This window comes from Papaver somniferum, chromosome 9 (genome assembly GCF_003573695.1).
Source record: "Papaver somniferum cultivar HN1 chromosome 9, ASM357369v1, whole genome shotgun sequence".
NCBI classification, from domain to species: Eukaryota; Viridiplantae; Streptophyta; class Magnoliopsida; order Ranunculales; family Papaveraceae; genus Papaver; species Papaver somniferum.
The window spans coordinates 138,726,006-138,798,094 of NC_039366.1; the positions used below are offsets into that span (position 1 = coordinate 138,726,006).

At 37.0% G+C, this 72,089-nt stretch overlaps 1 protein-coding gene and 1 long non-coding RNA gene across 3 annotated transcripts; both read right to left on the reverse strand.

Moving 5' to 3' along the window:
- Positions 1-22,188: 22,188 nt before the first annotated feature.
- On the reverse strand, positions 22,189-25,572 carry LOC113308891. 2 transcript variants are annotated; one of them, XR_003340162.1, is made up of 3 exons: positions 24,987-25,572; positions 23,700-24,737; positions 22,189-23,266 (listed from the first exon to the last, which is right to left on the reverse strand). It is a non-coding gene; the product is annotated as an uncharacterized LOC113308891 (long non-coding RNA). The 2 variants fall into 2 exon arrangements; XR_003340161.1 differs by having other exon boundaries at positions 23,700-23,771; positions 23,936-25,572.
- A 300-nt stretch (positions 25,573-25,872) lies between these two features.
- LOC113309407 (probable UDP-N-acetylglucosamine--peptide N-acetylglucosaminyltransferase SPINDLY) lies at positions 25,873-33,941 on the reverse strand. The gene is made up of 18 exons (XM_026557836.1): positions 33,676-33,941; positions 33,057-33,497; positions 31,989-32,150; positions 31,709-31,884; positions 31,531-31,606; positions 31,188-31,316; positions 30,865-30,984; positions 30,638-30,706; positions 30,431-30,512; positions 29,994-30,088; positions 29,776-29,840; positions 29,363-29,561; positions 29,068-29,262; positions 28,468-28,562; positions 28,199-28,334; positions 27,894-28,111; positions 27,390-27,517; positions 25,873-26,756 (listed from the first exon to the last, which is right to left on the reverse strand). Exons 2-18 carry the CDS (start codon positions 33,468-33,470, stop codon positions 26,269-26,271), a joined length of 2,847 nt encoding a protein of 948 aa, XP_026413621.1. The 5' UTR covers positions 33,471-33,497; positions 33,676-33,941; the 3' UTR covers positions 25,873-26,268.
- Between the last annotated feature and the right edge of the window lie 38,148 nt (positions 33,942-72,089).

A 72,089-nucleotide genomic window follows, 5' to 3' on the forward strand; every position in this document is an offset into this window, starting at 1 on the left:
GATGGCTAGCTAAACTTCCTAGTACAGATTGGTTTATTACAGTTCTTCCTAGTGGTGCTAGATAGGTTGGTTTCCATTGAGGAAGTCTACCCTTAGAATTGTCAATCAAATGTTTGAAAGAATCAAATTTTCTTTTTTTTAAAAAGAAGAGGTACACCTAGATATTTCTCATTTAAAGACATTTTTTTAATTCTAAGAATATTGGCAATCTCATTCTTAACATTATTAAGGACTTTTTTGCTAAAAGCTACCGCTGATTTCTCAAAGTTAACAGCTTTCCCTGAAAATTTACTAAATTGTTCAATGATACTAGCTAAGTTTCTAGCATCTCTAGTTCTTGCCTTTATGAAAATAAGGCAATCATCAGAAAAGAACAAATGGGAGATTGAGGGGCAGTGATGAGCTTATCATGTTCAGCTTGTATTAAACTTCTAGACAAAGCTTCCATGCACAGGATGAAGAGGTACGGAGACAAGGGATCTCCTTGTCTCAATCCTCTTTGGGGATAGTAAACTTTACATGGAGCACCATTGAGAAGGATGGAAGTGGAGACAGTTGAAATGCACTGGTTGATCATACTGCACCAATCTGAAGATAAACCTATCTTTTTGAGACTATCAAGGAGGAAGGACCATTCAATTCTGTCAAAGGCCTTTGACATATCAAGTTTGATAGCAACACAACCATCTTTAGCCTTAGTTTTCTTCATAGAATGAATTAATTCATGAGCAATGACTATATTATCATGTATTCTCCTACCAGATATGAAAGCAATCTTAGATGGAGATATAATTTTGTGCAAAAATTTCTTAAGTATAGAAGCTAACAACTTAGATATTATTTTATAAGACAAATTACATAGGCTAATGGGCCTAAAATCTGTTGCATTTCTAGGACAATTACTCTTAGGAATGAGAGTTGTGAAGTTATGATTCAATTGCTTCAGAATGTATTTAGAATGGAAAAAAGATTTCACCATTTTGACAACTTCAGGTCCTATTGTCTTCCACATTAACTGATAGAAACCAGGTAGAAAGCCATCTGCACCTGGGGTAGTCCAAGGCTTCATTTCAAAGACAATTCTTTTAATTTCTTCACTAGAAGGCATTTCAGTTAACATAAGGTTATCCTGATCAGTTATGATATTCTCAAGTCTAGCAAGATAAGCATCAGAGCTAGGGGGTGTGTAGTTCTACTCATGTCACTGAAATGTCTTAGAAGCTTAGTTTCAATATCATGTCTTTTATCAAGCCAAATACCTATATTGTTTTGAAGAGACTCAATTTGAGTTTTTTATTTTCTAAAGTTTTCTTTTTGATGAAAATAGGTTGTGTTACTATCATCTAAGAGCATAGCATCATCCTTACCTCTTTGCCTCCAAAAGTCTTCTTCAACATCATACCAATACTTTAGTTTCCTTGTTAGCTCCACAACCCTGCTGTCATTGTGATTTCTAACAGTTCTAGTAAGATTAGAAATCTGAAATTCCAAGTTAGAAATCTGAGAATTAATATTACCAAAGTGTTAATAATTCCAGTTTCTGAGACAGTATTTGGTGTTATAAAGATAATTAGCAAGGATAAAACTAGCAGAAACATTAGTATTACCTTTCCATTCAGCTTTGATTAACTCAGAGCAAGTAGGGTCTCTAAACCAGGATTTGTTCACCCTAAAGGGTTTCTTAGTGTTGCACTCCAGTTTGCTAGTGATTAGCATTATAGGACAATGATCACTTCCTAAGACAGTTAAGTGATATAGAGCAGCATTTGGATAGCAATTGAACCAGTCATAAGAAATAACAACTCTATCTAATCTTTAAAGAATTATATTATTATCATTCCTTCTATTGGTCCAGGTAAAGGGATTCCCTATATAAGGCATACTAAACAGGTTGTTATTATCCAACAGAAGATTATTAGCATCAATATCACTTTGACTATGGGGATTTCCACCTTCTTTTTCATTGTGATGTAAGATAAAATTGAGGTCTCCTATTACAATCCAAGGATTATTATAGTTTTTCCTTATGTTTCTAAGGTGGTTCCATTGATTGTCTTTTTCACTAGGATTCAGAGCACCATAAATACAGGTCAAAAGACTACTGTTATTTTGGCTATCAAGCTTAACACTGCAGTTTATCATATTCATTTGAGCATAAATAATCTGTAAATCAATTCCATCTTTCCATAGGACACATAACCCTCCTGAAAGGCCTATAGGATCTAAAAGGGTTATGTTTGGATACTTAAAACTCTTCAGTAAGTAGCTCATTCTTTTTGGATGATTTTTGGTTTCACTCAGAAAATTATGTCAGGGTTTTGGGTTTTAATGATCATGTTAAGATGATTTCTAGTATCCTTATTTACAAATCCACAAACATTCCATGAAATGATTTTCATACTTGCAGAAGAGTAAGAGTAATTAGTGACAATAATAGCAGAATGATTTTGAAAAAGATAGCTAATGTAAATATTATGAAAATAATGCAGAAAATTCAAAGTTATAAAGAGTTTTTTGTGGATTACCCTATGTATTCCCTTAGTGTTGTTAGATTTCTTCTCCTCTGTTGTGAGTCCTTCTATAGCTTGTGTTTCTAGTTGTCCCCCATCATGAGAATGTTTGCTTGTGCCAGCTGTGGATGGGGAAAAACGGGTCGCCGGTTTTTCGGGAAGTGGAAAGACGAGCGTGGTGTCGAGACTCCTCGACCGGGCAAAATGTTAATCCTCACACAGATGCACCACTGCAAAGGGGGTGCTTAGATTCGGGAAATCAATCTGTATGACTCCGGCCTAAACCAAGACAATGGCTGTTCCAGGGTCAATTCGGTCGTAAAAAGGAAGATGGGTTGATCTGTAGGAGGGAAGCTGAGAATTTTGTGGGATCAGTGATGATCGAGGATTGTGGGTGTGTTGATGGTTTCTGCAATAATGGTGAACTGCTGAAGTTGAGTTCTGTGAATAAGTTTGTATCGAGTTGTTGACGGAAAACGTTGATACTGATGATTTTTCTTCCTCGATTTTGACTTATTTATATTGCAAGAATGATGAACCACTAATCCCTATAAGCGTGACGGTTTCTTGAGTAAAAGAGTGGGAAAGTAGGAGATCGTGGTAAAGTCAGTTCCATGTCGTGTGGAGACTTGACTGATCGTGCACCCACTACTCTGCTAACTCCTTCGCTCTATTTTGAGTGGTGCACAGTCAGGGAGTCACGATGTTGTTTACGACCTGAAGGCATTAGTGTTCTCAATCTACGGAGAACCGCCTGAATCTATGCACTCTCTCCACATAATCAGGGAATGGTGAAGTGTCACCGACGTCCTGAAGGCGTCCGCCGCCCAACTATTCTTCTATGTGGAGGTGGGTCACTCTCCTGCATTCAGGGAACAGTGTGTATCACCGGCGTCCTGAAGGCGTTAAGTCCTCAATCTACGGAGAACCGCCCAAATATGTTATTCTGCATAGAGGGCACGATGAAATGCCAGGGATCAAACGCTCATCTGGTGGAGGCTTTTCGAAAACATATTCATCATGGCTTCGTAAAATATGAATCGTTGCATGCCTGAAAGCCACGTCAAAAACATGCCTGATGATTTTACGATTTTGCCCTTTGTTGAAAATCCACCATCTACATTAAGTCCCTTGCTTAGTGGGGAACAATCATGTTCCGCAGTATGCATTAAATGGTGATTTTCAGTCGACGAGATCAGTGATTGAACTCAGTCTACAAAGGTAGTTTCAGAATCCTCGATTTGCCCCAATGATGTCATGTACGAGCAAATGCGCAGATGAGAACTCTGATAGTAAGGTAGAGTGTCACCTCATGAGCGTGGAGGATGAGGCACTGCTGATTTGGGTGTTTGGAAGCTTAGTTATGGTCGATTTAGTATTTGCGAACCCGAGCCCAAAAAAAGGAAACCATGTTTTATTAAGTTTTTTGGAAATAAATTTGATATAAAAGGGAATAATCCTAAAATTTATTTCGTGTTTTGATCGACCGACCAACACTCCCTCTCTTCTCCATCATCACACGAGTTCAGCAGGAGGAGAATTTTTCCACCAGATTTAGTCGTCGTCGGTCGCCATCGTTGCCGTCCGGCCAAGCTCCGACCGGCGCCGACCAGGTAAGTCCGAATATTATTTTTTTGTTGTTGTAGGTTTTATGATTGATGAGTTGTTCACAAAACCAAAAACCCCATGGTTGCATGCATATGATTTATGAAGGATTTTTAGAAAACGTATGTATATGCACGTTTGTTCGTTAGTCGGAGGAACGAGCAAAAAATCCCTAATATGGAAGAGACACATAAAATTTTGAATAGATATGACCTAGTTGTAGTAGCAAAAGGTTTTGTTTATTAGGTTTCATGAAAACCCAAGTTGTTTTTGGAATCATGAACTTTGCAAACACTTTTGAGAACGTAGGTTTGTTCGTAAAAGTAGTAAATAATAATCCTTAGAGTTAAAAGAATTTTGAAAATACCTGGAGTTCATGATGAAAATCTGTTGAGAACTTTCGAAATTTTATTTGAAATATGGAGAGTTCTACAAAAATAGCGAATCCTCGTTTCATAGACGAATGCTCGATTGAGCAAAAGTTTTTTTTTTATAATTTTTTTTTTGTGTGCGTGACTTATTCACGCTTTATTGAATGAAAATTGAGTTTTTTAAAACACACAATTTATGAGTTTGGTGAATTCACAGTGTATGTGTGAATTTAACGATTCTATAGCGTATGTACGCGCAAAAATCAGCGAGTGCTCACATAGAAGGTTATGTGAATTACTCATAGTTTCTCAAAAAGTCGGTGTTGACTCTTGAATAATATGTTTCATGCTCGATTTTGCAGGTTTGAAAGAACGAGCAAGTTTTGGAGGTTTTTACGTTGTTATCACTAAGTTCGTGAAATCATAAAGAGGTGATAATTGAGGAATACCATTTTTTGCAGACGTTGATGGTTTAGTCGCTTTAATTCCATTGTATTGATGAAATTCATGTATGGATGTTGCATCAACTTTGTGAAATGGCTAAATACCGTAGTGTTTCTGAAGATGATGTTTCTTCGAGAGATGATGTTTCCACAGACGCCTCTTCCAGAGATGATGGTTCCTCCAGAAACGATGAATCTGAGATTTCTAAGGAGAAAAGGGGAAGTCCCAAGACTAAAAACATTCCCACCGCTGAAGAAAAATTCTTTGTGTATTTGTACAGACCTGAGAAACGTGCCTTAGGCTCCTCATTTCGGTTGCTGGTAAATCCCAGGATCACTAATCAGAATAAATTGGTGTCTCCCCAAGCAGTAATTCGGTTTTGTCTGCAAGGGAAACACTTCACGACTTCTCAAGTGGAGTTCAAGCTTTCTCGGAGACCTCTGATGCATTTCTATGGATGGGCAAGGCACATGTTAGGTCACCGCCGTGTGAGGGCCATATTGGATAGTGCCCAGTTGACTCGATCCATTCAAGTTGCTGGAGATTTGATCATCAACCATGATATACCAGGTATGGCATCCTTGCTCTCCCGTTGGTGCGTTCCCACTCACACGTTTATATGCAGATGGGGAGAATTCACCATTACTCTGGAAGATGTAGTTTCTTTGTTGCATCTTCCGATTACTGGTAATTTTCCTGAAGAACTTTCGATGGAGGAGAAGGAGATATCTGACGTATTAGAATCCAAGATGCACGAATTCAATGAGTCACCTGCATCCTGCTATGCTCGATGGTTATCACACTGGTGGCCAAGAGATAGAACTCCTGAAGGACCGGTTGATGGCGTTTTAACAATTGCGGCTTTCTTGTGTCTGTGGCTCTCCAGGGATATCTTTGAAGATTGTGGACACTTGCTGAAGACGTTTGTGATTAGCTTTGCCATTAAGATGGCCAAAGATGAGAAAATTTCCATTGGCAGTCTATTTTTGGGTTCTTTGTTCGCCAACTTGGACTCTTTAGTTGTAGACTCCAGTATTTCTGATGGCTTCATGAAAGTTGAGACGTATGTCAATGCCATGTTTCTCCAAGCCTTGATGTGGGAGCATCTTGAGAGTTACGCCCAAATTCCCCGTAGAATTTTGCAAGGACGTAAGGTCGACACTCGTCATTCCCTCCTTGAGGAGAATAATGCTAGGATCATGCGCTTATCTCGAAAACAACCACAACATAAGATATGCATTACTGACGTTTTGGACATTGAGTCTGAGTTCAACTTCCGCCCCTGGGTGTCGGTTCCTTCTCTATTCTCACAATTGATCACTTTTAATGTTGCTGAAGAGAATATGCATTACTGACCTATGAAGTTTATAACAATAAAATATTTCATCATAAATATTGTCTATCTTCGAAGGTTCCTCAAAACCCACGTTTCTGATTTTTCAAAAAACAACAATTAATGCAACATTGCTTACATAAATTCTCAATAATTTTATCTAATGAAAACAAATTCATGCAAATAAAATATACCATCATATTTTACACAATATATGTCACGGCTGCATATATATATAAAAAAAAAATTATTTTTCCTTCGTATCGTCGTTATTTGTCTTTAAAATGAAGGTTTATTTCAAAAATATTGTGAAAGCTCACATCTCATATATATGATAAAGTTTTGTATTTACATGAAAGCTCATAAGCAAAATTTTATCACTGGACACAAGTTCATCGTACATATTTTCCTTCGTGTAGTCGTTATTTGTCTTTAAAACGAAGGATTATTCTGATTTCATGAAAATTCACTTCTTTTATGATGAAACCTTGGTATACATGAAAGCTCATACACTAAGTTTTATCACTGTACCTAGGTTCATATTTAAAAAAAAATCTCTCTCGAAAATCAGGGGTTATAGTTAGTTTTCAAAACTAACGATCGAACGAACATACGTTTTCAAAAACGAGGGTTTTTTCATAAAACTCACACTAATATACACATATGTATATAACTTCATCATGGTAAAAGCATGAACAACTCGTGAGGATCATAAACATTAAAAAAAAAACACGTACCTGGTCGGCCGGAATTTGGCCGGCGGCTACGGACGGCGAATGGCGGCGGCGCTGGATCCCGACGGTCTTCTCCTGTTGCTGACACGTGAAGATGAAGAGGTGAGGGAAGCTGGACGTGAAAAAAAAAGGATTAATCCCTTTTATACAATTTTTATTTCCAAAACCTAATTTTCTAAGGATTTCCATATTGGGTCCGGCCCGCGAATCCTAACCGACCATGGACTCGTCGTCCAAACCAGTGGATCAACACCAATTTATGCTCATCAAACGATGCTCCAATCATGACATTGAAGCCTTCATCAAGTCGTGGTTTGCTCATGCTCTCTAAATCCGGTAACGTCTCAACTTACGACTAAGTTCAATTACTGATATTATTATTTATGGCCGGAAAATCACCATTTAATGCTGACTGAGGAACACAGCTTTCCTCAGTAAGAAAGGGACTTAATGTAGATGGTGGATTTTCGACAAGGGCTAAAATCGTAAACTCATAATTATACGAATCTCTGATCGAGCAATCAGACGTGAGTATCGAGACACGGATCTCTCATCGAATTCTCAATGGAGAGTACTATCTCTCTGAGTACATGTAGATATGTAGTCTCACGACTGGACAACGGCATATCTCATGAATACTGAATACTTTCAGTGATTATTTCTATACAGTATCACGAGATGGGCGACTCCTAGACAGCTTGCTCTGCTAGTATAGAGCGATAACGTCTTCAGGAACAAACAACGAGTTTACCCTGACTATATAAAGGATATGACTTACCGACAAGCTCATATCGGGATAATTAATGCTCCTAGACAGCTTGCTCTGCTAGTATAGAGCCACAAAATTAATTATTCCTAATTACAATTGCTCTTATTCCATGGTCGAATCCACGACTGGTCCCATGGAATGGCAATAACAATTGCTCTTATTCCATGGTCGAATCCACGACTGGTCCCATGGAATGGCAATAAAAATTGATCCTATTCCATGGTCAAATCCACGACTGGTCCCATGGAATGGCAATAACAATTTTTCTGATTCTATGATCGAATCCACGGCTTGATCTCATAGAATAGCAATAACTATATTATCTCATTACTCCGATTTCATGATCGAATCCACAACTGGTCTCAAAAATGGTAATAGATAAATCTTAATTACTCTGATTGTATGGTCGAATCTACGATCCCATGGAATGGTAATGCTCACTTTATTATTCTGAATTCATAGTCGAATCCTCAGCTGATCCTATGAATTAATAATAAACATCTTATTACTCAGTTTTGCGAATTATTCTTCACTGAATTCCACAATTAGTAATAAATAATCGACAACCGGGCGTCTGAGCTACCTCTAAGTAAGCCCCGATTCAAATGGTGAAAGTGTATTCAACGACGATGCACTAATAGTCACCGTACGAACGAGTATTTCAAAATACAACGAAACGATGAACCTATGCAAAATAGGGAAGAAAATAATAAATAATTAAAAATATTGACCAAGGTGCTGGGAACACGGACACACGACCTACCGACCGTGTCGTGGTCAGTTCCACGCCAGTTTTATATTTTTAATACATTTTTATTATTTTCTGTGATTTGATGAAAATTCTCTCATCTGATCAAATTTCCTTCGTCTCGAGGAAACTCCTCGGTTTCATGGTACTTCCATAAATCCATAAAAAATAATATAAAATTAAGGAAAGGAGTGTGGGGCGTGACCATTGGCCAACCGGCCATGCCTTGGTCCCAGCCGGCCCCACACCTCACGGTTCCTTATTATTTTATTATTATTATTATTATTATTATTTCTCTAATTTCATGAAAAACTCCTTGATTTCATGGTATTGTTTGCACAAATCATCATATAATAATAAAATAAAATAAATTATGAAAACTTGTGGGACCGGGCCACTAGTCGCCGGCCATGCCCTAGTCGGTCCCACACGCCCTTTGTTTTATTATTTTATTATTATTTATCCCATTTTTCCTTGAATTCATCAAATTCCTTGATTTTATGGTATTTCTCTCAAATTAGGAAAAAATCCCTCAAACCATCAAAAATACCTAAAAAATATTAAAAAATTATGAAAAACTTGTGGGACCGGGCCATAGCCGGCCGGCCATGCCTCCATGGTCCCACACGCCCGTGTTTTTATTATTTTAATATTTTGTTTCCATGAACTCATGAAAACTCCTTCAATTCATGGAAACTCCCTAAATTCATCATATTTCTCAAAATTCATGAATTTTTCATAAAATCATCAAAATATTATAAAATTAAGGAAAAGGCACCACGGGACCGTGGTCACGACCGGCCGACCATACCTTGACCACGGCGGTCCCACGCCTCCTCATTCCTTATTTTATAATTATTTTTCATCATCTCATGGTGTTTTCCTCAGTTTCATCGAAACCCTAATTTTGGCATATTTTCTCGAATGGATGCTCAATTGCACGCCAGAAAATATCAAAATTCTCAGGAATGAGACGGGGACGCCTTGGGGACACGAGCAACCTATCTTGACCGACCAAGATTGGCTCTTTGGCTCACGGAAGCCGGTCCCATCAATTTTCACAGTTTTGACCTAATTTGCACAATTGCTCGTATTAGGTCCAAAACTCTTCCAAACACTTTGGATTTTCATGAAGTGATCGTCAGGCGGTCACGTGACTACCCAGGCCGATTTCATGACCCCATGGTCGGTCCCTCACTCCGTCATAATTAATTAGGTTTTCTCACCTAAGGCTCAGTTAAGCATTTTCGAATAAATGATTAAACCAGCATTTAATCATTCTTTCACCAACAAATCGTCAACTCTTCAGGAGTTCTTTTTATTTGATCACGTGAGCATATGGACACTACATGGTTGATCCACGGTCCCATGTAGTCGCTCCCTCCTTCATCCCATGGTTAAAATTCTAACGAACCATGAATTGATCATCAATTGATCAAATTAGGGTTTCTGAATCCAAGGATCATCATTCCAGATTTCAACCTTAATAATTTTATGACGACCTCATGGTCATTAATCTTATTAATTATGCTTTGTTCAACAGCCAGTACTTTAATTAATATTTTGGTCACGCTGTAAATAATCCATCAGATGAGCAACACTTGCTCAGACGATCAAATATTCAACAATTCATCACATGAGCAACACTTGCTCAGATGATAAATATTTGCCCAAACCAAGGAATATTGGTTCGAAAATCAATATTCAACGATCCATCGAATGAACAATACTTGTTCACTTCATCGTAAGAACTATACCTCTGTCTCATGACATGTTCAATTCATAAGTTTCAGAACATCATGTTCAACTCAGCAACTACATGGACTCATCGTCCCATCAAACCACGAAGTCATCAATTGACCAACAAACCACGAGACGTCAATCGTGTCACTTTGGGGGATATCACTTAGGGTTTTGGTCTGGTGGTCTACGGCACGTGTGTTCAAACACACGATGGAATGTGAGCAAGTTGTGCAATCAGTTGAAGGAGTTCACGAGGTAGTGGGTGGAAAATCGACCAAGTCTCCACACGTTGAGCAACTGGTTTCAAACACGATCTCCACTTCCCCACTCCTTGATTCCATCAACTGTCACACTTCATGGGATCATGGTGTCTACAATTCCAACAATATAAATAAGTCTCTGAATCATGATTGAATCATCATCATCAGTATCATCAATCTCACGTCAAACTGACAACACGAGATCATCAACTCATCGATTGAGCAACTACTCTCAATTGAGCAATTTCAATCATTCAGAGCTTATAATATTTAGAATTCACACACCCACAATCTTTGATTACCATTGATTCCACGCATTTCTCAGCTTCCCTCCTACAGATCAACCCATCCTCTCTTGTGACCGAATTTACTCTGGAACGGTCATTGTCTTGATTTAGGCCGGAGTACTACAGATTGATCTCTCGAATCTAAAGCACCCCCTTTGTAGCGGTGCATCTGTGTGAGGTTTAACATTTCGCTCGGTTCGAGGAGTCTCCTCCGTACGGTCGTCTCCTCAATTCCTTAAAAATCGGCAAATCGTTTTTCCCCATCCACAGCGTGAATTCCATCAAACTTCGACCTTTTCCAAATGCTCGAAAGGTTGATCATCCTCTGAGTCAGAGCTTTCTTCTTAGGCGGAGAAGTGTGCAACTAAGGATGAAGATATCGTGGCAACTTTTCCATCATGAATCCATACTCGCCCAAGAACCATGTCGTATCCAGGATATTCTTTGATTATGAAGAATTTAGTTTCTGTCCAGGTAGAATCACTTCTTATGTTGAGAATGATGTAGCTGTATGCATCCCTGGAGATTCCTTTATGATCTCTAATTGAGACAGGAGCATGAGTTGCTTATTGACGAGTGATGCCAGCAGCTCTGAGGGTTTTCAAATGGATGATGTTAACAGCAGTGCCAACGTCGACTAATGCTCGTTTGAATTCATTTCCCTTGAGATGCACCATGGTGAGAAGTCCCCAGTCGTGTATTTACTTGTCTGTCACTGGAGGATCAGGGAATGTCTCCTGAATTGTCAGTCGTTTGCCTGACATAATATGGTTCAGTGCAGCAAACATATCATCTCTCTGAGATCTTGACAAGTACAACAACTCGGAGACGTGTTCAATTAAGGATTGAACTGCTTCCTTGACCGGCTGCTTGGAGAGTGCGAATGCTTAGATTGGGAGAGGATTTCTGTGCAATCCCCCAGTCCTCAGTTCCCCTGAGTCGGCCTTTTCTTTGAAAATGCGCTTCAAATTTCTGCAATCACTTGTTGGATGACTGACATACCTATGGAAATGGCAGTATCATGCGTTTTCCATTTGTTCCGCGGTTGGTTCCTTTTTGACAGGAGGTAGTTTGATTGCACCGTCTTGGATCCATACTTCCAGTAGTTCGATCACTTCTTCAATGGGAAAAGGGAAATCAGGAACTTCCTCATCATTTTGTTGAGGTTGTGCGTTCCTAGTCTGGTTGTCCTTCCTTGGAGCTTTTGGAGGGTGATACATTGGAGAAACATTCTTATGTTGATGTGCGTCGGCTTTTCTCTTGCTCCCTTCAGCAACATTCGAGTAAGCTTCAAAGTTGTACTGCTTGTTGATCATACGCCGAGAGGTGCTGCTTCGATTGTCTTTCGATTCCTCTATTTTGACAGTTTTAGTTCTTTCAAGCAAGGCAGGAGCGATAGTCGCTGATCGCTTGGCCGCTTCATGAAGTTCTGAAAAGGTTTGAAAGCGAAGATTCTCCAACAAAGACCTGTAGACTGGGATCATGCCATTGGTGCAAAAGTCCACCAGTTGTTGTTTAGTAAGTTGGGATCATCACAATCCAAAGCTTGAACTCGAAACCTCTTCACATAATCATTTGGATTTTCGGCAGTCTTCTGAGCCATCCTTCCCAAGTCAGAAAGAGTAATTTGCTCAGAGACAAAAAAGTATTTCCTGTAAAAAGCGTTGATCATTTCTCCCCAGCTATGCTCCCTGGTGCGATGTTGTTGTACCAGGTATATGCTCGACCCATCAGGGATTTTGAAAACTCCTTCAAGCGGACAACATGGTTGTGTTCATGCTCTCCTAATGCTTCTAAGAATCGAGAAACGTGTTCTCAGGCATTCCCTGTTCCGTTGTAGAGTGTGAACGTTGGAGAAGTGTAGCCCTTTGGGAGAGGGATCCTTTGTGTGGATGCAAGGTATGGAGGCTGATGACGGTGCACGGTCGTTGTATGACCCCTTCCTCGATTCTCCATAAAACGCTCCAAGTCTTCACGGGTGATGAAACCGGCAGGTTGAGGTTCTGCAGCTTTGCGGGTTTCATCGTCATCAGGGACTGGAATAACCTCAGGATCGGTATTTGGAGAAGTTTCCTTGTCTTTTCCCTTCTCTTGAATTTTGTCTGACATTTTGTCATTGAGAATTTTGAGATAGTTGAACAGTTCCTTCTGAGTAGCAGCCATGTCAGTTTGATTCTTGGCGAGAACTTCTTGGACCTTCATGAGATCGAATATGGTAGGCGGATTTTCTCTGATTTCTTCTGGATGTCGCCCGAAAAGAGGATGATTTTCGACATTGGTGTGAGGAGGAGTAATGTCACCACCATTATTAGAAGCATAAACGGTTTCCGGAGTACCACCATTGTTGTTGCTGGTACTAGCGTTGTTGGTGTTGGGATTTGTAACTGAACCTGACCTAAGATCGACCATCTTTGCGAAAATGAGAGATTGAAACCGAGAGATTAATCTCCCACTGTGGTCGCGAATCTGTGGATGGGGAAAAACAGGTCGCCGGTTTTTCGGGAAGTGGGGAGACGAGCGTGGTGTCGAGACTCCTCGACCGGGAAAAATGTTAATCCTCACACAGATGTACCGCTGAAACGGGGTGCTTAGATTCGGGAAATAAATTTGTATGACTCCAGCCTAAACCAAGACAATGGTCGTTCCAGGGTCAATTCGGTCGCAAAGAGAGAGATGGGTTGATCTGTAGGAGGGAAGCTGAGAATTGTGCGGGATCAGTGATGATCGAGGATTGTGGGTGTGTTGAAGGTTTCTGCAATAATGGTGAACTGCTGAAGTTGAGTTCTGTGAATAAGTTTGTATCGAGTTGTTGACGGAAAACGTTGATACTGATGATTTGTCGTCCTCGATTTTGACTTATTTATATTGCAAGAATGATGAACCACTAATCCATGTAAGCGTGACGGTTTCTTGAGTGAAAGAGTGGAAAGTGGGAGATCGTGGAAAAGTCAGTTCCATGTCATGTGGAGACTTGAATGATCGTGCACCCACTACTCTGCTAACTCCTTCAACCGTTTACAAAACTTACGCACATTTCTCGTTGTGGATGAATCCACGTGCCGTAAACCGCCAGACCAAAACCCTAAGTGATATCCCCCAATTTGTGGCGTGATTGATGTCTCACAAATCGTGAAGTCTGCAGGGCATACGTGTTTTGATTAGTCAATTGTTGACTGATTAGACAATGAGTCTAAGTTTGGTGAATCAAGCATGGATGGTGAATGCTCGGCGATTCATGGGTTGAACATGTAGTTCTCTGAAAAGATGTCAGTATGATGGATTACCAACTAGTTGAGCGATTGAGCAAGTATTGCTCAATTATGCGAATTACGAGAATTTAATGAGCAACTGAGCAAGTATTGCTCAATTCTGCAAATATTGAGAATTTGATGGACAACTGAGCAAGTATTGCTAACCTCTGCAAATTACTGAATATTAAGAATTTGATGGGCAACTGAGAAAGTATTGCTCAATTCACCAAATTAACGATTTTCATAATCTGACGTGCAACTGAGCAAGTATTACTCAATTCGACGAATTATCGATGAATTGCCGAATATTGATTATATTCGGGTAATCAAGCAAGTGTTGCTCGATTCAGCCAATTATTTACTGGTGACGTGACCCAGTAAAATATCAATTAAAATATTGATGTTGATTAGTGAATCAACGTAAATTTTATTAGTGTTCGAAGAGTGCTCAGAATGATGGTTTCACAGAGCGTTCATTCGAAAACCCTAATTTTTGGTTAATCCTCCATCAATTGGGGAATTGCTGAAAATTGATCATGAATCAAGAGGGACCGACCACATGGGATGAGGAGTGTCCATATGGTGCCCAGTGCTCGAGTGAGCACGCACCAGGATTCTCAGTTTTAGAGTTGGTGAGAAATCATGAATAAATGGTGGATTCACCATTTACTGAAAATGTTGTTGGGTTCAGCATTAGGTGTAAAACCTAGGTATGAGAGATGGGACCGACCAAGAGGGGATGGGACCGGATCTTGGTGGTCACCTGACCGATTGTTTGTCGTTTGGAGGATTCTCCGGTTGGTTGGAGAGAGTTCGGGCCCAGTATGAGCAATTGAGCAATTAGGTCAGAATTGCGAACACGTGTGGGACCGGCTTCGTGCAAGCCCTAGGAACGACCTGGTCGGTCATAGAGGCACGCACGTGTTACCATGATGTCCGTGTCTCCATACTGAGAGTTCCAGTATTTTCTGATGCGCATTTGAGCAATATCGTGAATTTTCAGAAGAATTTCATCTTGGCTGAGAATTCTCGATTTTTTGGTGGAATGAGCATGTATGCTAAATTCATCAATATTTTAAAAATATTAAAATAAGAATGTTTCAATATTTAAAATTTCCGTGAGAGGCTAGCCGGCCGTGTGACCATGTTGGCTTTTGGTTTTTCGTGATTCGAGCAATATTTGAGAAAATATGGAGAACTCACGAATTTTACTCAAACCCTGGAGTTTCATGAATTGGGAAAATAATAATTATGAGAAACTAGGGATTGCAAGGTGTGGGACCGGCCACGGTTAAGGCATGGCCGTCCGGCCAAGTAACCCGGTCCCGCACACCTTTCCATATTTTATTATTATTTTTCATGAATCCTTGAGGTTATGGAGAGTCCTTGAAGATATGGAGAATCCATGAAAATATGGAGAATCCATGAGTTTTTATTGAAACAAGGAGTTTAATTATAAAAATCTAAGGATTGTGAGGTGTGAGACCGGCCACGGCTTGGGCATGGTCGGCCGGCTGGGTTACCCGGTCCCGCACATTTTTCTTTATTTTATTATATTATTTGGAGAATCCACCAAGTTATGGAGAATTCACAAGTTTTGCACAAAATAAGGAATTTTGCTAAGATGGAGAACCCTCATGAGTTTATGAAAATAAAATAAGGAAAAATAATGGGCGGGGCGCGGACCGACCGTGGTTAGGGCACAGTCGGCCGGCGGGCCGGTGGGCCCACCGTGAGCGCCTCCATTATTTTATTATTATTTTAATGTTTTCTCCTGTTTTGCGAGGGATTCCCCATTGTTTCATATTTTTGGATGCTCGTTCGTGCATCTGGGTGCTCAGTCGTGCATCATTGTCGAGTACACTTGCACCATTTTTGTGGGGCTTACTCAGTGATGGTCCAGATGCCCGGTTGTTGAGTATTTATTACTAGTTTATGAAATTCAGTGGAGAATAATTCATGAAACTGAGTAATAAAAATGAATAGTTGTTCATTTTTAATTCATAGGATCATATGTGGATTCGACTATGAATTCAGAATAATAAAACGAGCATTACCATCATATGGGATCGTGGATTCGACCATAGAACCGGAGTAATTAAGATTTATCTATCACCATTTCATGAGACCAGTGGATGAAATCGGAGTAATGAGATAATACAGTTGTTTCATTGCTATTCTATGAGATTAAGCCATGGATTCGATCATAGAATCAGAACAATTGTTTATTGCCATTCCATGGGATCAGGCCGTGATTCGACCATGGAATAGGAGCAATTGTTATTGCCATTCCATGAGATCAGGCCGTGGATTCGACCTTGGAATAGGAGCAATGATAGATTATTCTGGGAATTTAGTAGTGAATGTCACGACAGAGGTAATCTACTTCAGAAAAGATATTAGCCAGTTAAAGCATCACATTTATTCTGAGTGGTGCACAGTCAGGGAGTCACGATGTTGTTTACGACCTGAAGGCGTTAGTGTTCTCAATCTACGGAGAACCGCCTGAATCTATGCACTCTCTCCACATAATCAGGGAACGGTGAAGTGTCACCGACGTCCTGAAGGCGTCCGCCGCCCAACTATTCTTCTATGTGGAGGTGGGTCACTCTCCTGCAGTCAGGGAACAGTGAGTATCACCGACGTCCTGAAGGCGTTAAGTCCTCAATCTACGGAGAACCGCCCAAATATGTTATTTTACATAGAGGGCACGATGCCAGGGATCGAATGCTCGGCTGGTGGAGGCTTTTCGAAAACATATTCATCATGGCTTCGTAAAATATGAATCGTTGCATGCCTGAAGGCCGCGTCAAAAACATGCCTCATGATTTTACGGTTTTGCCCTTTGTTGAAAATCCACCATCTACACCAGCTTCATCTGAATCTTGAGGAGCAGTAATTCTTAACCTTTTACCCAATCTTGTTGAATCATTTTCATCATCCATATGAGTTGAGGGCTCATTCCTTGGTATTAGAATAATGCCATCCTTTGGAGGGATGAAACCTATCTTCTTATTCTCTTTATTCTTTGGGCAGCTAGGAATTATGTTGTCATGTCTTCCATTCTCCAGATTCTTCTTATTGGTAGTATTACTAGCTCCAAGGAAGTATGGCTTGCTATGAGATTTTGTTAGAAAATCTTCTGATGCCTTGAAAGCACCTTTGGTGTGCTTGATAATGAAGCATTTTGGACAGATGTTATGAGGCTGTTTTTCAAAGAAGAACTTAATCCACCTAGTACACCCTGCATTAGTTTTTGCCATTACACCTCTTCTTAGTGGGAAGTTTATGTCTATATTGATACATACTTTGACACCTTCTTTGTCCACTGGAATTGCATCTTTGGGTTCAATTTCAACAACTTCACCTACCAGCTTTCCAATCTTTGTAATCGAAATTACGTTCAAATTCTTCGGTAGTAGATTTTTTAGTTGTAGCCAGAAGCATTGGTGGTTCTAATCTAATTCTTTGTAGATAACTCCAGAGTTATAGTGGTGCACGACAACCAAGTTTTTGTTTATACTCCATGGCCTGGTTATGAAGATATTGTTCTTTGTTTCTTCATCATTGAATTTGAAAATCATGATGTTCTTATCAATTTCCACTACCTTCACTTCTTCTTCTGGAATGTGTGACCAAGCAAACTTGATATGATGTTCCACCGCTTCAAATCCCATGTTTCCTTCTTCCATTATAATCATACCAATTAGGCAGTTATCCCAGTTCGTTGTATCTTCATTAGCAACTTCTTCCACTTCATCCTCTTCCTTATCTAGATCAAGGGGTGCTTGCTTAAACCTTTCAGCCAAGTCAATCACTTGCTCATTATTCTCCTCAGTCATTATGCTTTTGCTTGTAAAACAGTTTCCTTGTTTCTTTGTTCCTTCAATATCTTGATTTATATATCGAGATAACCCAATGTAATTAGGGTTTTTTTCCACAATCAAAGATATTTCTCCGCTATATTTTTGGAATGAATATATCCGGTGGTTATTGATAATATATCTATTTGCAGTAACAAACCATAGCGCATAAATTCCAAAGAGAAGAATCAGGAGATTGTTACCAAAACTGCAATGACATTTTTGAATTTCAATTTTTCTCCTCTTCCGCCTTTTTGGCCTTTGACTTTCCAGTTGAATGGTATTGGATCGGTTCTGACTGAGTCGAGGATTCTCATGATGGAGCAACAATGGTGACAACAAGACTTCGAAAAGCCACTTAGCTAACAGAGCAAATGTTGTAAACACAACAAATCTGGAGGCAAACGCCATTAAGGAGATAACAATCTGTAAACACATTAGGAAGTATTGAAAGTTAGTTGAGATACATACTTAAAAAATAAACTTTGTTGATGAAAAACAAGAAAATGAATTCGAAATTAACCGCAAAAGAAACAAAGAATTTTAATATCTAAAAGCAAGATACGAATGAGAGATATGCATATGAACCCAAATAGAGAATTAAAATCATGGACAGTAGATTAGGATTTAGAGACAAGGATTTGAAAATCAAATTTTTGTTTACTGAGTTGGCATTTCAAAATCGCCAATTCGCAGAGCTCCGATTCTCCCGCACCGCCCCGCAACCTGCAAGTCAACCACCTATTATTTCTCACATTTTATCTCCTTCTTTGTGTCACAAAAAGAATTCTTGCTCCACGTCCAAAGACTTTTTCCTAAAGACTAAAGTTTAGAAATTTTGTCCCCAGTAGAGTTATCCTAGTTGGGTTGAATAACTTCTTTAAACTGTGGGTTATCAGTCCAATAAAACTCAAACTTGTAATTTGGTTATCTTTTTGGTGATTTTCTCATAGTGTTAAGAATTATAGGAGAGTGGTCACTTCTGATTGTTGGTAGATGATCTGAACTGCTGCATCATGGAATAAAAGTCTCTAGTATGTCATACATATGGCCCTGTCTAACCTTTCTAATATTAGTATATTTTGGATGGGGTTGTTAGGCCAGGTGAACGTCGGTCCTGCATATCCAAGAACAATTATATCTCTCTCCACGGATCAGATTCCTGAATTCATTGCAACTTATGTCGATGTTTGAAGAGCCACCTTGTTTTCCAAACTGGTCCGTGAGCACGTTCAAATCCGTAATCATACACCATAGGTTTTAAATTGTAGCAATGATTTTTTCATATATCTCCAGAAGCCATCTCTTTGTTGGTGAGCCGGAGGAACATAAACACATAACAATTCCTATTTGAGAATAGACAGTTTAGATTCAACAATACAATGACCCAAGTTTTGAGATTTAGATACCATTGATAAGTCGACATTGTCTTTCCAAAGGATGGCAAGGCCACCACTTCTACCATTAGCAGCAACATAATTGAAATTTTTGAAGTTGAGTGAATTGGAAAACTTTCTTTTGTTGTTTTCATTCAACCTTGTTTCAAATAGGAACAACACAGATGGCTTGCAACTTCGCAGAAACGAGTTTAATGTTAGAACTGTCATCTCGTTCCCTAAACTATGATCATTCCAAGATTGCACTAACATCTTGTCTGTGACTTTTCAGGGCAAGTCGCCACAGCCTCTTTAGATTTGCTACAGTGTTGTTTGAGTGGTGGATCACAATCCATGGGTTATGGTAATCTTTTGCTCCCAACATTATGAAGGATGAAAGAACTATCCGAGTCTTGAGGGATTCTATCTTGTCTTTTCCAGTGTCTCGATTTATTGGACGAGTCTTGAACAACTTCAGGAAGGGAGTGTGAAGCTGTTCGTTCGGGGTTGAATTTCTGGGATGTTGGTGGTAATGGATAATTGGTGAGGGTTGGATGGTTTGGTGTTTTCTGGTGGGGTTGGATTAACCGGTTTTGGTGTTTTGGTTTTTGTGGGAGGATTGAGGGATGTCTGGTTTGTGGGTCAGTGGCTAGGTTGTTGCTGGGTTTAGGTGATTTGGTAGCTTCTTGGAATTTTGAACCACTTCTTTCTTTATTTGTTGATTTGGATTTCGAGTTGTTATGAGAATTTACTGGAGTTTGGGTGGTTCCTGGATTGCATGGGATTTGGAGATTGATATGGAAAGAGTATTATTTTTTGATTAAATGCAGTGATGCTGGCGAGTGATTATAGGAGCTAAAAATGGTATGGGTTTGACCACGTTGATTTAGTGGCTGGGAATTAGGGTTTTTTTTCTCTGTCGTTATCACTACCATGGGTGATGCTTGGTGTTTCTAGTTTTCTTCTTACAGCTTGACTGGTTTGAATGATTTTTGACCTGAAATTTTTGGTGTTTCAGAAAGCCGTGCTATCTTTATATCTTACATTCTTTCCGCGAAAGTTTTTGATGAAATGACCCGCAACTTCTCGCACTCTTTTGATTGATCCGGATGATTGTATTGAAATCGCATCCCAATTCAAGTGAACTAGGTAAACAACTTTATTAAAGCTTGATATCTTTTAGCTTCCTGATGGTCTCCATGATCTCTGAAGCATGTTGTGAAGGATATTAAGCCCATATTCTCATTTTGTAATGGTTGTGAGGACCAGAAAATATTTATGCTCTGTGATAGGTTCCACCGGATCTTTTGGTGCATCAAAAGTTTATTCATCATCTTGTAACAGAGTTGCCATTTTCTTAGCCAGATCTTCATAATCTTTGTTCGGAGACTAAGATGAACAATCATCTATGAGGGAAAAGTCCCGGAACAAAATTTTGAAAAAAAAACCAACGATATCACTTATCACAGAAAATTGTCAGGAATGTGAAAAAGCAGAAACCTGATTAACCTGCAAAACAAACAACACAACTAGAAACAAAACAAAAAATATTAGAAACAAGACAAAATTGTCCCTAGACGAGAAAAAAAATCATCCAGAAGATGAGAGAGAAAATCATCCTGTAGATGAGAAAGTGCAAAAAAAAAAAAAAAAAGTTGAAGAAACGGCAAGCCAGAGACTCATCTTCTTTGTCGAAATCCTCGAAATTCCGGCAAGCCAGAGACTCATCTTCTTTGTCGAAATCGGCAAAATTCCTAACCCGAAAATTCCGTTGATATTGTCAGCGAATTTATAAACCAAAAATTCGATTGATATTGTTAGTAGAATTCTAACTACATAACAACTTACATCATGTTTGTTTTTTCCTCTATGTAGAGGCTAACCTCTATTAGCCTCTATATAGTGGTGGGTCCCATTTATTTGGTGTTTGTTTTTTCCACTACCTCTATAAAGATAGAGGCAAATCTCTATTTATATAGAGGAAATCAAATAGCACCAATGAGGTGCTATCTTTGAGCCTCTACCTCTATTAAACCTTCAAATGACTAATATATCCTTGAACAAACTTATAATGTCCAAAAATAATTCCTTAATTTAAAATCTAAAATTTTACATGTTTCAAGAAAAGTGATACTTTCGCCCGTTTCAGAAAAAGGGATATTTTCGCGTTGTTTCAGAAAAAAATGATATTTTGCTCCGTTGCAGAAAAAGTGACACTTTAGCCCCGTTTCAGAAAAAGTGATACTTCCCCCGTTTCAGAAAAAGTGATACTTTCACGCCGTTTCAGAAAAAGTGATATTTTCGCCCATTTCAGAAAAAGTGATACTTTGCATGCTTCAGAAAAAGTGATACTTTCGCATGCTTCAGAAAAAGTGATACTTTCGCGCCGTTTCAGAAAAAGTGATATTTTTGCTCCGTTTCAGAAAAAGTGATTTTTTCCATGTTTCAGAAAAAGTGATATTTTTGCCCTGTTTCAGAAAAAGTGAAATTTTTGCCCCGTTTCAGAAAAAGTGATATTTTCGTTCTGTTTCAGAAAAAGTTATGTTTTTGCCCCGTTTCAGAAAAAGTGATTTTTGCCGTGTTTCAGAAAAGGTGATTTTTTTTTCCGTTTCAGAAAAAGTGATACTTTCGCCCGTTTCAGATAAAGTGATACTTTCGCCCGTTTCAGAAAAAGTGATATTTTTACCCCGTTTCAGAAAAAAGTTATACTTTCGCTCCGTTTCAGAAAAAGTGAACATTTTTGGTTGTATTTTCTAATACATTTTTTTCCTTTTGGAATTTTTGAACATCTTTGGTTGTAATGGATATTCATGGATTTTTTGAATATTATAAGGGTAAAATGAGAAATATATAATATTGGGTACACAATATAGAGTTGTTAGATAGTGGTCAAACAAACATGATTTTAAGAGAGATTATATAGTGATATTTATATAGATATAGAGGTAAACCTCTATATAGAACACTCTACCTATATAAAGGAAAAAACAAACGTGTTGTTAGAGTTATGCTCGAATGAGTTAATCCAAATGCCTGATCACGAAGAAAAATCTAAGTTTGCCAGCATAAAATTTAAATTACATCATCTGAAACCCAGTTGACATAGCACAATGCCTAAGCTCCCTCCCACGACAAGCTGAACTCAAAACTCCGAGATAGAGTTGACACCCAATGACTCCCACTGCGCATCAAAAAATGTTGAAATGTGTCTCCAAAGAAAACTTGTCAACTGTTGAGCTGCAAAAGAACATCACATTCTACAAGTCGAAATGCACCATAAATTAAGGAATGGCCACAGATTAGATATCGCAACCCAAGCCATTATCTCAAGAAGAACCAATGTCAATCTTCCCGAATTGGTAACGGGTGCAATTTTTCACAATTAAATAAAAACTACATGAAAATAATAACACTCAGACAGCCAAGGGTTAGGGTGAAAAGCCCCAATCAGAAACTCTAGCCCACAATAGTGTCATCACCGCAAGCCATTATCTCAAGAAGGACCCACGTTAATCTAACTGATCCTCCGCATTAAGGGTTTTTGGAATAGCCAAGGCTATTTATCCATGCTTGCTATGGTTACGTTTACTCTCAAGTGACCATGGTTACAGAGAAAATCTTAAGAAGAAAAGTAAAGCAGGTCCACATACTTCACAATACTTGATCCGTCATTACGACTGACAGTACTGAACTCTCCTAGAGGAAGAGTTCTGACCATCTTGGCACTAAAGTCTGCTAAGAAATTACTTAACATAATCAACAAAACCAACAACCAAGTTCATATTACTTCAATTACTACTAATTATACTTAGAGACTCCTTGTGATATAGCCTTGCTCCTACAGCTGACGATCTGTTTGTCAAAGATGAAGTTTACCAGTGCCTTGAAATCCCTCAACAGCTTTTCAGCGAGGTGCTAGCCCTGCTTTCTGCTTCCCCATTAATCTTTAGACGTAGATACTGCCGAAGTACCCTGTGGTTTTATCAAAGATAATTATACATTCAGTCAGAAAACCATTTGTGATTTGATAACTAGAACTATGAAATCAATAATGTGGTTTCTGCTAGCAACATTTCTTCTCCTGTACTGTTTTAGGATCCTTCCTGGAAATATTTTCCATAATACAATCAGTCCTGATGCAAATTTTAATCATATTAGAGTTAGAAACGATGTTCTCAGAAATCACAGTACATCTCTACTTCCTTTGTTCCCAACAAATGACACTAATTTAACTAGCCTGGTCCCCCTTGATCCATTCCTAAACCCAATCAGATATGTTATACTATAGGTTGGTAAATATCAGATGAGAAATAGCAAGAGTTCTCCAACTAGCAACACAGAATTCACATTCCAACAACAAATGGAAGTAAAAAGGAAGCAATTCAATTACTCAACTGCTACTTACTGTGTTGTTTAAACCCACAAGGAGTTGTAGTGTCGTCACTTTATACTTAGTGTTGTGATAAACCTCTCTAGCCTGTCGAAATTCATCATTAGCTTTGAAGAACTTCTCAAAATCTTAATCAGTAGTCAAACTCTCGCTTGCTTCCAGACAGCTTGCAAGCTTAGTATTGTAATCTGTATCAGCTTCTAACATAGTAGACTTTAGTTGTTCAAGAGTCTTAATGATTGATATTTTACCACATGTGTTTGATGGAGGTACACTAGCATCGCCACTAGTCGCAGTGTCAACTTCAGCAGGCCTCATACATGCAACATTTGAGGTGTCTTGGTGCTCCATTTGAATGATCTTTTGTGAATAGTCTTCCTGTTCTTTTGTGAATAATCACAATGTTCACAAAACATATATAGAGTAGTTAGAGAAAATAAAAAGTGTTCCGACAATAATGCAAATCCTGTACGGCAAAATAGTATACATAGATCTAGTATCGGGTGAATAATTGCATAAAAAGTTAGATACGAACTTGTCGCTGATAATAGATCTAGTAGTGACAGCGATCCATTAAAACTTGAAAAAGAAGATCCAAGGGTAAATTGTAACTTGAAATAAGCCTTGTAAACAATTATTTCGAATGGAATAAGAAGCACAAATAAATGGACATATACAAATACACAGAGAGAGGCAGATAGGAATATGATGTGAGTGAATCAAAACATAATATGATAAAGGCAAAGTTAACCACCGGGAAAGCATATGTGTAAACATGGGGCAAAACAAAAATAACATATAATACACAGGATTGAATCAGAACCGAAACTGGAAAGATTTATGAAATTAAAAGTACCGAAATTGATTTCAAATTCAGCCGAACAAGAAGAAGAAAATACCTTTGGCGAAACAGCTTTTTTCTTCTCTATCTAGCCTCCGAATAACACAGTTGTTAAACAAAAGTTAAGTTTCTCAATGCATATCTTTTCCTTCCATTCATATCTCTTGAAATAAGGATACAAGATATTCCCATGCAACCGTAGATCCTACAAACTAGGAAAGTAAACACACTAATTCAAAAGACAACTAATGACTCCTACTACTGACTAGGGACTCAACTAACCACGTTCACAACTAGTTGAACGAGTAAATCCACTAAGGTTATTCTCTAATAACAAACTAAAAGAAACAGAAGCATACTAAAACAAAACTACTTAAAAATTAAATTTGAAACTGTAACAGTGACTTAATACTGAACTGTGCTACACTATGCATAAAGCGAAATAGAGTTTAGTTGCATACGGGAGATGCTCACAGGAGTTTGGCACATTTTCCATCCAAAAGCTCGGCAATGGCTTATTGATTGAAACTTAATACCGAAAGAACTGTCTTCCTTCGTTGCAAGCACAAGTTTATTATCTATAAGCAGTTTGATAAGAATAATAGGACCAGAATTGAATCTAAAGACACAAAATCAAACCCAAACATTGGAACTTGTCGATGAAACCCAAGTCTGCAATGATTTTCTTCAAAATTAAACCCAGACATCAGAGCTTGTCGATACAGAGATGAAGCCGTGTCTGCAATCAGATGATGATTTTCTCCAAATTTAAACCCAGAGGATTTCACTTTCGGTACGGAAGTCGAAACGAGAGAGAGAAAGATAGAGGAATGGAGACTGGGAGAGTGGAGATTCAGAAATACGAGTCAATAACTCGTTTGGTCCGGTCAAAATTGTTCCGGGTCATTGGGAACCTAAGCAGCGCTTTGATATGTTTACCGTATGTCATTGGGAACCTAAGCAGCGATGCTTTGATATGATTACTGTATCTAACCGTGCTAGGCAACTGGTTACATGCAGCGGTCTGGTGTGGAAGGTCATTCTATGTGTGTGTTAGAGTACAGCCACAAACAAACCAGTCAGACTGTACACTACTTCAGTTTTACATAGTCTGGTGCATGTCATGTCAACTCCATTCAGCAACTTGCTTTCCGTTGTGTTAAGCTGTTAAATTCAATGGCCTGCTCATTGGGTAAGGCTGTTTAATCCAGGGCCTTGCAATCTTGCTTACACGCATCAGTTGTGCTGAATATTCCCAGATTCCTCATTCCCAACCACCATATCTCTGATTACCAGAATTTTTTCCCATTCAGGGCTACAAAATTCACAATAATATCACTTGATCACTAAGCTAAGAAGTTGGAATCTTAAATCACCTTCATATTAAAAGCTGAAAGATACAGGACCTCATCAATATGTATAATAATATTAGGAAGAAAAAATGGGGGACCTTAAAGGTAGGGTACCCCGAGAAGAGACGCTTTCGACACTTGTGCCTATGGCTGCTCGCACTGGCACTGACACTGACACAATGTTTGAATAAGTATACACATGTGGAGTATGACAAGTATAAGATTCGGCTCAAAAGAGAAGTGAGATTCAGCTGAAAAGGCCAACCCATACAAAAGCAAGTACCGCTGGACCAGAATCATCCGCTGGACCAGAATCATCACTTTCCCTGTATAATCTCTTCTTCGATGAAAGCAGCATACTGAACAACTCAAAACAACTAGGAAGTGATTTTCATGAATTAGGATGCCAATTCAATATAACTCCGTTTTCTTCTTTACAGGAAGTGATTGACGTAGAATGTGATGAGTTTGGTTTACTAAATCCATTGGCCTTGATTGGAGATGAATTAGTTGCTTTTGACGGAGTCGTAATCCTAGTTGACTCGGAGAATTTAGCTGCTGACTCCTCAATAACAACCTGCTGCTGCTGCTGCTGCTGCTGTTGCTGTTGTCGCTGTCGATGCTGTTCCTCCTGCAGTTGTTTTTGTGCTATTTCTATTTGTCTGAGTGATGGCATGTCACCTCTACAGTACCTATGCCATAACTGACGGTACTTTGATTCCAACCCCAGAATAAAATTTGATCCGTTGCAAACAGGGGACTTCACCATAAGACCACGGAGACTCATCCTTAGGCGGGAAAGAGTTGTGACGTCGTTGGCTAACTGAACCGCCAATTTAACATACTCTTCTTCTGTTTTAGCAACTAGATGTCCCAACCCTGTGTTTATTTCAGATAAACTTCCATTAGAAGGGTAACCAAATTTTGCTTTTATTTTTATTTCGTTTGAGAAGAAATGAAGGTGGTGTAAGCCTATCATTAGGATCTGTTATTTAATGAGCACGAAATGCATATTGATGAAAAAAACAGGAAACACGTAAACTACAACAGAGAAGTTATAGACACAGGCCATGCTAGGAAAAAATATCCTACCCAAGCTACTTTGGACATCACCTAATTTCACAATCTTGGAAATATTCTGGGTGTTTTTGTCTAACATTAAAGAAAACTAATTAAACCACTGTAAGGAATTACCCTTCAATTGAGATATCATATACAGATTAGCCTAGAGAAAAACAAAAGGGCGGGGGGTTACAGACCCTGAGAGATATTCTGAGACTAGTTCTTCTATTAAGAATCGAAGCATTAGAACTAGCAAACTAAAGTAGCTATAACTTTCTTAAAAGCCAAATCATTTCAAACAAACTTGACCAGGAAAGGTTGTTGATAATACATCAGACAAGAGATGATAGGCTGATAGCTACATCATCATAGGCAAAAGGTTGAATTTTTCAGCAGGACAAAAGGAGGAGCTGTAAATGTAGATGGCATGATAAAGTGTATGTTACTCACCAACTTTGCTTAGGAGACTCACACCAACATTATGTGCATGAACAGAACTGGCCATTGTGACGCACGGAACTCCCATATATAAGGATTCGCAAGTTGTTGTTGTTCCCGCGTACGGAAAAGTATCCAAGCTTAACGGGAAAGATGAAATTTGAGCAGAGAACATTCAACGTGATAAATACAAAAGCAACAAGAGTTTACAAACATGCTAGCTGAAAGGAATAAAAACAACCTAAACTACAATTTCAGCACAGAATTATCACAGTGTTCAAAAAACAACAACTAGAGGTTTATAACTATGGCATCCTTGTGTATGTGAGGTTAAACATTAGTGTAAGGCAACCAGGTAATTAAATGATTTCTTTATAGAAAACTCAAAAATCCTCCTAAACGTAGAGGATCTTGAGTGTCAAATAGGTAAATCAATAAAGTTGTACTGGGAAATGACAGATCTTCCTGATAAATGTTCTAATACAGAAACAATGGATTAACCAGGTAATTTCTTACCTAATATCGATGAGGGAGTACGCTTGCAAATGATCATGGTTGAGAAGAATCAGTGGCAAAAGATCAACACGCAGTGATTCTAGTCCCAATTGCTCCAATGTTGATAAAAATTTCTGTCTTATACTATCACAGCAGAACGGTTTACACTTCACTACAAGCCGTGAATTTGGAACAGCGCATAAAATCCTTGCCCAAACTTCCAAGACCTTTGGGGTAATCTGGAAAAGATTGATCAACACTAATAAGTAACACTAAACAAACATTATAACTAAACAAGCTGGTTTCGTTCTTCTCCAAAGAAATACCTTGGCTAGATTATTGAAGGTACCGAAAGTAACGAAACCATTTGAAAGTGCTGGGGTTGGAGAAACAGGGCCGGCTTCAGGAGAAGGTGTATAACAAAGAAAGGAGTCAGGCAGCCGAACCAACTCCTCAATATGCCTGTCATATTTAACAACACAATCATACTCGCCATTAAAATCTATAAAGTGATATTTTTAGCTGAAATATATGTAGGAACCAAGCGGTTAAAGTAAGGAAAAAAATCTGAAAATACAATGAAAATATGGCTTACTTTTGCTTTGTATCAGAAGGGTCAGCAAACGAATCAGTGATTCTATAGTCAATGGTAGGCAAACCAGTTGTGTTAGGGTATCCAATCCACGTGACCTACAATAACATACAGACCAACTCATCAAGCTAAATTTACAACTTTACAAGCAAAAAGAAGTTATGCGGTTACAAAGACTCAGGCTCTGGTGTTTGAAATACAACAAGATAACCACTCAGCTGTATTGCAATGTCTTGTAGAGAGACATGTCAACCAAAAGACGAGCCGCTAGTTCGAAACAAAGGCGTTTGTTTAAGAATCTAATGATTGTTAATACTTGCAAGATAAATGCATGAAAAAAGCTTAAAGAAGCGAAACCAAGAAAACAGTTTCAGAAACTGCAGCGCCTCAAAACCTTATAATTCATTAAACAGTCATAAGGGGATGCAACAGAACAAGCAATTGAAGAGAATTTTATGTCTGGACACCATAATCAGTACAGAATACTCGAATTGAAAAAAATATGGATGGAACATGTGAAAAGATTAGGCAATCACGATCATGCAAAAACAAAGTAAGAAAAAAATAATTATATATAGGATAAGGATGGGGCTTGACAAATACCTGGATAGGAGCTGGTTTGCAAGCCATCATTCCTAACTTATTGTTGGCCGTGTGACCAGTAAGCTCTACCAATATGTCGATTTTATCTTCTCTAACCATGACTGCAACCTTCTTCTCATCAATTCCATATATATCTCTCCACATCCCACCCTTTTTCAAAACCTTTTCTCTGAATCTGTTAGTTTTTGCATCTGCCTGTAGTATAGTTAGTGCCACGAAGAAAATAACGTCATTAACTGTGGTTCTCATGTTTGTGGAGGTAGTTGTATAAATAAGGCCAGATAAAAAAAATTACCTTAAGAACAGCTGAATACACGACAACCTTGTATTTTGAGTAGTCATGATAGATAAGAGGTGCCTCAATGAAATAAGAGACGGAATGAGTAAAATAATCCGGAGAAACGTATCCAATAACAAGCGGTCGCTCTGGTTCTTTTGGATTGTCCCATGACACATACTGTTGATATAACCGCATGAAGCGTCTACCCCAGTCCCTGCATTACACATTTCAATTCATATTAAGACTCCAAGTAGAAAACGATTTGGATCAGTTAAAATTGTTTAAATACTGAGGATCCAATTACGCTGATTTACAACTGTCTCTTCCATGGTAGTCAATAATTACACTGAACATCAAGTTTGCGGTATGGAAAATAAATAGAACACAGTACAATATTAAAAGTACCAAAATACCGCCTTTTGTAATACCTGTGAGCCTCAAAAAGCTTATCATCTTTGCCATCATTTATGTAGTTCATTGCGAGCAACCGATTCTGTCGGAAATAGTAATGGTAGATATATTACACATATAACAATTGCACGGAGTCTCCTTGTAAAGTTACAGAACCATTTCTTTTATACAAATAAGAAGTAGCATTGTAGTTTATGATCAGAAGCGTCCAAGCTACCAAAAAAAATAATTATACCTGTCCTGCATTACGTGAATCGGGATCTATTTTAAGACATTGCTCATAAGCCTCGATAGCCTGAGTTATATTGCCCGCATCTCTATAAAGAACCCCTGTTCATTGAAGAGAAGCCATTTCATCAAGATAATGAGAAAGTCCGAACTCGAAGAGATTCCAAAAATATAACAAAGAAATGATAAGTTTCCAAATTAGATTTCATCAAGTAATGCACCATCTCCTAGATGTCGATTCAAGAAAAAGAAGAAGGAAAATCCCAATGGAGGTCATTAGGCGGTCCCGGATCATTCTAAAGAAAGACACTGATCCACAAACAGAAACTTACTAAACAAGGTCACTCGAAACCGGACACCATAAATATAAAATAATCATCAAATATGGGTTCAACATTACACATTAGTTGGTTAGGATAAATAAATATGAAAGAGAGGAGATACCTAAGTTATTGTAAGCCTCTGCATAAGTTGGATTTGCTAGGATAGCTTGCTCAATCATGGCTGCTGCAGCATCCATTTTTCCCTTCAAATATATATTAACAATACAGAACGATTTAATAAAATAAATCTACATGGGAGATAACATTTAGATGAATAATAACATAAATCTACATGGGCGATAACACTTAGATGAATAAAGTAGTAAACCTGGACAGTGTAGACAACACCAAGATTATTAAGTGATTGTGAGAAGTTGGGTTTGATTGACAACGCCCACTGCAGAAGTATGAAAATGTATTAATGTCATTCATCTCCATTAAAAACTTGATGTATAAGCACCAACGACGAGAAAAAGAAAAAGAAAAAAAAAAGGACTTTTTGATAGAAGTAAAAAAAAAATACTAATCTAACAAAAAAAATTAGATGAAACTTACCTTGTAACATTCTACAGCTTTGTCAAGGTTGTCTCTGTCTTTGTATATTACTCCTAAGTTGTTGCATGCTTCCGCACAGTTGGGATTAAAGTGCAATGCAAGTTCATAGAATACAATAGCCTTCAAAATAGAAGTTGTTTAATAATTTGCTTCAGACAGACATTACTTAAGAAACATGAACACTTTCAGATGTACTATACAAGGAGAAAATGAAGAATCTACAGGGCAAGTTATAGAAGTTTTAATCCACACTTTACCAAGGAAGGAGGAACAAAGTTAAACAGACTACTAAGGAAAAGTTTTGTGAGCTTTGCATATCATACCATGTCAAATTTCATCATTTCCCCGTATGCAACACCAAGATTGTACATTGCGTCAGCATAGTGCCAATTGTAGAACAGAGCCTTCTTATAGTATGCAATACCTTGGTTAATATCCCCTTCCAGTTTAACCTAAGTAATTGGAAGTTCAAATAAAATTTCACCACTTATAACAGCTCAAAAAAATACAAGTCCAACTTAACCAAGAAAAAAGCACAACTACAAACAAATGTTCGCAGTTGAGTGCAATTATGGTTTTTTATTTTTTTAAGAAACAGATGAAATGATATATAAACACTGCTAGTTACAGGAACGGCTAAAACAAAGTGTTCAAAATAAAACACACCTTTGTTCCTAGGTCCGTCAAGGCTATTGCCATGTTATTCTTTGCGATATCAAAGTTCGGAGACACAGCCAAACACCTAATCACAGAACACACAAAGTGAGTCCCATCTTACGTGATACATGCTACATGTAACGTGCTAGCAGGTGCATACACTCAGATATATAAATATAAAAACTACCTCTCATAGCAAGAAATAGCCAACTCCAGATTCCCGCGGTTTTTATAAATTACACCCATGTTACAATACGCTTCAGCATACATAGGCCTTTGCAGTGCAGCCTTCTCATAACAGCTAAGAGCCATATCATATTGCATCATCTCGGAATATACAACTCCAAGGTTGTAATATGCAGGCTACAGGTAAACATACACATTTGTCAGAGCCATACAGAGTCCGTAAGCACACAAGTACAAGCCAATAGAAAGAAAACACGTATGACAGAGGAAAGAGATAATACAGCATAGTGAGGGTCTATTTTGAGAGCTTCAAAATATTTCTGCATTCCCTCATGAGTGCTGCCAGCTATCTTTAAACTAGTACCAAGATCCGTCAATACAATGGCAAGGCATTCAGCAGCTGGTTTGTAAGTAGGATCTGCTTTTAAGGCCTTCTGATATGACTGCAGTAAATAAAGTTGCCATGTTTCAGAGTGCTCCACAATCATAAACTAAAAAGGATCCATTAAGCACAAGGAAAATATAGATGACAAACAAGTGAATACTGTATAGGCAAAATACTGCAGAGCTAGCATTGCATCAGACTGACCCTCACCTCAAGTATGAATACAAGAGCCAACAAAACGAGCATTATCGGTTACATTTTTCTAAAGATACTTGACGAAATCCATATCCTATCATCATAACCCTTATACCTCAATTCTCAAATGAGCAAATAGTCCATTTCGAGTAGGTTCTGGCCCAAAAGGTGTAGATTCAAATCCCATATCTGTCGAATATTATTAATTCTCCAAAAAAAAAGGTCAGGGCATTTTCACAACTTACAGATTGCAGGGATTTTTCGGAGTCTTGTTTATACTGATGGCATCTGTGTACAGATCAAATCTAGTAACATAAAATTATATTTCCACCATCAGTAGAGATATAGCTACTTGTGTCATGGACTTAATTGTGACAGACTCCACAGAGCAATAAGTATATGTGCAGGGTAAGTATCATTTTCTCTTATAGTTTCCTTTCATGTACCTAGCTTGACAGGTTTGCTAACTAATGACCTTTTTGAAGCAGTATTGACATTTTTGATTCAACAGTGAGGTTCTCAAAATCCTTCATGTAAATATAGATATGCACCAAATACTACAGCATCTCAAGTTACAGAAAACCTTGCATCGAGAGGATTATAGAATAACACGCATGAGTCAGGTGAATAGCATGGGAATACTAATCAAAACATAACCAAACAACATGATCACCACTACACATGAAACAGAATGAATGATCTCAACAATGTACCCTTGCATTAAGATTAAGATATAGTAATAATAATCGTACAACAACAACGAGCAGACCTCAGCAGCCTCCATTAGGTGGCCTTCATCCTTGTACAGAATCCCACAATGTGTAAGTGCAACAGCATTCTCCGGCTCCAATTTAAGAACTTCCGCAAAACTTTCAAACGCACGACTACTTGCATTCTGCATTTGTAAGCAAATCCCTTTGCCTATATACGCTTCAACATTCGTACCATCCTTTTCAATAATACTTTCATACAAAGCAAGAGCGTCCACGAACTTGTTTCTCGACCTGAGAATATTTGCATATGATAAAGCATCTTTCCCTTCGAATTTGTTCCGTAAAGGAGATACATATGCAGCTGAAACACTAGTATTATCAGCTCCTTTTATACACCCATTTTCAACAATAGCCCCTTTTTCTCTACTCCCAATACTAGAAGCAGATGACCCAGGCTCCATCCAGACCATTGAACTTAAACTTTCAATACAAATTTCCTGGATCAAAGAAAAATACAAACTTTATCGCTAAAATCCCAAAAAAAAAAAAAAAACTTAAGCTTAAACCCTAAAAAAAAAAAAAATCCTATTTTTTGTGGGGGATTTTCAAGAAAAATCCCCAAAAACTAGACAGAAACCAAATTCGAATACAATTGTGAATTCGGAGCTCACTTACAGTTAAAGAAGGGGGTGATGAGGGGCTAGCAGAGCAAGAACATGGCAAAGCTTCTCCGCGAGAGTGATGGAATGTTGGTGGCGTAGGATAAGAAAACAAAAGTGTAGTTTAAGGATTTGAGATGAGAGAGAAAGTACGAGAAAGAGAGGAGGAAGTTTAAGGATTTTGTGAATCCCGCCTCAACCTCCGAACTCCCTGCTGGTTTTGATGTTTCTTTCAACTTTCCGATGTTTGTATCAAAATCAAAAGACAAACAAAATCTCTCTCTTTGCCCCAAAATAAAATCTTTATATCGATGAATAGTGAATATACTGCCTATTTTTTTACTACACCTTGATTAGTTTTATTAGAATGACAAAATTACCCTCTGGTTCTTTGTGTTAAGGACTTTTTTTTTTCCGTTTCGAATAAAAGTCAAGGAAAAAAATTAACTTATGGTGGGTTTGTTTTTGTTTTTTTAGGTAAGTTAAAATGCATTCAAAACAGTCTAATTTGGGGAGTTAGTAATCCTTTCATCAATAATAGTGGAGCCATTTAATGTTGGCTATTAACTTTAATTCAAGCATTAGATTTATCTATTTCTAAGGCTTGTAAAATACAAGATGGAGGAGGTTCATTCCTCCAATTAACAGGAGTTTGAAAAGATTTAGCCTTCTTGGCAAGGATATCAGCTACATTGTTTGCTGATCTAGGAATATAAAAAAAAACAAAATTTTTTTGTCAAAGATTAAATTCTCTTTTTACTTCCTCCATGATCGTCTGGTTCTGCCAAGTAATTTGAGATGGTTTTCCATTCAAGTAGTCAAAAGGGTTCTTACAGTCTCCTTCCACACTGAAATTCGACAATCCATCCTTTATTTCCCATTTAGTTGCATGCAAATGCCCTAGAGCTTCTGCTTCTTCTGGGGATGAGGCAATGATGGGTCCTGCTCTGCCCCATTAGAAATTTCATGCATCATGTTTGAAGATTAAAAAAAAAACTGCTAATGCATTCATAGAAATCCAGGTTGCATCTAAGTTGAGTTTCTTTTGTGAAAATCTAGGAACTTTCCATCTAGGTTTTTCCACTATACCAGTTGAAACTTGTTTGGTTAAATATTTGTCCTTGTGCCAGAAATTTAAATGTCTTTGTATTTCTAAAGCTAGTTGAGTATGTGTTTGTTGTTGTTTTTCAAAGGATTTGTTACATCTTTCCTTCCATATAAACCAAACTTTTGTCATGATTATTTCTATGGGGATAATTGGATCTTCCTTTCCTTTTTTTTTACTCGGTCAATAAAAATTAGAATAAAAAAGCAAAAGAATATACAAAGCAGATTAGGCCGTGCCCTTCTAACTAGCCGTGAGGCCATCTAAAAGAACTCGACCTATTTGAAACGATAATAAACCTCACCGGGCCATTCAATTGCTCGCAAGAACAAAGGCCTCCCCTCATAAAACTCAAAAATATCCTCATCCAACAAACAAGCTTGTTTGGTCAAGGAATCCGCAAAGAAGTTAACTTCTCTATAGCTAATAGCGGATGCTACTGTAAGACGCACGCGTAATTCTCCACTTCTAAGCTAAGTCCCAAGAAACTTCTCCCTTTTGCAAAACTTGGATGCAACTCATCGAATCAGACCTAATGCAAAACTTCGGCACATTCCATCTGTTTGCAATCATCAGGCCATAAATAACAACGCAAACTTCCGCATAAAAATTTGACTTCCTGCCGAGGCCAACACATAAAGCACCAAGCATCCGTGAATTAGAATCTCTGAAAGAAACCCCCGCACCAGCTTGACCTGGATTCCCTAAAGAAGTTCAATCACAACATATCATAATTTCTCCGACCTCAGGTGGCGACCAAGAAACCTCAATTGGAGTTGAGTTTTTACATAATCTATGCTGCACTTTGAAGTAATTCAAGATGTGCAAATCCTCAAGAGTGTTGAACATAAATCCCTTCAATCTAATTGAATTGTCACTGATTACCTGATAGACTCGGCCTTTAAAACCAATCCAATTGATAGTAGCACCTTCATAGTGAGTTTTGTTACTCAGCTTCCATAATTCTGTGGTGATTGTCAGGTTAGCAACAAGCCACAGGTACTTGATCATCCTACTGCACCTTTTGGCAGCCTTATAAGAGGCCACCAAGTCTTCGCTTGGCCGTAAATCAAAAATTCCAGCAACCCAAGCCCAAATTCGTTTAGAAAAACGGCAATGCCTAACAATGTGGCTGACGGATTCTGAAGCCTTCTTGCAAATGCTACATCGAGTTGGCATAAGACTTTCAGTCTTCTTAATCACATTATCTTCAGAGGCGCAACATTATTTTCTCCAAATCTTCCAATACTGGACATCCAAAGTTGGATGAATGATGGAGCATGAAAATAACATTGTGGCTGGCTGATCTTCAAAGGATGTTCTGATTGCAGCCTTGGCAGACTTAACATAAAAAACTCCTTTGCTATCCAAATTCCAAATTTTTTAATCCTCTCCACCAGCAATGATTGGCAAGTTATCAACATCGATATTACACTTATCCATCAAAGCACGAGTTTTTGGTGGAATCACCCAAACTCCATCAACAATAAGATCACTTACCTTGGACTTAATATCATTTGGGCCCAAAGAATTGATCCTTAATCTCTTCGCAATCGAAAAATCACCACACCAATTATCAAAAAATAGGGAACTATTTGCGCCATTACCAATAATAGAGCGTGTATGCATCTGCACAAAATTATAAACCCACCTAATTCCAGGGAAAACCGTAGAACCCAATTTGTAATCAATCAAATTTCCATTGATTTTGAAGTACAAGGCCCTCAAGAATCTAGCCCATATTTTATCAGAATCACTATAGTAATGCATAACTTCATAAGCATGGTCATATTCACCACTGACAAACTTTTATGCCTAGGCCACCTTCATGTCTTGGACAACACAAGTTATCATAAAGCACTGTAAAGTATTTGCGCTTTTCCGCATCACCAGACCAAAGGAAATTTCGAATGACCCTTTCAACTTTCTTAATAATCGTCTTTGGCCATTTGTACACAGCCATAGAGTGAATCACAGAACTTGAAATAACTAAACGAATCAAAACCAATCTAGCTTGAAAAGATAAGAGCTTACCCTTCCAACTGACTAGCTTATCCATAATCTTCTCAACCACATATCGAACATGTATGTGGCGCACAATTCCAGGCTTTAGTTATCCGAAAAAATAGCCCTACCCATGCCTAAACAATTTGAGATAACAATACCTCGAGAAAGCGTGCCACCTTCATAATAAAACTGTTTTTGGTACGATTAACGTATTGTCCAGAGGCTCTTTGGTACATACAAAGCATATTCATTAAATTCTGCAAGCTATGATGATTACCTTTGCAAAAAATTATAATATCATCTGCAAAGAGAAGATGAGTAGGAGCCACACCTTTCTTGCTAACCATAACATTCATGCTTCTATTAACAAATAATTTAGTGAGGTTACGACTTAAAACATCTTCAATAAGCACAAAAATCAAAGGTGAAATAGGATCACCTTGTCGCAAACCCCTTGTAATGCTAAAGAAACCTTCAGGGCTGCCATTTATCATTATAGAAATCTAAGCCGGGCGAAGGATGTTAAGAATCCAAGAGCACCAATTCTCAAAGAACCCATATTGCCGAAAAACCTCAGCTACAAAATCCCAACTTACCGTATCAAAAGCTTGGGCAATGTCCAATTTAAGGCCAACATTCCCACTCTTCCTTGTTGTCACAATTTCATTGATTAGCTCAGAGGCCAAAGCAATATTCTCATGTATGTTCCTTCCCTTCATAAACGCAAATTGTTCTTCAGAAATCAATTTATTCAGCACCCTACCAAGTCTTGTAGCCAAAATCTTAGTAATTATTTTGGATAAAAAATTACTCAAACCAATAGGCTTATAGTCCTTAATTGCGTCTGATGCGTTATTTTTTGGAAGAATCACAATAAAACTTGAATTAATGCTATTAGGAATTTTCCGCATCACCCAACAATTTGTAATGGCATTAACAAGATCACCATAAATAATATCCCAACAGTGTCTATAAAAACAACCTGAGAAGCCATCCGGACCAGGTGCAGAATCATCTCCCAAGGCGAACACAACTTCTTTAATTTGATCTAGAGTCGGCGTTGCATCCATAAAAGCACTCTCAGAGGCCGAGATGCTTTCATGCTCTATTTCGAACAAACTTGGGTTAATATTAGTGGCACCAACATTGAACTTGTCTTTGTAATAATTAACTATAGTCTTTTTTTTAATCCTACAAAAACAAAGTAGAGTTAGCGGAAATCTTAAGTTCTGAGATTATATTTTGGCTTCTCCTCATCCGAATATTATTGTGAAAAAAACGAGTGTTTTGATCACCACCATCCAACCAAGTATCTTTCGACTTCATCTTGAGTTGAACTGCCAGAGTTGTTCGAACATCATCCACTTCTTTCTTTGCATCCATTACCTTGGCAAACTGAATTTCATTAGCGGTATCATAATCTAAAAGATCATTCTCCGCCTCAAGTTTAAGCTCACCATGTTTCAGCCGAAATTGCAAATCTCCATAAACCGTTCTATTCCAAAATTTTAAAGCATCCTTCAACCTCTTTAATTTGCTAGCAAAACCAAAAGGTGGAGCACCATCCAGCCTCATTTTCAATTTATCCTCAACCAAGCGCATAAAATCTGGACGAGAAAGCCACATCTTTTGAAATTTAAAAGGAGCTCTTGCAGGCCTCAGATTTTCAAAAGCATAACCAAAAACAGGGAAATGATCTGAAGCAATCCTCGGCAAAGCTTTGCATCTCCAATTAGGATATTTATACATCCAAGCATCATTCACAATAGACCTATGAAGTTTAGAAACAATTCTTCGTCTACCACTCTGACAATTAGACCAAGTATACTTTTTACCAATAGCATCTGCCTCAACAAGACCATTATCAGATATCCAACTTCTAAATTTATTCATATAAACAGCCAAAGGAAAAATACCACCCTTATTTTCATCTAATCGCAAAATACAGTTAAAATCACCAAGCACCAACCATGGAATAGATATATAACTCAACCCTGATTGTTGCTATAGAAGTTTTCTCGTAACTGTATTAAATGAAGCATGCACATCCGTAACGTAATTACCATCAAAATCCAAAGAAATAGCTTGACTTGAACAAGATAAAATACCTGGCCGTGCCAAAGAAGATTTCCACATGACCCAAATATTACCTTTACCACCATCAATTTCATTAGTAATAACATCTTTACTAAAATCATCAAACCTCAAACTCTGAACAAAACGAATAGTGCAAAAAACCTTGGGTTATGCAATACAAATAATGTCCGGTTTGTGCAAATTATACAACTCTTTCAACTTGGCCTTTGCACCATCCTTAGCCAAGCCTTGAGCATTCAAATAAAAGACCCTCATTGAGAAACCGTATCTTTATAAGGGCTTGTTGAACCCTTTCTTGTTCTACTTCGGCCTCTCATTTTTTTAGTTTTCTCTTCACCATCATTTTTTTTTGAAATCCCAAATTCAGTTTGCTTTTTTGTCTTAACATGCCCTTTTGTCTTAGAAGCGCCATCTTTCTTCGCCAAGGCTTCCACTTTCTTCTTTTCAACTAATTCTTTCTTTTCACGGTCTTACTTATCAGCAGCTGCACCCCAATCAAGCATGTCGGCATTATCTTCCACAGTTGTAGTCCTCGGATTTATTGATTGCTCAGGTTCAGGTAGTTTGTCAGAATAGACCTCCTCTACTTCTTCTTCAATCTCCTCAGTCCTAGAATCAAATCTATTAGAAAGCACAAGTTCTTCTTGAGATTTAGCTGGTGAAACCCTTTTGGTCGGTTTAGATGGCGAGTTAAAACCAGTATCATCAATATTTTCTAAAACACAATTAGTTTGAAGAACACCCTGTCCAACATTCTCTATTCTCGCCTCTGGGGTATTGCTTTTGCTGGCCTCGGTAATAAACAACTCCTTTTATTCTTCAAGTCTAGCTAATTCATCTAGTTCGGCTTGTTTTTTATTCTCCATAACCATTTTCCTCTTGATTTGAAAATTAGCCAAAGCCTTTTCCTGTTCAATTCTTGCCAGTTCTGTTAGTTCTGCTACCTCATTGGCCTGTCTTTTCATCTCCTCATAATCTTTGAAAGAAAAAATTTCCTTCGCTTCAAATTCATCCATAGCAGCGCCATCTTGGCTGAGAACAATGACCGCTGGTACAGTAGCACTAACAGACACAATGCCATCTTGGCTTGTATCCGTAGCGCCATCTCGACTTGTATCAGTAGCGCCATTACGCCACTAACAGAAGTGTCATATGTAGCTTCATTACGGCCAGTATTAGCAGTGCCATTATGACCTGAAAAACAGCACCATTGTGGCCAGGTGATTTATCATTCCCACGATCATCAGATTCAGAACTGGCAGGCTTGTAAACCGAGTATGTTTACCAGCAAAAGTAACTCCTTTAACTTTGTTGATAGCATCATTTGTCTTGTTAACTTCAACATTTTGTGGCATGGTATTATCTTGATTTTTCGGATCAACATTTTTATTTTTAGGAAATCTCTTCTTACGCCATTCATTCTTTAATTCCTCAATTTGATCATAAAGAGCTTGTTGATTAATAAGATTGGTTTCAAGTTTAGCTTGTTCCTCCAATTCATCATACTTCTTAGTTCTACACTCATTTTTAACGTGTCCTAGCGATTTGCAATATTCACAAAAACTTGGTTCATTCAGAATATCAACACCTTGATAAAAACCCTCCTCACCTTCCGGCTCAATAACAAATTCATATTTGATAGATTCAGCAAAATTTATATCAATTAAGAAACTAGCAAAATAACCATACTCATGTCTCAAAGTTCTAGCATCAACAGCCACGGGTTTTCCAAGAACCCTAGCTATATGAAATAAACATTCTTTATCCCAAAATTCTATCGGCAAAAAAGGAAACATATACCATACTGTAGCCCTAGTGATTGTCTCACTTTCTGGATCGAACATAGGCGCCCATTCCTGCACCTTTAGTTGTTGATTTTTGGCTTTCCACGGACCTCCATAGTTAACACGCTTCTTATCAACATCGTTTTGTAATTTGATAATGAAATAACCTTTGATCCACGGGAAGAACTGGACTGAACCCGTTAGCTTCCATTGTTTAAACAAATCAGTCTTAGCATCATCAAACGTAATCCTCTTAAAATCTAGGTGACCAACCAAGCTAAATTTCCAAGCTTCACAAGCTTGAATATGCGTAGCTCTTGGCAGCGTAACCACAACCTCACATGTTGAGGTGCGAACTGGTGGTAGAGATAAAGTATCTGCGTCGATTTTTGATAATTCATGTGTGCGCCTTTTAAACAAACCAGCATATGATCTGTTTTCCTTATTCTGGCCTACAACACCTTCATTGTTCTTGTTTAATTCACCTTCCTTAGTCTTATTCGATTCACCTTCAACATCAACATAAGCACTCGGTTTCCTAGTTACGGTCGAACTAGGGTTTCCATTATTTTAGGTTTGTAAACATGTCTCGTTCTAGATTTTGATCTTGATCGATGATTTATATTCCTGGGTGGAAGAGGAACATGATCAAGGTGGGATTGATCACGAAGATCCGGTGGTTTTGATTGATCTTGCTCCATAATCAACGCAAAACCTAAGAGAACCGTACGTGAAACTTGAGAGAATTGTTGGAGAGAAAAAACCGGAGCTTTTTCACGCCAAACCATGAGTTTTGCTTTATATTGGATCTTCCTTTCTTATCCAGTCTTTACAGACATCTAAAAATGTGATGGATCTATCAAAATTTAAATCAACTGGGAATGGCTCTGATGCCCAAACTGACTTAGCATAAGGACAGTGAAGAAAGAGATGCTCTATGGATTCATGTTCCTGGCAACCAAATGTACAATTAGGCGTTATATCTTTCATAAATCTTGATAACTTTATATTGGTAGAAACATCATTTTGCAGACACTTCTAGGTAAAAATCTTAATTCTTTGAGATACATCTAAATTCCATAAACCTTTCCAAAAAGAATTTGGCTGCCCTAGGTTATAATTATTCACTGTTCTTTCATTTAACTTGTTATACATGGATTTGACTGTGAATTTCCCTGAGTTGGTAAGGAGCCATCTAAGAATATCTGGTTTTAGATTCCAAATTTCTATCTATAGCAATTCTAATGTTACATATTTGTCCATAAATATGACCTGGAAACAATTCAATAATTAAAGAAGAATTCCACTTCTTGGTGATTGGATCAATTAGATCCTTCACAAGTGTTGAATGAGAGTTAGTAACAGTTTTGTAGATACTAAGGTTTTCTTCCAATTTAGGAATCCAATTATCTTCCCATATATTAATGATATTACCATCTCTTACTTGCCATATGATGTTTTGTTCTACTAACTTAATCCCCTTAGTTATAGATTTCCAAATCCAAGAACTAGTAGATGGGATTTTAGCTTTAAATGTTGATGAGTTCCTGAAATATCTAGGTTTCAGCTGAGACACCCAAAGAGCCTTAGGCTCAGTCAAAATTCTCCAATCTAGTTTAGTTATCAAGGCTAAGTTGAACTTATGTGCATTCCTAAAACCTAGACCACCTTTGCTAATTGGTTTACATAAACAAGAATAGGATTTAGGATAATATCCTTTATAATTAGTTTCTTTTCCCCACCAGAAGTCCCTTTGTAAAGCATCCATTTTTTTTGTAATTTTTTTTGGAAGAATAAAACAACTCATTTGATAATTGGCCATACTTTCCAGAGTTGCTTTGTAAGGACCATTTCACTAGCTTGAGCTAAGACTTTACCTATCCAACCTTGCACTTTGTGTTCCATCTTTTCTATTATGCCCTCAAAGAGTTTTATTTTTATTTTATATATAAAGAGAGGAGTTCCTAAATAAGAGTCCTTTAGATCAATTTTTTTGATTTTGAGTAATTTACTAATCATTCTCTGATGTTTAAGTTGAACTTTTTTACTGAAAAAGACTCTTGATTTATCAAAGTTAATTAACTGCCCTGAAGCTTTACTAAAAGTGTCTATAATTTGCAGGACATTATGACATTCCTTAAGATCTGCCCTAATGAAAAGGAGACAATCATCTACAAAGAAAATGTGGGAAATTGGACTATTCTATGGAGTTAACTTAATACCATTTATAATCTTCTCTTCTTCACTGGATAAGAGAAGTCTAGATAATGTTTCCATGCATATAATGAATAGATAAGGGGAAAGAGGATCCCCTTATCTAAGGCCTCTAGTTGGTTTAAAATAACTCCCTGGACTACCATTGAGTAAGACTGCTATGGTGGAAGTTGAAATGCATTGATAAATTAGGTTACAAAAATCCTTGTTAAAACCAAAAGCCTTCATTGTTGAGATTAAAAACTCCCAGTTAGCTCTATCAAAATCCTTAGACATATCAATTTTTATTCCCATACCAGCATGTTTCGCTTTCTTTTTCTTAAATGAGTGAATAAGCTCCTGAGCAATGACTATGTTGTTTGAGATTTGCCTTTTGGAAAGGAAAACTGCCTGGAAAAGGAGATTATATAATTTAGGATGGGTTTCATCCTATTGGCTAAGATTTTTGCTATAATAGTATAATTTTATAAACGGTATTGCAGAGGCCAATTGGTCTAAAGTTACTAGGGTCTTTTGGGTGCCTACTATTGGGTATAAGAAAAAGGAAAGTTTTGTTGAATTCTGGACGAAGTTCACCTGTTTTAAAAAACTGTTGAATGGTAGTTGTAACTTGTTCACCTACAGTTTCCCAATTGAGTTTGAAAAAACTAGTTGGGAAGCCATCAGGTCGTGGAGACTTATTAGATTTTAGTTTTTACTGACTAACCAAATTTCCTCAGCTGAAGGAAAAAAATTTAGGATAACATTTTCCTCTAATGATATACTAGGTTGATTATATTTAAATAGATTAAATTAGGATGAGGAGGAACAGGAGGGGCTGAGAAGAGATTTAAAAAAAAACTGAGAGAGTTTCCTGCAATTATGATCTCTTGAAAGTAATTTCATTATTGTTCATTTTTAGACATTCCATGTTATTCCATTTCCTTCTTTTTAAGGTTTTTGTATCGAAAAACTTTGTATTTTTTCCCCTAGTTGAACCATATTATCTCTAGACTCATGTTTTGCTATTGCTTCTTGGGTATCATGAAGTTGTTCAAGTTGAGTTATCTTTTCCTTTATCTTATCCTCTTTCTTATAAACATAGCTAGAATTATTCAAATTATTTATTTGGGATATGATTCTTTTAATTTGTTTAGAAGGTAAACCAAATATGTTTTTTTTCCAAAAATCTAAGTTAAGTATCATAGTATTTGTTGGATTTTCCCTAATAACATGGGTCCATGTATCTTTTATAGTTTGTACATAAGAGCTTTCCTTTTGCCATGTATCATAAAATTTAAAGGTATATTCAAGTTTGATAAAACTAGTATCTAAGCTTAAGGCTACGGGGCTATGATCAGAACCTACTGCCACTAAATGGGAAAGTTTTGCTTTTGGGAATTGAATATTCCACTCAGCATTTGCAACTGCTCTATCTAATATTTCTTGGATATTATCTACATCATCCCTATGATTATTCCAAGTGTATTCATAGCCTTTAAAACCTATATCTATTAGACCTGCATTACTTAGGATATTATGATAGTAGTCACAATCAGATTTCTTAAATGTCAGACCCCCTCTTTTTTCCTCCTGGATGAAGATCATATTCGTATCTCCTAAGAGAACCCAAGGCATGGACTGCTTGTCCACTTGTTCTGAGATTTCAGTAATAAAATCTCAAGCAACGTTTCTATTAGATGGGTATGGACTACCATAAAAACATGTTAGCAACCATTTCTTAGATGCAGAGTTAGTTTGAACTAATATCTTAATCATGTTAATATTCCAGTGAACAATTTCAAAAGAGAAACCATCTACCCATGCTAAAGCTAGGACTCATGCTAATCCTATTGGGTCTACTATGTGGATATTTGGGTAGTCTTTAAGAAGAGATTTAACTAAATGTTTTTGAGATTTTGTTTCAGACATAAATAAAATTTCTGGTTTATCCACATAAATCAGTTGATTTAGGTGGTTTTGAGTAAAGGGGTTATCACAACCTTGCACATTGCAGGCTATAATTTTCATTGTAAATCACTAGTTAAATGTGGCACGCCAAGAATTAAATTCAGCTAGAAGCAACTAACAAACAAGGCAAAAACAAGATTTTAAAAATTAAACAAGAGACTAGGGAGCAATTCAGGCTAAGAATCTAGAAAGCGAAAAAATTAAATGAAAAATAGCACTACTAGTTCTCCTAAAGGGCAATGTTCTATTAATGTATTGTTCTTAGCCTATCAAGAGTTTGTGAAATCATAATAAGACTATCGTTTGAAGCAAAAGAGAAGAGAAAATGAAGTCAAAGTTAGGGATACCTGAATTTCGTCCTGTTGCGCAGCTGGAGAGTCCATTAAGAAGGGTATTGGTAGATACGATCTTTCACATGTGTCTGTTCCTTTATATTTGATCCATATTGGTCAATTTGAAGTAAATTTCCATTATCAGAATCTAGAATGCAAATCCCTTTTGATGAGGAGGATAAAGGGAAATCAGGGATTGAAATCTTGAATGTTGATTTTGGTTGAGTTCTAGGAGATATTAATGATGCAGAGATGCAATGTAAGTTAGAATGATTAGAATTAGCGTGAATTGAAGAAAATGCTGATGAAATTGAGTCTGGAGATAGAGGAGAACCCTTACTATCTCTAGCGTCTTCAAAAGGAGATGAAGAAGAAGAAAAAGAAAGTCTTTTATTGACCAATAAAGCCGCAGTTTCGATTCTAGAACGGAATGGGTTGACTATATCCTGTAGCAATTTAGTAACCAGTTTGGAGCTATCTTCAATCGGTTCTATGGAATCTATCACTCGGTGAGTTTCCACAATCCTAGATGATTAATCAGTAGGATTGGGACTGGACTGCTTTACTTGATGATGGTCTTCCCTGAATAAGGCATACAAAGTTTCACTAATCCCTAGAACAACCAAAAACTTCTCTACAAATTCTGAGTGTATCATTTAACCAAAATATGTCGTCACCAGGAGCGGGATAGGCCATTGTAATGTCATATATATCTTCAAGAGGACTTTTTTTGCAAAATGGCACACTGGCTTACCTTATGACCGAAACTAAAGCAATGGGAGCAAAATCTTGATGGAAGGTTAAGGTAGTTGAAAACTATTTCTCTTACTGGGTATCTATCCACTTTGACCAACAACTTCATAACTAAAGGTTTCTCTATATTTATCCACACCAACACTCTTGGGAGGCAGTCTGAAGATTCACTTTGTTAGAGCATAGCTCGGTTGAACCCACCAAGTGTTGGTATGTCAAGTTTGGTTGTCATATTTTTTAGTGAATCAAAACTCATGTTAAGGGTCGCTTGATTATGTACTAGAGTCAACTTCGTATAGGTTAGCTTGAAAGTATTAGGATATGAGACATTATAAGTATTGCGAAGACTTGAAGAAGTGAAGAAGTAAGAAGCTACAACGACGACATCATCCTTCCACTTGAGGTTAGTGATATTTGACTTGAACTGTTTCATTCCCTAACGTATCTTTCAATTCGTGCATATTGAAAACGAAACTGTGAAGCATGAACACTCTAGATAGACATAGTATTAAGGAATACAATATAAAGTTTATTGCTTAACCATTAAACTTTGTAGATAGGACATCGATATAATCGTTTAAATGCTATTGTGATAATGTATGGGTATGAGGTGAGGATTTCATCCTAGGAAACAATGTTTTACATGTGTTTTAAGGAAGTAATTTCATAAACTTGTTTATGAATCGAAAAGGAAATCGCCAGGCATTATTGGGATTGTTATTCATTGCATATCTTGTGAACATCCAATATGTGTGATTTAGTATAGCCGCTCACGACTTGTTTGTGTTCTCGGTAAAACTATTCACAAAGGCCTGACTTATGTATTGGTATGACTTTTATTAGTGAAACCGATCTTAAGTAATCACCTGAGATGGTATGATCGAGTTTGTGATTTGTTGAACCGAATATGGGTAAAGGGGAACCGATCCTATGAAGATGTGCAACACATCACAAAGGGGAATCGATCCGTGTATGAGGTGCAGCAAGTTTGTAGCATAAAGGGGAACCGATTCGATGGACATGTGCAACACGTTTTTTAGGCAAAGGGGAATCGATCCTATGGACATGTGCAACACATATAAGTTAGATACCATATATATGTGGGGAACCGATCCTAGTACCTAGTCAACCGAATTTTGGAAAGCTAGTGTGACTATGCACAATACTCACATGGAGGTAGAACCGAAACTTGTTTTGGTAGAACCGTTAAACCCATGATTTGTGATTCAGTGTTTCTTAATCAATCGCATAGTTCTTGAAAGTCAGATGAACCAATTCTAAACTTGTTTGGAAGTGTGACAAATCGGTTTCAAGTTTGTAAGTATGAAAGAGGACTTACAAATTAAGGATGTCGGAATACTTTGAACACGTACAGTAATGTTTATCTTTTATTGTTCAAAATTATTCCTTAATAGCTACAGGAAGAAAATCCCAGGATCGAAATATAAATAAGTTAAGAATCTTTTAATTAAGGTTGTTAATTTTATTTTAGGAAAATGAGAATTAGTAATGTGCATTTACTAGTTAAGATTTTCCAAAGAGATTTTCGGTCATTATTTTGGACATAGCATTTCCAGGAATTATGGAAACCGAATTTGGAATATATTGAATATCTTTGACAATATTTTCGGTTTTGGAAATTCCTTGGTGTCTAAACTTCCTTGTCTATAAATACTTGAAGTTTGCATTTCTAGCAAACTAATCCTTCGTGACAGCAAAGTTCCTTGGTTGTATTGTTACTGGTGAAGCAGCCTATTCGGAGAGGAGATTAACCTAATTAGGCGAAATCTCTTACGACCTCTCAGTTAAAAGTCTTCTTTGGGATTGAGAAGCTCTACGAGTACCGTTGGTGGGAAACTAGATAATTGCGGTTTATCTTGTGTTTTCGATTGATTTGGTTGACTAACGGCGGTTGGACTTTGATTGCACCTAGTTTGTTTATGCTTGGGAATCTTCTCTTCTGATATAAGATTCACTCAAACAAAATTGAAGTTTCGACAGTGATCTTTAGATTGTTGTTAGTGCTAAAGACGATCTTGTGATAATTCATTGTTAACAGACTCTGTTCTGTGCGTGATTGATCACAAGAGATTCAAGTTGTTGTGTGCAGATGTTTATTGAAGATCCAAGAAGATTTGAAGACAAAGAAGATATTGAATATTTCTGATTTGGGGTTCATAATCTTTGGTGTCCACAATACTTGTTTCGGTATAAGAGGATCCAACTATAATCAGTTTATCCTTGTGGTAGATTGGATTGATTATTTGTGTAGATCGGCATCAATAAAATTCTTTGTGATTAAAAATATTGATTGCAAAATCTTAACAATTACCTTTGGTGATTGAACATAAGATAGATCTAAAAACCTGACGAATGAGTTTATGTTAAGATAAACAAAAGAGCCTTTGTCCGACTCACATCACTTGGTTGAATAGAGTTGATACCAAACAGATTTGTTGTTCCTTTACTGTTTGGAATACTAACCAAAGGAATTGTTCCAAGTACGTGACTTATTCATAAGTTGGAGGCGTGGGAATACAGTCAGAACTAGGTGAACTATAGGTTTAGTTGCTTGGTCTCAAGTATACGAAGTTGGTTTATTTTTGTGTATCGGCTTAATCCTAAGAGTATTCAATTCTGGACAAGGTCCCGGGGTTTTTCTGCATTTGCGATTTCCTCGTTAACAAAATCTTGATGCGTCATTTACTTTATATTTTCACATTATAATTGTTTTATTATAATTAAAGTAAATTACACAAAAGTTAATTCCTATTTACTTGATAAGCAATCTTATTGTGTTTGGTTAAGTCCGAACCTTTTTATCAAGTAAACATATTTTGTTGTTGTATTGTCTCGATCTCTTATCCATAGCCGATCACACGAAGTGTGAACTGATTAGTTGCATTGTCTCGACTCAATCCATAGACAATCACTTTCGGAGAAAGGACTTATAGGTAGGAAAAGTTTTAGCTTGAGGTATATTTGGGTACCCTCACCTTTTCAATTGGTATCAGAGAAGGCAAGTACGAAAAGATCTAACAATCTGTGTTTGGCGCGATCCAACATATAAGAATGAATCCAATGTGTGATTCAATTAACGTGATGGCAAGATTAGATGACTCAAAATTGTTTGAAGGTAAGTCAGACAATGAAATTGTTGAGTTTCTACGTTCCAAAGAAATTTGGTCTATAGAGGAATGTCAATTGTATCTCAGACTCACGGAAGATCCTAAAGACAAGACGAGTCGAAAACTCATTGAGTTCGCCGAAATAGAAAAACAAATCAGTGATATGTCTTTAGAACTCGAACTTTACGAGTTAAAGGAAGACGAGTCTTTCAGAAAGACATGTAAAATCCTTAGTGATAGTCGGCAACTGTAGGATGAAGTGGATACCTTTCTTTTGGAACTAGAGTCCATAAAATAAGCTTATAGAGAACCAATGTCTGAAAGAAGCAAATATCTTCATGACTACTGCATGAATTTTTCTCTAGATAATACCAGTATGGATCTGTGCCCAAACTCTGTTGAAATCAAGTCAGATATCTACGACAACATATCATACACAGATACTGTTTCTAAAGAGGAACAAATGACTATTAATGTCAAAATACAGAGAAGTATCTTTGGAAATTCATCCTATTCCAAACCTATGTGTTTAGAATATGGGCTAAGCAACCCATTTGACAAATGGGTTTCGGATCCATGTTCTAACTCTAGAACCGTATCTAGTGGAACCGAATCGGAACCGACACAATGTTTGGTGATAATTACGAAGAGAGAAATAAACTCTTTTATTTCATGTTACTCCTCTTCGAATAGTCCGAAAGAAAGAGATAAAGTTGGTTCGAAATCAAGAATAAAAAATCCGATTCCTTCTTGTTTTAGAAACAAAAACTTGATTCATTTCCATTATTTCTTCAAGGGGTACTGGTCATCTTCATCAATTTCACGTTCAAGGGTGCAGTTCGAATATCAACAGACATCGTCGATTGTAAGTGTTCTCTTATGTTTTTCGAATTTGTGTACTCTAGAAACATGCACAATAGGGATTTTACTAAAGGAGAAGGGTCTAATCAAACTCATAGGAGAGTCACACCGAATTTGAATTTTAATGATGAAACTATCGATTCTCTTCCAACTCTCTACTTTGATGTCAATACCGGAATTTATTTTGTTGATCGAAAATGCTTCAAGAAGTATAACTCAGTGCATGATAAACAAATCATTTGTGAGAAGAAATATGTGTATGTTGATATGAAGTTCTACAATGAGTTAATCAATGACCGTAATGATTGGGGTTATATTCATTCCGGTAGCTATCCTGGTTCTCCAGAGTTAACCGGGGAGTTTTATGGTAATATACATCGTGTAGATGAAAAAGGATGTAAGTTTTTCACTATGATTAGGAGACGTCGCTTTGAAGTAAATAGAAGTATTATTGCTTATTTGCTTGATTGTGGTTTGGAAATTGTCTTTATACCCAGTGGGAGTAACTTCAACAAACAACATGTTGCTGAAATTCTTGGAGGAAGTAGTTGGAGTGGTAACAGTCTTTGTATTGACAATATCCCAGAACATCTCAAGTTTTTTTGTAAGCTTTGTTATACCCAATCTTTCTCCTAGCAATATGCACAAAGTAGTGTGGAGTCCAGAAGTGACAAAATTAATCTATCACATTGTCATTGGAACCCCAAACCCTAATTTATATGGGTTCATTATCAGACAAATGATTAGAATTTGGAAGAATGGAAAAAGCATGGGATTTTCGTGTCTTATCACTAGAATCTGCAGTACTTATGAAATTGGCGCAAATGATTCTCAGAGGCTTGTGCCAAAATATCATAATCATTCTATCATCAACAGAATGAGAGGACAAAGTCATTCCAAGACTAAAAATAGTGCTGGTCCTAGCACTTCTATGCAAGATGTTGATCTTGACACCTACTACCGAAGACTCGGTAGGAAGAATGATTGTCTGGAGCACCACGTCAACTTTGCATCCCTCAAGCGCCCAGAACTTATCCCAGATCTTGCTCTGATTACTGAAGATTATACAGAGTCTGAAGAAGACTTTGGCTTAAGTGAAACCTATTCAATCTCTTAGACTTTTGTCTAAACCTGTTTGGTTCTTGTTGTAACCATAAGACTGCTTTATCTTTTGAACATTTAGTTTTAGTATTGTAAAAATTTAAAATTGTGTTCTAGTTTTATGTGTAATAGTATGATGATTTTAATTTCAGTACTGTAAAAATTATTATTGCTATGAATGTTTATGGGATGATTGATTTCGGTTTTATTACCTTGATATTCGATCTCATAATGTTGTGAACCCTTATGGTTTGGGTGACTTTTTGATTTAGCAGGATTAAGTTCTAGCCATGTTGGTAGGCTTTATCAAAGGAACATGAGGGGTTCTGGTAGAAACAATGTGTGAAAAAGTCACAATATGTTGAATCGATTTTGGTTTAGCATAAAAGCATATGTGTTTCGACGGTTTTCAACTTTTGCTTGCAATTGTTAAAATTGATTTTCAACCTTTCTCTGGTAAAGGTTGGTTGTTTTTATTCTTTTGTTTTGTATAAGGATGACAACATAATGATATTTCTATATCAATTCTCCCTGGAAGAAGATGCAAACATATTGGAGAAGTGGATGCGAAATTTGAGGGAACAATGTTGTTAGTTAATTGTTTTCATGTTTAAGAAAAGTCTGATTTTTATTTCATATATATTTTGCTTTTGCTTAACAAAATTTCGGTACAATTGATGTTTTATTCCATGATGGGTGTATGGATGTGTATGTGTGATTCAATTGGTTCCGGTTAAGAAAAACTATTGTTATCTTGCTTTATTGTGTGGTATCAATTGTTTAGGCTTACAAAATTTCGGTGCAATTGCGGTGTTTTAATGCTTATGTTGATTCAATTGCTTCCGGTTGAGGTGAATAATTTTGCAAGTTGATTTATTTGGTTTATATGAATTATTTATGGATTAACGAAATAAAAGGTTTACGGGATGGATTGTTTTGTCCAATTCGATTCCGGAGAAGATAACCTAAGTTTATCTTAGTTAAACTCATCAAAGTGGAGGTTTCGGTTATTCAAGTCTAATCGAATGCCTTAACAAGAAATGCTAGTTAACTAACCTAGTACTTGTCTTGTTTAAAACTTAAAGGTCTAAGTTATATGGATAATTAGAACCTGGTGAGGGAAATAGAGTTATCTTTAATTTGGTCTTATCGAATGAAGCGGTTGTATTTGTACAATCGGTTTAGCAAAGAGACTAAGTTGCTTAGTTGATTTTTGGTTTGCTAAACTAAATTGGAAAAATTGCTTCGGACAATTGTTTCCTTGATAACATATCAAAACAAATTACTTTGTAGTTTCGTTTTTGATATTGGTTATCAAAAATGGTGTGTGGAACCCTCGTGCTTAACTCTATAGGTTTGCAAGTCTATTTTGAGATTTGTAAGATTCTTTTCGGTTTGTCCCTTATTTTTTCGTTTCTTTGTCATTTTGTGACAAAAAGGGGGAGAAATATATGGAGTAAACAAGTGATACTGATATTGATTTCATATTGATTGGTATCACTAAGGAAAAGAACATTTGTGCTTAAACGTTTATCTAACGAAAGAGTGAAAGCATAAACAAAGGGGGAGTAGCATATCATATTAATTGGTATAACAAAGACGTGTGGATTGATGAAATCTACCTATCTCGCCTTTAGGGGGATTATTAGCTTTGTTATTATAATGTCAACAGCGGCATTTAAGGATTGAATGAATGCAAGTTATTGTGCTGTTGAATTCGAGAATCAAGCTTATGTATAATGAATTATTGTAATTTGTTTATCCATATGATTGTGAGAGTTTTGTCACTAAACTTGACAAAGGGGGAGATTGTTAGAGCATAGCTCGGTTGAACCCACCAAGCGTTAGTCTGTCAAGCTTGGTTGTCATATTTTAGTGAATCATGAAAAAGCGAGGGTACAACAACCACACCCAATATTTCGATTAGCAATCTGTATGGGCTAACTCCAATATAATTTCAAGAGAATTAACCAGACTCAATCTTAATAAAGTATATCAAAGAGTTATAATATCTCGATCTCTCGATTTAATTCTTACTCAAGCAAAAAGAAATCTGCGAGTCTAATTAAATACACGAGAGATAACTTGGATGGTACCAAAGACCAATATCCAAGTGTCAATCAATGTATATCAACAACCAAAGGTTGGATATTCTAATTGATTGAATTTAACGCTTAACCTGTGATATTTCAATTATATAACAAAATATAATAACACAAACACCAGAAGTTTTGTTAATGAGGAAACCGCAAATGCAGAAAAACCCTGGGACCTAGTCCAGATTGAACATCACACTATATTAAGCCGCTACAGACACTAGCCTACTACAAACTAACTTCGGCCTGGACTGTAGTTGAACCCCAATCAATCTCACACTGATCCAAGGTACAGTTGCGCTCCTTACGTCTCTGATCCCAGCGAATACTACACACTTGATTCCCTTAGCTGATGTCACTCACAACTAAGAGTTGCTACGACCCAAAGTCGAAGACTTTAATAAACAAATCTGTATCACACAGAAAATTCTACGGTAATAGATAAATCTGTCTCCCACAGAAATACCTACGAGTTTTGATCCGTCTTTTGATAAATCAAGGTGAACATGAACCAATTGATAACCCGGACTTATATTCACGAAGAACAGCCTAGTATTACCAATCACCTCACAATAATCTTAATCGACGCGGCGAAAGAAGATACTGTGGAATCACAAACGATGAGACAAAGATGTTTGTGGCTACTTTTATATCTTGCCTATCGGATATATCAATCTCAAGCCAATCGTTACGATTGTACTCAGTACGATAGAAACATCCAGATCAGATCACACAACTACAAGAAAGTAGTAGTTTTTATCTGGCTTCACAATCCCAATAAAGTCTTCAAGTCGTTAACCTATAGGGTCTCGGTAGAAACCTAAGGTTAAAGGAGAATCGACTCTAGATTATACAACTAGTATCACATAGGAGGTGTGGGGATTAGGTTTCCCAGTTGCTAGAGTTCTCCCTTATATAGTCTTTCAAATCAGGGTTTGGAGTCAATGTTATCTTAGTAACAAAACATTCAATATTCATCGTTAGATGAAAACCTGATTATATTAAAGCTAATATCTTTCAACCGTTAGATCGAAAACTTAGCTTGTTACACACAGATGAAATGCACATTTTTAGGTTTGCGTAACCGTATCCAAACATGTACATTTTTTGGTTCAACAATAGTTAACTAAATGGTTAGCCATATGAGCACTTTCATATTAACCATATTCTTCTTAACCATAACTAGTTCAAATGACTCAAATTAACTAGTTAGAGAGTTGTTCAATTGCTTAGATCTTATAGAAGTATATAAGACACAATCGAAGCAAAAACGATTTGATTCACTAGAATCGATTCATGAACTTTATAGCCACGGTTTGCAAACTTGCATTCCTTAGTTAATATAAGTATAAGTTCACGAATAATCGTTTTTAGATATAACCAACCTAAGTACGCGGACCTGGTACGCAGACTTAAGTACCCAGAATAAGCTTGTAACAAGTTTACAAACTCCAGCAGATTTCCTCGGGAAGAGAACCTCCGTCAGTACGCGGACTGGGTTCGCGGACTCTTGTTACGGTTTTCCTGAGCAGCAAAGTATGCATACTTTGGTTTAAGGAATAAGGACTTATACATGTATGCGTTTCCACACAATGCTTATATCCAACAATGGTTATATAACCTAAACTCTCATTTCAATCATTGAAACATTCTTAGAGGACGTTCTATAGTTGTTATTCACAAACCATTTCTCGTCAAAGCCATTTTCAAGTAATTGAAACATAACATGACTTTCGTCACTAGGTAAAGATGAACTTGGACAAAACGAAAGCTTACCAATACATATTTCGAGAAATAGATAAGCGAGATAAACTCGGCTTGAAATAGCAAATGTATATAATCAAAGTCTATATAGCAAGACGACTTTTGTCTCAAGATAGGAGATAGAGTAGATAGACTTTTGAGTGATAGATAAGTTAAAGTCTCCACATACCTTTTAGTTGATGAAGTTCCACCAGTTCCTTGAGTATCTCTTCGTCTTGTATGATGATCGCCATGGAGTTCTTGAGCTCAACTACACTTTCTATCCTAGTCCGATACTTAGCTATAGTAGACTAGAAATCCAGACTTATAGGTTTGATCACTAACATTAAAAAACATGCTTGAGATAGCAACGCATGCGAGTTCGACCGAGCAGTGCTCTAACAATCTCCCCCTTTGTCAATTTTAGTGACAAAACTATCAATACATATGGAATACAAAAATAAATAAATAAACTTTTGTAGCTCCCATTCCACATGCCTAATCTTCAACATTACTCGAAATCTTCGTCACTTCCAAGTACTCCAATGATCCCAAAGGTTGTAAGTTTAGCATCATCGTTGTTGAAAATCCGTAGCTATAACAATGAGAAAACAAGAATTCTCGATCATTGTTATACAATGTCATAGTATTATTATATATCATCAAAGTTTAATTGTATCACAACTTCGACAACAATACTATGGTGATATGTATCACTCCCCCTTAGTCAATACTCCATCCCACATGAAAACCACTCCTCCTTACATAATGATCCGAAAACCATATGTATTTGTAGTGTGAACTACACATTAATTCTCCCCTTTTTGTCAATAAAATTGGCAAAAGTACGAAAACGGGATCCTAATGAAAATTTCCATAGAGACATTTCATGACCAAAAAAAAGTACATATCAACTTATTTAGATGCAATCATATAGCCGAAGCTAAATGCTTTCATCAAGGAGTTTATAAAGATACAAGATAACTCTTATAATATTCCACAGCCGCACTCCCCATAAAGATTTGGCAATTAAGCACAAGTTCAATTAAGAACTGTCCCCATAATATGTCATTCCCGAAAGAACAACAAGAGCGACCTTAATTTCATAAGAAAAGAAGGATTTCTTTGGACACAACAAATCACATGTGAATATGAATTTGAATCCAAAAATACTCAATTAGATTAATCACAAGAGAACCCATAATTAATCTAATCGGAATTGCTCGACATAAGAGAACTTACGGAGCCTCACAATATATACATAAAATATGGATCAGGGAAGATCAATACTGCGGAATAGACAAGGATTCATTCTATTTTCCATCACTATTTGCACAATGACATACAATAGACATAATCCTCCCAAACAAAAGTTCATCCTATCTTTCATCAATATTTGCATAATAATACAATAGGCTCCAAACTTTTGTGATGTCAAAAGCTCATTCATTCTTTTATCAATACATGCATATCGACATATGAAAGACTTAACTTTTGCAAGGTATGGGACAATCATAGTTCACGGACGCAAACACACATATCCCATAAAAAATTGCAATATATAAAACCATAAAGATTAATACTGCAAAAATCATCTTCCAAACAAATTTTTAGAATTTAAACAAATAAACCTAAAATCATTAAGATGAAAACGTTGGACATAGCTATGTGTAATCACAATAATGGCTATTCCAAACTGTAGTTTCTAAACAAAACAAGAAAATAAAATTCTCATCCGAAGATTTACTAGATGTTAAGACCTTTGAAGAATTCTTTATCGTCCCCGAACTCCTTGTCGTCAACAACCATTGGAATATACGGTTCATGAAGATAGGAGTTAATATCAATAAACCTTCTTGACTGATGTCGAACCAGGGCCTTCCGAATCTCATGAGTCTTAAACACAAAAGCCTTTATTTTTTGAATCTCCTTTTGCGTCTCCTTTAACACTTCAAGAACATCAGAAAACTTCTGAGAGTTTGAAGGAACAACTCTAGGCTTCCTCACATTCCTTCTTTTTCTTTTGAATGTCGGAGCTAACAGAGATTTTTATTTTTCCTTCATGATTGGTGGCTTGACAATCACAGTAACATCTTTTCCATCAGAAGACATGATGCTTTGAGTATCCATAAACGTATGGTTTGTGAGAGGAAATCACAATCTCAACAAGTGGTCTTAAGATACAAGAAGTTACAAGGAAGGAAAAAGGAATGCAGGATTAACCTTTAATAGGTTCGTGCATGCACAATTCTGAACCCTAAAAAGAGTAGAATTGCCGAGAATGACCCTCCCTTTATTGATAGACAGGGAATTCCAATAAAAACAAAAACTAAGAAAAGAAGAAAACAAACTTTTCTAAAAGCCTGAGAGGTACATAATCTTGTCTCTTTTGATCAGGCACATGAGACAAGATTTACAAATCAACACAACCAAGTTATGTTGAGGTGAACAACAATTTGTCCACCATGTTCCTCTTGAGAGGAATCTACAGACCTATGTCTATCAAAACGATTTGACCATATTTTATTCTCTAATGGTCTTGTTTTGTCCTTGGAAATTAACCTCTTAGACGAAGATAAAATCTTACATACGTCAGCAGTCTTCTGAGCAAGTTTAAGATTATTTGCTAACCGATTTGCTCTTCGTTGAAGTTTGTTGACATGCCTCAATTTGTGTTTGTACTTGTAACACTTTGATAGTTCATGACCCTTTAGAGAATAGTATGAGCACGTCAATCTTGGATACAATTCAGGCATCTGAGATGTGCAAGCAGCTAGACACATAGTGGAACCTGAAACATTATATACAGAGTTTCCAAAGAAGGGGTCAATTTTTTCTTCCAGATTGGTTGAGTTTTCTTCTGAAAGAATACCAAGATTGATGTATGTATTGCTACAATTATCAAAATCAATATTTTCACAAAGAAGTGCAACACTTGATTTTTCGTCTTCATTAGAATCAAGTGTCAGACATTTCATCAAGAGTTGCAGCAAGACCTTTGTTCCCATTGTATTTGTTAGAGCATTGCTCGGTCGAACTCGCATGCGTTTCCATCTCAAGCATGTTTGTCAATATTAGTGATCAAAACTATAAGTCTTGATTACTAGCCTATTAGAGCTAAGGTCTTAAATTAGGATAGAAAGTGTAGTTGAGCTCAAGACTCCACGACAATCATCATATAAGACAAAGGACTACTCAAGGAACTGGTGGATCTTCATCGACTAAAAGGTATGTGGATACTTGAACTTATCCGTCACTCAAAAGTCTATTTACTCTATCTCCTACTCTTGAGACAAAAGTCGTTTTGATATATAGACTTTCATTATACACATTTGCTATTTCGAGCCGAGTTTATCTCGTCTATCTATTTCTCGAAATGTGTGTTGGTAAGCTTTCGCTTTAGCCGAATTCATCTTTACCAAGCGACGAAAGTCATGTTATGTTTCAATCACTTTGAAAATTGCTCTGACGAAAAATGGTCTGTGAATAACGACTATATAACATTCTATGAGAATGTCTCAATGATTGAAATGAGAGTTTAGATTACATAACCATTGGTAGGATATAAGCATTGTTGTGGAAACACATATATGCATAAGTCCTTATTCCTTGAACCAAAGTTTGCGAACTTTGTTGATCAAGAGAAATGGAAGTGGGTGAGCCAAGTCCGCGAACTTGCGGAACTTCTCGGCCCGAGATTTTGTGCTCGAGTTTGTGTACTCCTTCCATGAACTTAAGTCCGCGAACCCAGTCCGCGAACTTGAGCAGGTTGTATCTAAAGTCCGTTGTTCTTGAACTAATGTTTAAATAAACTAAGGAATGCTTTTGAAAACCGTGGCTATAAAGTTCATGAACCGATTCGAGTGAATCAAACCGATTTTGCTTCAATTGTGTCTTGTGTAGTTACATAAGATTTCCTTCCAATTGAAAAAAAATAGTTCATTTGAGTCATTTGAACTAGTTATGATGAAGAAGAATAAGGTTGATATGAGAGTAATCATATGGCTAACCTTTTGGTTGACTTGTTGAACCAACAAATGTTAATGTTTGGGTATGGTTCATAAACCCAAAATTGGACATTTCATTTGTGTGTGACAAAAGTTTTCGATCTAACGGTTGAGAAATATTAGCTTGAATCTAATCAGGTTTTCATCTAACGATGAATTTTGAATGCTTTGTTACTAAGCTAACATTGATTGCAAACCCTGATTTGAAAGTGCATATAAGGGAGAACTCTAGCAACTGGAAAACCTAATCCCCACACATTCTGTGTGATACTAGTTGTGCTAAGATAGAGTCGATTCTCCTTTAACCTTTGGTTTCTTCTTATAAACCAGGTTAACGACTTAAAGACTTCATTGGGATTGTGAAGCCAAACCGATACTACTTTTAACGCAGTTGTGTGATCTGATCTTGTTGTTTCTATCATATGAGTGCAAGTGTAATAATTGGCTTGAGATTTCTATCTCCGATAGGCAAGATAAAAGTAATCACAAACAAGCTTTGTCTCATCGTTTGTGATTCCGCAATATCTTTTTCGCTACGTCGATTAAGATTATTGTGAGGTCATTGATAATACTAAGCTGTTCTTTGGGAATATAAGTCTGGTATTATTGATTGGTTCATGTTCACCTTGATTCATCAAAAGACGGAACAAAACTCGTAAGTATATTCGTGGGAGACGGATTTATCTATTATCGTAGACTTTTCTGTGTGATACAGATTTGTTTATTAAAGTCTTCGACTTTGGGTCGTAGCAACTCTTAGTTTTGAGTGAGATCAGCTAAGGGAATCAAGTGCGCGGTATCCTGCTGGGATTAGAGGCGTAGGAGCATAACTGTACCTTGGATCAGTGTGAGATTGATTGGGGTTCAACTACAGTCCAGACCGAAGTTAATTTGGAGTAGGCTAGTGTCTGTAGCGGCTTAATACAGTGTGTGTTCAATCTGGACTAGGTCCCGGGGTTTCTCTGCATTTGCGGTTTCCTCGTTAACAAAATTCCGGTGTCTGTGTTATTTCTATTCTGCATTATATTTGTTTATATAATTGAAATAATACAAGTTGTGCGTTGTTCAATCAATTAGAATATCCGACCTTTTGGTTTATATTTGTTTATATGATTGAAATAATACAGGTTGTGCGTTGTTCAATCAATTAGAATATCCGACCTTTTGGTTGTTAATTTAAATTGATTGACACTTGGATATTGGTCTTTGGTACCATCCAAGTTATCTCTCTTTGATAAAGACTCGCAGATTTCTATTTGCTTGAGTAAAGATCAAATCGAGAGATTGAGATATAAACTCTTTGATATACTTTTATCTAGATTGAGTCTGACTGTCTAGTTGCTTCTCTGGAAAGTATATTAGAGTTTGTCCATACAGATTGCTAAGCGAAATATTGGGTGTGATTGCTAGACCCCCGCTTTTTCAGTATTTCTTTCGATTTGGACACTCATTTGCAAAATGACAAAAACCTTTACACTTAAAGCATTGAGGCATATCCTCGTCATCAGTTTCATCAATATCCTTATTTTTAGGAGGAACACGATTATGAGGTTTATCTGACGACTTGGATTTATCTCTGGGAAACTGTTTACTTCTCTTCAAAAGAAGATCCCTAAATTGTCTTTTGATCAACGAGACTGACTTGTCAAGATTTTCATCTGATGAATCAGCCTCAAAAAGATCATCTTCAGAGATATAAACTCTTTTACTTTTATCAAGTAATTTAGTGTTCCTAAGTGCTTTGAAAGCAACATCCTTATTAGCCTTGGATGTATGCTCATGACCAAAGATCTTTAACTTCCCAACCAAAGTATTTCTGGAAAGCGTTGCGAGATTATTTCCTTCAACGATGGCATGCTTCTTAGAACCGTATCTAGATGGCAGCGACCTGAGAATTTTCATCACAATGTCCTTTTCAGGATAGTCTTGCCCAATGCAAAAGATACATTAACAATTTCAGACACTTTGTGATTAAATTCATCAAACGTTTCTTCATCTGCCATGCGAAGGTTTTCCCAATCAGAACTAAGATTTTGAAGCCTAGCTTCTTTCTCATTGGTATTTCCTTCAAATACGGTTTCTAAGATATCCCAGGCTTCCTTAGACTTTGTGCACATAGTCACATGAAGATGAATATCTGGGGTAATGGCATGTATGATAGCATTTAATTCGCCAGAATTATGTTTTGCAGCAAGAATTTCTTCTGGACTATATCTATCTATATCCTTCGGTATAGATACATCGCCTTTTGTATTAACCGGAGGATCATAGCCATTAACAACACATATCCATGTTTGAAAATCACGAGCTTGAAGAAAAGCACGCATAACAATTTTCCACCATAAGTTGTCTGAGACATTGAATACTGGTGGTACGTTTATGGAGATAGAATTCATGTCCATAGAGTTAGATCGCTACAAACACAGACTTATAAGGTCTTTAAATGTGTTTGCCTGCTATGATACCAATTGAAAAAACGGGGGTACAACAACCACACCCAATATTTCGATTAACAATTTGTATGGACTAACTTAAATATACTTTCAAGATAATCAACTAGACTCAATCTTAATAAAGTATATCAAAGAGTTATAATATCTCGATCTCTCTATTTAATTCTTACTCAAGCAAACAGAAATCTGCGAGTCTAATTAAATACAAGAGAGATAACTTGGATGGTACCAAAGACCAATATCCAAGTGTCAATCAATGTAAATCAACAACCAAAGGTTGGATATTCTAATTGATTGAAATTAACGCACAAGCTTTGATATTTCAATTATATAACAAAATACAATGCGGAAAATAAATAACACAGACACCAGAAGTTTTGTTAACGAGGAAACCGCAAATGCAGAAAACCCCTGGGACCTAGTCCAGATTGAACACCATACTGTATTAAGCCGCTACAGACACTAGCATACTACAAACTAACTTCGGTATGGACTGTAGTTGAACCCCAATCAATCTCACATTGATCCAAGATACAGTTGCGTTCCTTACGTCTCTGATCCCAGCAAGATACTACACACTTGATTCCCTTAGCTGATCTCACCCACAACTAAGAGTTGCTACGACCCAAAGTCGAATACTTTAATAAACAAATTTGTATCACACAGAAAAGTCTACGGTAATAGATAAATCTGTCTCCCACAGAAATACCTATGAGTTTTGTTCCGTCTTTTGATAAATCAAGGTGAACAGGAACCAATTGATTACCCGGACTTATATTCCCGAAGAACAAACTAGTATTATCAATCACCTCACAATAATCTTAATCGGCGCGGCGAAAGAAGATATTGTGGAATCACAAACGATGAGACGAAGATGTTTGTGACTACTTTTATATCTTGCGTATCGGAGATATAAATCTCAATCCAATTGTTACGATTGTACTCAATACGATAGAAACAACAAGAACAAATCACACAACTACAAGAAAGTAGTATCGGTCTGGCTTCACAATCCTAATTAATGAAGTCTTCAAGTCGTTAACCTACAGGGTCTCGGTAGAAACCTAAGGTTAAAAGAGAATCGACTCTAGATTATAAAACTAGTACCACACACGAGGTGTGGGGATTAGGTTTCCCAGTTGCTAGAGTTCTCCATTATATAGTCTTTCAAATCAGGGTTTGCAATCAATGTTAGCTTAGTAACAAAGCATTCAATATTCACCGTTAGATGAAAACCTGATTAGATTCAAGTTAATATCTTTCAACCGTTAGATCGAAAACTTAGCTTGTTTCACACAAATGAAATGCACGTTTTTAGGTTTGTGTAACCGTACCCAAACATGTACATTTGTCGGTTCAACAATAGTTAACCAAATGGTTATCCATATGAGCACTTTCATATTAACCATATTCTTCTTCACCATGACTAGTTCGAATGACTCAAATGAACTAGTTAGAGAGTTGTTCAATTGCTTAGATCTTATAGAAGTATACAAGACACAATCGAAGCAAAAATGATTTGATTCACTCGAATCGATTCATGAACTTTATAACCACGGTTTGCAAACTTGCATTCCTTTGTTAATATAAGTATAAGTTCACGAATAATCGTTTTTTGATATAACCAACCTAAGTACGTGGACTTGGTACGCGGACTTAAGTACCCGGAATAAGCTTGTAACAAGTTTACAAACTCCAACAGATTTTCTCGGGAAGAGAACTTCCTTCAGTACGCGGACTGGGTTCGCGGACTCTTGTTCCGGTTTTCCTGAGCAGCAAAGTAAGCATACTTTGGTTCAAGGAATAAGGACTTATACATGTATGCGTTTCCACACAATACTTATATCTAACAATGGTTATATAATCTAAACTCTCATTTCAATCATTGAAACATTCTTAGAGGACGTTATATAGTTGTTATTCACAAACCATTTTTCGTCAAAGCCATTTTCAAGTAATTGAAGCATAACATGACTTTCGTCACTAGGTAAATATGAACTTGTCCTAAGCGAAAGCTTACCGACACATATTTCGAGAAATAGATAACCAATAACAAATATGTATAATCAAAGTCTATATAGCAAAACGACTTTTGTCTCAAGATAGAAAATAGAGTAGATATACTTTTGAGTGATAGATAAGTTCAAGTCTCCACATACCTTTTAGTCGATGAAGTTCCACCAGTTCCTTGAGTTCCTTGAGTAGCTCTTTGAGTGATTTAGTATAACCACTCACGACTTGTTTGTGTTCTTGGTAAAACTATTCACAAAGGCCTGACTTATGTATTGGTATGACTTTTATTAGTGAAACCGATCTTAAGTAATCACCTGAGATGGTATGATCGAGTTTGTGATTTTTTGAACCGAATCTGGGTAAAGGGGAACCGATCCTATGAAGAGGTGCAACACATCACAAAGGGGAATCGATCCTTGTATGAGGTTCAGCAAGTTTGTAGCAGAAAGGGGAACCGATCCTATGGACATGTGCAACATGTTTTTAGGCAAAGGGGAACATGTCCTATGGACATGTGCAACACATATAAGTTAAATACCATATATATGTGGGGAACCGATCCTAGTACCTAGTCAACCGAAATTTGGAAAGCTAATGTGACTATGCACAGTACTCACATGGAGGTATAACCAAAAGTTGTTTTGGTAGAACCGTTAAATCCATGATTTGTGATTAAGTGTTTCTTAATCAATCGCATAGTTCTTGAAAGTCATATGAACTAATTCTAAACTTTTTTGGAAGTGTGGCAAATCAGTTTCAAGGTTGTAAGTATGAAAGAGAACTTACAAAGTAAGGATGTCGGCGTACTTTAAACACATACAGTAATGTTTATCTTTTATTGTTCAAAGTTATTCCTTAATAGCTACGGGAAGAAAATCCCAGGATAGAAAAATAAATAAGTTAAGAATCTTTTAATTAAGGTTGTTAATTTTATTTTAGGAAAATGAGAATTAGTAATGTGCATTTACTAATTGAGATTTCCAAAGAGATTTTCGGTCATTATTTTGGACAGAGCATTTCCAGGAATTATGGAAACCAAGTTTGGAATATATTGAATATCTTTGAGAATATTTTCGGTTTTGGGAATTCCTTGGTGTCCAAACTTCCTTGTAAATAAATACTTGAAGTTTTCATTTCTAGGAAACTAATCCTTCGTGAACAAACTTTCTTGGTTGTGTTGTTACTGGTGAAGCCGCCTATTCGGAGAGGGGAGTAACCTAATTAGGCGAAATCTCTTACGACCGCTCAGTTTAAAGTCTTATTTGGGATTGAGAAGATCTACGAGTACCGTTGGTAGGAAACTAGATAATTGCGGTTTATCTTGTGTTTCCGATTGATTTGATTGACTAACGGTGGTTGAACTTTGATTGCACCTAGTGAAAAAGCGGGGGTCTAACAACACCACCCAATTACTCGCTTAGCAATCTGTATGGACAAACTCCAATATACTTTTTATGAGAATCAACTAGACAGTTAGACTCAATCAATAAAAAAATATATCAAAAAGTTTATATCTCAATCTCTCGATTTTGATCTTTACTCAAGCAAACGGAAACCTGCGAGTCTTTATCAAAGAGAGATAACTTGGACGGTACCAAAGACCAATGTCCAAGGATCAATCAATATCAATCAAAAACCAAAGGTTGGATTTCCAATTGATGATCTTTAATGCACAACCTATATTATTTCAATTATATAAAATATAATGCGTAAAAGAAATAACACAGACACCAGAAGTTTTGTTAACGAGGAAACCGCAAATGCAGAAAAACCCCGGGACCTAGTCCAGATTGAATACACATTGTATTAAGCCGCTACAGACATTAGCCTACTACAAGCTAGCTTCGGACTGGACTATAGTTGAACCCCAATCAATCTCCCACTAATTCAAGGTATAGTTGTACTCCTACGCCTCTAATCCCAGCAGGATACTACGCACTTGATTCCCTTAGCTGATCTCACCCACAACCAAGAGTTGCTGCAACCCAAAATCACAGACTTGATAATAAACAGATCTGTCTCACACAGAAAAGTCTACCAAAGGATAAATCTATCTCTCATAGATAAACCATAGGTTTTTTCCGTCTTAAGATATAAAATCAAGGTGAACAAGAACCAATTGATAATTCGGTCTTATATTCCCGAAGAACATCATAGATTAATCAATCACCTCTCTACAATCCTTCCTGACTACACAGGCGGTTTGTCGAGGAATCACAAACAGTGAGACGAAGATGTTTGTGACTTATTTATCTTGCCTATCGGAGAACTCTCACGATCTCAAACCAATCAATCGATTGTACTCGTACGATAGAAGATGCAAGATCAGATCACACAACTACGATAAACTAGTATCGGTCTGGCTTCACAACCTCAATGAAGTCTTTAAGTCGTTAACCTGATTTTAGAGAAGAAAATCAAAGGTTAATGGAGATCGACCCTAGAGGGAGCACTAGTAGCACACAGGCGTGTGGGGATTAGTATTGCACAATGCTAGATATCTCGTTTATATAGCCTTCAAATCAGGGTTTTTCCTTAGGTACAAAGCAATCCTTATTCACCGTTAGATGAAAACCTGATTTAGATTCAAGCTAATATTTCTCAACCGTTAGATCGAAAACTTAGCTTGTCACACACACTTGGGTAAACATTTATTGGGTTTGTGAAAACCATGCCCAAACGTGTACGTGTATGTTGGTTCAACATAGTAAACCAAAAGGATAACCATATGAGCATTTCATATCAACCTTGTTCTTCTTCACCATAACTAGTTCAATTGACTCAAATGAACTAGTTAAAGAGTTGTTCAATTGCTATGAGATCTTATGTAACTACACAAGACACACACAATTGAAACAAAGATGATTCGATTCGATTGAATCGGCTCATGAACATTATAGCCACGGTTTGCATAAAGCATTCCTTAGTAATTTAATGTTTCATGTTCAGAGCACATCTTTAGATTATAACCTCTTAAGTTCACAAACAAGTTCGCGGACTTAAATTAATCGGTTGAGTTTTCCAAACTCAGCAGAAATTCTCGGAAATAGAACTTCCGCAAGTTCGCGGACTTGGCACACAAACGAGTTTTTCAGAAATTCTCGGTCAAGAACTTCCGACAGTCCGCGGACTGGGTTCGCATACTTGGCAAGCCAATTCCACAATCCTCCCGATTTCTCTTGATCAACAAAGTTCGAAAACTTCGGTTCAAGGAATACATGGTTATGTAATCTAAACTCTCATTTCAATCATTGAGACATTCTCAGAGGATGCTATGTAGTCGTTATTCACAGACCGATTCACGTCAGAACAATTCTCAAAGTGATTGAAACTTTTCATGACTTTCGTCACTAGGTGAAGATAAACTTGATTAAAGCGAAACGCTTTACCAACACGCGATTTCGAGATAAAAGATAAGAAATGAATGCTCAGCTCGAAATGTCAAATGTGTACGATCTAGTCTATATAACATACGACTTTTGTCTCATAAGAAGTAAGAGATAAAATAGATAGACTTTTGAGTGATAGATAAGTTCAAGTCTCCACATACCTTTTTGTTGATGAAGTTCCACGGTTCCTTGTATAGATCTTTGTCGTTGTATGATGAATCGCCATGAAGTCCTTGAGCTCAACTATACTTTTCTATCCTAGTCCGAGACTTAGCTATGTAGGCTAGAAATCAAGACTTATAGTTTTGATCACTAACATTGACAAACATGCTTGAGATAGCAACGCATGCGAGGTCGACCGAGCTATGCTCTAACAATCTCCCCCTTTGTCAATTTTAGTGACAAAACTATCAATACATATGAAATACAAAAAAGATAAACTTTAGTGGCTCCTATTCCATAGTCTAATCTTCAACGTTCCCTGAAATCTTCGTCCTTCCAAGTAATCCACTGATCCCAAAGGTTGTAAGTTTAGCATCACCATTGTTGAAGATCCGTAGCTATAACAATGAGAAAAATCGAGATTCTCGATCATTATTATACAGTGTCATAGTATTATTATGTAATATCAAAGTCCAATTGTATCACGACTTTAATAATAATACTACGGTGATATGTATCATTCCCCCTTAGTCAATACTCCATCTCGATCATGGAAACCACTCCCCCTTACACAATGATCCGAAAACCATATGTATTTGTAGTGTGAGCTACATTATTTCTCCCCTTTTTTTCAATAAAATTGGCAAAGGTACAAGAACGGGATCATAATGAAATTTCCACAAGAGACATTTCATAAACTAAAAGAAAAATACATACCAACTTAATTTAGATACCATCATAAAGCCGAAGCTAAATGCATTCATCAAGGAGTTTTAAGATACAAGATAACCCTTATAAAATTCCACAGCCGCACACCCCGCAAGATATTACCATTAAGCACAAGTTCAAAAGAACTCTCCCCCCATTAGATGTCATTCCCGAAAGAACAACAAGAGCGACCTTAATTTCGAAAGAAAAGATGGATTTTTTAATTGGACACCAAAAACCATAGGAATGATTTTCTATATCCAAAGCTCAACCAAATTAATCACAAGTAAACCCATGATTAATTCAATTGAAAACACAACTAAATCAAACCACAAAAGTGATCAATTTAATTATTTTGGGCTTAACATAAGAGAACTTATGGAACCCCTACTAAGTTCATCATAGAATATGACCACCTTAACCGTACATGTACTCGACATAAGAAAGAAAACTTATGGAGTACAAGCTAAATAACCAAACTGGTTGATTAATTTAGTTCCTAATGCTCGACATATAGCATCTTATGGAACAACTAACAAACCAATAGGAATAATCGACTTAGTTGTATCGTGCTCAACATAAGACACACAATGGAGCCTCCACGGTAAAACATAATAAAATGGATCAATGAAGATCAATACCGTGGATAACATACAAGAATTTATTCTATTTTCCATCATAACGACATAATAGACTTTATCCCCGTCGAACAAAAGATTTTATCCTATTTTCCATCAAATACATGACTGCATAGGCATAACTTTTGTATTTGTCAAAAGTCCATTCGTCCTTTCATCAATACGAATATCAATTTATGAACCACTTTACTTTTGACACAATATGGGACCTTCAAGTTCACGGACGCAAACAATACATATCCCATAAAAATATTGCAATATTTCAAAACAGATTAATACTGCAATAATATCATCCTCCAAATATTTTTAGAATTTAAAAACCAATAAACCTAAAAAATAACATAAGAAGATGAAAACAAAAATAACTATGTGTAGTCACAATCTTCACTATTCAAAACGCTAGTTATTCTTCCAACTAATTCAAAAAGAAGACTTACTAGGCATAAAATTAAAAGCATTACTCATCATCTTCATCATCGGACAATTTCCAGGATGCTTGAATTGAATCCAACTCTTCCTTGAGCTCGGGACACTTGGTTCCAATCAACGACACTTGCTTCTTTAAGCACTTCACTCTTGCATTAACCTTACACACACCCTTATGAATTTTCTGAATAAGCCTCAAGGTGGTAGGGTCTTCAACATCAAGAGGAGTACCTCTTTGTCACTTTCGAACATTTTCCCTTATACGCCGGAAGGTACATGGACAGACAAGTTTAGGAACTCCGAGAGAATTTCCAATAAAATTGAGTCCACGATCCCGGAAAATCCGGCTAATCAAACAAGGGTAGCCCAACATCTTGATGTGAGAAGTCATCGTCATCATTTGAAAGATGATAAAACCACAAATATCAAGTTTTGTCTTACCGGATACAAGGAAGTAGACCAATTACGCAAACTCATAACTCCACCAAGAATTCTCAATCGTGGAGGGACAAAGGTTAGAGATGCCGAGTTTTCCAAACGCTACTAAAGCAACACTAATATCATTAGTCGGGAAATTTCCTTGACTCCAAACAACCTTCTTTCCACAAAGTCCTATAGAGATATCATCATACAAAGGACGTTCATCACTTGGTCTAGGTAGCCGTACGTCACCCAACGGTATTTCGGTAATCCTTGAAATTAGTTCTATATCAACAAGAAAATTTTTCCTACCAATCATGGATTTGAATTCCATCTTATCATAATCAACATCATGAATATTTGCATAGAAAACCCTTGTAAGAGAATCAAATCCTTGACCAAGACCATCAAAGATATTTCCAAGCTTGAATTTTAGAAAACATACCAAATCCTCTTCATGCCCACTAGAAAAATCCAACTTCTTTTCTAGAATAAAACCTTTTGAAGCAATCTTATCAAATATTCTAGAACAAGAATCATTCACAAACCTAATTCTAAGAGAGTCTTGATCATGAGGAGGATTCAAGCTAGAGGATTTTGAGCTTTTAGAACTCCTTTTTGTGTTTCTAGTATTCATCATGGAATTAGAACTAAGCAAGGATCAAGAGAGTAATACTTACTTGGATTGAATACCCTTTTTCTCAATTTCTCCAAAGAAGCTTTAATGGAGGCAAAACACAAAACCCTAGAAGTTCACGTACGCGAACGGGAAGAAGAGGGAGGAGAAAGTTTGCGGACCACATACACACATATATCCCTCATTCATGGGCTTGGGCCGAACACGAACCGTGATCCACATAAGACTTATGGGATTTTCTTAGCCATTAGAACACTAAAGGTTATGCAACCCGTGACAACATAAACAATGGATGCAGTAGAAATCACATCTGTACACAACACAATCTATTTCTTGCCCCTCTACAAGATATATACAAAGGGGAAGTGCCAGTCTCGTTACCAAGAGGCAGAATGTGCAGAGATATTCTCATGCGACATTTCCGGTTGATATGTGTGAATAGTCCCTGTGGTATAATCAAAGTAATGATGATAGTCAGGACAGTTAGAGTTTTCTTTCCTTCGTTTTTTCTGGCCTGAAGAAGGATACCTCTGATTTATGGGTTGTTCAGTATTAACAGATTTAACACATACAAAACCCTTTTCGGAATGATTCTTAGACTTAACAGATTTAAGTTTTTCTAAGAATTTAAAAATGCCTTTGAACGCTTCGAACAGATCTTTATCAATTGATCCATCTCGATAGTATTCCTCAAAAATATCAAGAGTTAATCTAGTGAGTTTCCATATCCTTGAACGTATTGAGCGTTTTCTCAGTCTTTTCTTCTTTTTATTTTTTCCTTTTGATTGATTCTTAACATCTAAAATTTCCCTTTTAGATGGAGAAGAATTATCATGAGAATCCAAAGGTTTTCTCCATAATAATCTCTGAACGATCTTTAAGGAAATCTGGCGTGCGTTACAGATGCCAGGAGCAAGTTTTCCAAAGAAATTTCCCATAGGGAAATTTATAAGGAACGAACAAACACAAACTTATTAGGTTTACAGTGTTTGCCTACTCTTATACCAATTGAAAAAGCGGGGGTCTAACAACACCACCCAATATTTCGCTTAGCAATCCGTATGGACAAACTCCAATATACTTTTTATGAGAATCAACTAGACAGTTAGACTCAATCAATAAAAAGATATATCAAAGAGTTTATATCTCAATCTCTCGATTTGATCTTTACTCAAGCAAACGGAAATCTGCGAGTCTTTATCAAAGAGAGATAACTTGGACGGTACCAAAGACCAATGTCCAAGGATCAATCAATATCAATCAAAAACCAAAGGTTGGATTTCCAATTGATGATCTTTAATGCACAACCTATATTATTTCAATTATATAAAATATAATGCGTAAAAGAAATAACACAGACACCAGAAGTTTTGTTAACGAGGAAACCGCAAATGCAGAAAAACCCCGGGACCTAGTCCAGATTGAATACACACTGTATTAAGACGCTACAGACATTAGCCTACTACAAGCTAGCTTCGGACTGGACTATAGTTGAACCCCAATCAATCTCCCACTAATTCAAGGTATATTTGTACTCCTACGCCTCTAATCCCAGCAGGATACTACGCACTTGATTCCCTTAGCTGATCTCACCCACAACCAAGAGTTGCTGCAACCCAAAATCATAGACTTGATAATAAACAAATCCGTCTCACACAGAAAAGTCTATCAAAGGATAAATCTGTCTCCCACAGAAGAACTCTAGGGTTTTGTTCCATCTGTCTCCCTTAGGTACAAAGCAATCCTTATTCACCGTTAGATGAAAACCTGATTTAGATTCAAGCTAATATTTCTCAACTGTTAGATCGAAAACTTATCTTGTCACACACACTTGGGTAAACGTTTATTGGGTTTGTGAAAACCATGCCCAAACGTGTACGTGTATGTTGGTTCAACATAGTAACCCAAAAGGTTAACCATATGAGCATTTCATATCAACCTTGTTCTTCTTCACCATAACTAGTTCAATTGACTCAAATGAACTAGTTAAAGAGTTGTTCAATGTCTATGAGATCTTATGTAACTACACAAGACACAATTGAAACAAATATGATTCGATTCGATTGAATCGGCTCATGAACATTATAGCCACGGTTTGCATAAAGTATTCCTTAGTAATTCAATGTTTCAGAGCACATCTTTAGATCATAACCTCTTAAGTTCACAAACAAGTTCGCGGACTTAAATTAATCGGTTGAGTTTTCCAAACTCAGCAGAAATTCTCGGAAAGAGAACTTCCGCCAGTTCGAGGACTTAGCACACAAACGAGTTTTTTGGAAAATCCAACAGAAATTCTCGGTCGAGAACTTCCGACAGTTCGCGGACTGAGTCTGCGGACTGGGTCGCGGACTTGGCAAGCCAATTCCACAATCCTCCCGATTTCTCTTGATCAACAAAGTTCGAAAA

Coding starts and splice junctions, on each gene's coding strand:
- LOC113309407 (XM_026557836.1), bottom strand. CDS start 33,470: ATGGTCTGGATGGAGCCTGGGTCATCTGCTTCTAGTATTGGGAGTAGA. Junction 29,841..29,993: donor ATTCACGTAATGCAGGACAG/GTATAATTATTT, acceptor TATTTCCGACAG/AATCGGTTGCTCGCAATGAA. Junction 29,562..29,775: donor AAGCTTTTTGAGGCTCACAG/GTATTACAAAAG, acceptor TGTGTAATGCAG/GGACTGGGGTAGACGCTTCA.